The 72,089-nt window shown below is 39.7% G+C and overlaps 1 protein-coding gene and 2 non-coding genes across 3 annotated transcripts; 1 reads left to right on the forward strand and 2 right to left on the reverse strand.

Annotated features, from left to right (window-relative positions):
• Positions 1 to 41,513: 41,513 nt before the first annotated feature.
• On the reverse strand, positions 41,514 to 54,255 carry TMCO5A (transmembrane and coiled-coil domains 5A). The gene is made up of 11 exons (XM_061158413.1): positions 54,221 to 54,255; positions 53,073 to 53,222; positions 52,538 to 52,661; positions 51,800 to 51,850; positions 51,003 to 51,074; positions 49,577 to 49,633; positions 49,092 to 49,151; positions 48,598 to 48,662; positions 47,099 to 47,160; positions 42,684 to 42,708; positions 41,514 to 41,757 (listed from the first exon to the last, which is right to left on the reverse strand). The coding sequence occupies exons 1-11, from the start codon at positions 54,253 to 54,255 to the stop codon at positions 41,514 to 41,516; spliced, it is 945 nt and encodes a 314-aa protein (XP_061014396.1).
• On the reverse strand, positions 44,709 to 44,813 carry LOC133067578 (small nucleolar RNA U13). Its single transcript, XR_009695353.1, has one exon. It is a non-coding gene; the product is annotated as a small nucleolar RNA U13 (small nucleolar RNA).
• An 8,352-nt stretch (positions 54,256 to 62,607) lies between the features above and the next one.
• TRNAG-ACC (transfer RNA glycine (anticodon ACC)) lies at positions 62,608 to 62,680 on the forward strand. The gene has a single exon. It is a non-coding gene; the product is annotated as a tRNA-Gly (tRNA).
• The last annotated feature ends 9,409 nt before the right edge of the window (positions 62,681 to 72,089 follow it).

The following is a 72,089-nucleotide window of genomic DNA, read 5'->3' on the forward strand; positions in this document are numbered from 1 at the left end:
TGGCCAGATTTGGGTCACATGGTAACTCCTAGCTGCAGAGTATCTTGGGAAATGGAAAAGTTGCAAAGAAAAGAATGGCTATGAGGGCTTTGCTTTGGAAGATCAGTCTTAATATATTGCTGTCCCAGACAAAATCAGGCTTCTGTTAGCTCAGAAAGGAGAAGGGGATGGCTACTGTGCAGGCAGCCAGTGATGTTTGTCACAGGGGCATTCTCTCAAGGTGACAGGGACAGAAGTACAGCAAAAAACAAAATGGCCCTATAATAGTAACTATATTAATAATTTCTACCATTTACAAACAAAGGTCCATATGGTCAAAGCTATGGTTTTTCCAGTAGTCATGTATGGATGTGAGAGTTGGACTGTAAAGAAAACTGAGTGCCAAAGAATTGATGCTTTTGAACTGTGGTGTTGGAGAAGACTCTTGAGAGTCCCTTGGACTGCAAAGAGATCCAACCAGTCCATCCTAAAGGAAATCAGTCCTGTATATTCATAGGAAAGACTGATCCTAAAGCTGAAACTCCAATACTTGGCCACCTGATATGAAGAACTGACTCATTTGAAAAGACCCTGATGCTGGGAAAGATTGAGGGCAGGAGGAGAAGGGGACGATAGAGGATGAGATGGTTGGATGGCATCACTAACTCAATGGACATGAGTTTGAGTAAACTCTGGGAGTTGGTGATGGACAGGGAGGCCTGGTGTACTGCAGTCCATGGGGTCGCAAAGAGTCAGACATGACTGAGTGACTGAACTGAACTGAACCATTTACTAAGTACTTGCTTCCCAAGTGGTGCTAGTAGTAAAGAACTCTCCTGTCAAAGCAGGAGACATAAGAGACACAAGTTCAATCCCTGGTTCAGGAAGATCCCCTGGATAGGGCATGGCAACCCACTCCAGTATTCTTGCGTGGAGAAGCCCATGGACAGAGGAGCCTGATGGATTTCAGTCCATGGGATTGAAAAGAGTTGGACACAACTGAAGTGACTTAGCATGAAAGCATGCACTAAGTACTTATGTGCCATGTATGTTTAATAGATTATCTAATTCACACATAGACACACACACACACACACACACACACACACACACACACACACAGAGGTTATCTATTACTGCAATCATTACTAATAGTAAAATCAGTGCAGAATTGTCAGATTACCTTGTGAGCTCCCCAAGAGCAGAACCATGTGCCCCTCTTCTCTTTTTTTTTTTGGTTTGACAAACATAATACAGTATTTGTCAGTACAGTTGTCTCTCAGTATTCTTGGGGGATTGGATCCAGACTCACCAAGGATACCAAAACCCCTGAGTGCAAAAGTCCCACAGTTGTTCCCCATATCCATGGATTCTACCTCCACAGATATGATGGCTGACTGTATATTTATTGAAAAAGTTTGCATGTAAGTAGACCTGCATTGTTCAAGCCTGTGTTATTCAAGGGTCAGCTGTGTTTGTTGAATGAATGACTTCTTTTATTTGCTTAAGATAATTTGTCTGCCTTTCAAATCTTGTTTCTGACCTGTATCACCGTCTCTCTTCAAAATCCAGTATGTTTCCTTCTTTAAATTACTGATACGACTACCCACACTCCAATCTTAGGCATAGATCTTGGCCCTAACTGTGAACTTCCTGCAACACCTTCCAAGACTCCCAAGCGTTCTCATTTGGGAGGGAGTCATGGCTAGAAACCATGACTAACCAATATCCAGCAATCTTTTCATTGGAGTTTCCTCACTACCGAGACTTATTTGAAGACCTTAGGGAAATAAACCCAGTTCCTTCCACACAGAGTTGATGACTCCTGGCCTCTGTCTTATGATCTCTCTGTGTTATAAACCTTGCTTATAATTTTCTAGACTTTTTCAGTTGGTATGGAAGAGAGATAAATCAAGTTTCATAAATTGCTGGGAGTTTATTGTAATGATAAGAAAAAAAAAAAACAAACAACTTTGTCTTCCCACCTCCCCAGGCCTCACAGAGAATGGAAGTGTTGTTCTGGACAAATTAGTAGCAGTAATTCTAATAATAAAACAATAGCTGGGGTGATTCTGCAGTGATTTCTGAATTTCATTTTCTTAGAAATAGGAGTCCATGATTAGGAGCCTTCATTGGCTAGAGGCCCCAGGCCAGACCAGTGTTATAGATCACTAATCATTATAGATGCACACTTTGTCATAGGCTCCTTTCTCTAATTCAATCATCTGTTTTCATAATGACAGAGTCCTGTGATAAACAACATATGTTCCGTGTATCAGTCAAGTAACCTAAAGGTTTTCAGCCTTCGAGTGTCCCCTAACCTGTTAAGCCCAACTGGAAAGAAGTCTGAGCCTTGTGTTCCGGATGATCTTAAAAAGTCAAATCATGAGCTTCTCTTCTCTAGTTTTTGTGGTCCCATCTGAAGAATACTTACTCTTCAGATATGAATCCTTTCTATTTGTTACATATATATTTTAATCTGCCAAAATTTGTTCTTGCTCTTTCTCATTCCATTTTTTGAAAAGTGGTTTCACCCAGTGATTGCCTCTTTAGAGTCAGAGGAGGTAGCCCTGATAGGAACATGAGGGTACTTTTTGAGTGATGGAATTTCATTTATCTTCACTGGAGTGTTGGTTACACTGTCTGTGTTTACTGAAGTGGACTCAAAATCTGTGTGTTTTTATCTATGGAATTTATTCCTAAATGTGATTGGTTAGCATCAACAGTAAAACAACAGCAACAAAGTGATTGTGACAGTCAGGGCCCTAACAGGAAACAGATTTACACTCATTTTGGTGATATGAAGAGAGTTTAATTAAAGGTCAACTTAAAGGGTCAGTAGGGTGTAGTACCCCAGCACTGTATCCTGAGTTCCTTGGACTGTTACAAGGTAGAGGCAAAGGAAGAGAGTGGTTACCAGATGTGATGGATCCAAATGTGCCAAATGGAGACGATTTTGTCAGAAGCTGGGATCTTTGGTCAAGTGATGTAGCCAGTACATCTCAACCTCATGATGAGAGAACTTGGGGAACAAATGCTTTAATCTCAGATTCATCTTCCCCTCTCTCTGATCTCCTCCTTGGAAAACCCAACCAGAAGCCTGGGAGTAAGGAGACCCATGTATACAGTCTATGCAGCTCAGTCTCACAGGGCACAGAGGGTAGAGGAGGATGGAGATGAAATCTGGAGGGGCAATCAGAAGATACCCAGCATTAAGTTTTTCATTTTCCTTGAATTATTTCATTTTAAGTGTGGACAGTATCTCTCCTGTAATTTCTAAAAATGTAAATTATGTAATTAAGGCCAGATCATGACATTTAAAGTGGAAGCAGTGACAGATTTTATTTTTGGGGGATCCAAAATCACCACACATGGTGACTGCAGCCATGAAAAACCTAGATGGTGTATTGAAGAGCAGATATATCACTTTCCAGACAAAGGTCCATATAGTCAAAGCTATGGTTTTTCCAGTAGTCATGTGAGTTGGACCATGAAGAAGGCTGAGTGCTTAAGAATTGATTCTTTCCATCTATGGTGTTGGAGAAGACTCTTGAGAGTCACTTGGATTGCAAGGAGATCAAACCAGTCAATTCTAAAGGAAATCAACCCTGAATATTCATTGGAAGGACTGATGCTGAAACTGAAGCTCCAATACTTTGACCACCTGATGGAAAGAGCCAACTCATTGGAAAAGACCCTGATGCTGGGAAAGATTGAGGGCAGGAGAAGGGGGCAGCAGAGAATGAGATAGATAACATCACCGACTCAATGGGCATAAGTTTGAGCAAACTCCTGGAGATAGTGAAGGGCATGGGAGCCTGGCATGCTGCAGTCTATGGAGTTGGAAAGAGTCAGGCACCACTTAGTGGCTGAACAACATGTCATTTAAAATATTTTACTGAAAGTCTGAGGATAACAGGGATTTATAATGAGAAAAATGCAAATGTTAAACAACCTTAGAATAGTCACTCAACTGTCTGCTGTCCCCCATCTCCCCAAATCCCGAGCCCATTGACTATGCGTTTTGCAGGTGGTTTCTCATTGTCTTCCTTCAGCCTATGCACTGGCAGCATCATGTTGAAAGGGCCAGTCCACCTCATCCTAGTGGTACTTTCTTTGATCCCTTCCTGTGTATGCAGGTCAGGAAGCAACAGTTGGAACTGGACATGGAAAAACAGACTGGTTCCCAATAGGAAAAGGAGTATGTCAAGGCTGTATATTGTCACCCTGCTTATTTAACTTATATGCAGAGTACATCATGAGAATGCTGGGCTAGATGAAGCACAAGCTGGAATCAAGATTGCCGGGAAAAATATCAATAATCTCAGGTATGCAGATGACACCACCCTTATGGCAGAAGGTGAAGAGGAACTAAAGAGCCTCTTGATGAAAGTGAAAGAGGAGAGTGAAAAAGTTGGTTTAAAGCTCAACATTCAGAAAACTAAGACCATGGCATCTGGTCCCATCACTTCATGGGAAATAGATGGGGAAACAGTGGAAACAGTGTCAGACTTTATTTTTTGGGGCTCCAAAATCACTGCAGATGGTGATTGCAGCCATGTAATTAAACGATGCTTACTCCTTGGAAGGAAAGTTATGACCAACCTAGACGGCATATTAAAAAGCAGAGACATTAGTTTGCCAACAAAGGTCCATCTAGTCAAGGCTATGGTTGTTCCAGTGGTCATGTATGGATGTGAGAGTTGGACTGTGAAGAAAGCTGAGCGCCAAAAAATTGATGCTTTTGAACTGTGGTGTTGGAGAAGACTCTTGAGAGTCCCTTGGGCTTCAAGGAGATCCAACCAGTCCATCCTAAAGGAGATCAGTCCTGGGTGTTCATTGGAAGGACTGATGTTGAAGCTGTAACTCCAATACTTTGGCCACCTGATGCGAAGAACTGACTCATTTGAAAAGACCCTGATGCTGGGAAAGATTGAGGGCAGGAGGAGAAGGGGACGACAGAGGATGAGATGGCTGGATGGCATCACCAACTCAATGAACATGAGTTTGGGTGGACTCTGGGAGTTGGTGATGGACAGGGAGGCCTGGTGTGCTGAGGTTCATGGGGTTGCAAAGAGTTGGACACGACTGAGCAACTGAACTGAACTGAACTGAACTGCATGTCCAAAATCTGATTCTTCTCTCCTTTACCCCTTTCATTCTCAGAATGATCATTCGTGGGAACATTAATTTCATTTGACAAACTATTATCCTCTCAACATGTAATGGTCTGGCCATGGTACATATTCTTTCAATCAACTGTGGTCAAGGTGGTAGTGTTATGAGCCCCAAACGTTCTGGAAAATAAGGAGTTACATCAGGATTGGGAAGAATATGAGTGTAGTAAGGCCAGACCAAGGTCTAGAAGAAGGGAGCATGGACCAGGACTTCACTTAGAGGTTCATAGGTAGATACTAAGGGCTGCTCAAGAGTTCCAAGTTGGAAGACCTTGGATCGAATTCCATGTTTATGATTTATCAACCCTGTGACCTTGGGCAAGTGACTTAATTACTGTGGGCTATAATTTCCTTTTTTCCCCCTTTTCTCTCCCTCAATTTTTTTTTTTTAAAACGGATGACAATGAGCAAAGGTACATGAAAACACTTTGTAAAGCTGTATGGTCCAAATGCACATAAGCACTTTCTGTCTAATAATTGTCAATATTTTTCTGTTCCCACAACATTTACATGCGTAATATACTCTCATCATGTCATTCAATAAATTTCAAGGGCAAAAGCAAGCATTGGGGAGAGGGGGTAGAAGTCTCAAAATAGATTGTGAGTGGTTAGTTGAAAAAGCCCCTCATGGAGATTTTGATACAAAGCTCCACCATATCATCCCCAACTGGATCATACCTAATTGAGAGTCACTTTCTACATGTGCGTGTGTGTTCAGTTGCTTCAGCCGTGTCTGACTCTTTGCGACCCCATGGACTGTAGCCTCCCAGGATCCTCTGTCCATGGGATTCTCCAGGCAAGAATACTGGAGTGGGTTGCCATGCCCTCCTCCAGTGCATCATTCCTAACATGAGGATTGAACTTGTGTCTGCCTACGTTTCCTGCATTGCAAGTAGATTCTCTACCCACTGAGCCACCTGGGAAGCCCCACTTTCAACATAGGTGGTTACAAACTGGTAGGGAGTAGAAAGTATGGAACATATGTTTTGTTGGGCTTTCACAGAATTGTGAGTTTTAAAGTAGGTGTTTCAGAATATTTCATAGGAAAAAAAAATACTTCTGCCTCCTCTTGAAAAACAGAATTTTGGTGAAACCAAGCCTACGTTCTTAAATGCCAAAATTCAGCTGGAGCTCAATAGTGGCTGCCCCTTTAGACACAGGCTCATTCTCCAGCTGGTATGAGCTATTTGTGTCACCTGTTCTTGGCGATTGAATTTGCCACTCCTAGGTTAGGCTATGAAGGAGTCATTGATGCTGGAGCCAGAAGGACCTCAAGATGTCATGGATCCCTGGCTTTCCTTTTCATTCGGTCAGTATTTGCTTTCCCCATTCTACAAAGGCCTGCTGGCTTAAGTGATCGGCCCAACTTCACCCATGCTGGGGTGAAGAGGGAACCAGTGATGGAGGAGACTGGTCAGAATTGAGGTCAACTCCCTCCCAGTGAAGGGCCTTTTCCTAGCACAGAGTGTTCCTTTGGAAGCAGCATATCACCGTTTCTTGAGTCCAGTCAGTGGAGCCATTGTGAGGAAAGATCAAACCTTGGACAAGTGAGGCTCCTGGAAGCCTCACTGCAATGCTTCCAACACCAGGACATACACAGGCTCTGGTGTGGCCGACCTTGAGCCCGCCTCCCAAGCGCCTAGCCCCACCGGAACATAAGTGATTGATAGAGCAGGGCCGGAAGGACTGTGAGCCTGGAACATCTAGTGTCCTTGACCCTCTGGCCAGGATCCCAGCTGAAGAAACCCTCTGGGTTTGTCCATGTGGTACAGGGAAAGAAGATGAGGGTGGGGTAGAAGGGGAGAAAAACAGATACAAAGGATAGCTGTTGTCTTTTTTTGCCCCAAAACTGAGGTTTTGTGTTCCTGTGCCTCTTGTGTGCTGTGATGTTTTTTTTCTGTGTCTTTTTTTCTGGTGCAGGGGTTGGTGTGTTTCTGTAAGGCTGCATGTTTGTTTTGGCTCCTGGAGGAAGTAGTGACAAAGGAAGTGGGAGGACAAACATAATTTTGTAAGCAGCTGGCCTGAGAGGAACAATAAAGCGGAACAGGAGACTGCATGTCGGGGCTGAGATTCCCTGAGACTGTGTAATGCAATCATCCCCAGAGTTTGCGGCTACCGAGGAGTGGGAATGCGGGTGCTTTTAGAGCTTCAGGGGGTTGCAGTGATCCCTTCAGGGGGCTTTGATGAACTGTGTTTTGCAATTCTGATTTCTAGGCTCTGATAGATGCCTTCTCTGGGCCCCAGATCCTCTCCTGCACCCCTCCTCCTCACTGTTTCTTCTTGCGTGTCAAATCTAGGCCCTTCTAATGAGGGGATGGTCTATACCAGGAGAATGTGTGTGTGTGATTAAATAAGAAGGTTATGCTGAAGAATTATGAAGAGGATCCTATAAAAATTTGGTTTTATCTTTAGGAATTTTAAAACACTTGAAGATTGTCAAAATTCCAAGTGAATGTTTCATGAAATCTGGAAAGAATAGGCTTTCACTTTTCACCCGTCTGAAGGCCAGGTGGCTCAATGGTAAAGAATTTGCTGCCAAGCAGGAGACATGGGTTTGATCCCTAGGTCAGGAAAAGTCTCTGAAGAAGGAAATGGCAACCCACTCCACTATTCTTACCTGGGACTATCCCATGGACAGAGGAGCCTGGAGGGCTACAGTCCATGGGGTCACACAAGAGTCAGACACAACTTAGCCACTAAACAACAGCACGCTGTTAGTTCTCTATAACCTTGCTGAAAATGTCATCTTGAAAACTAGTTACACTTTATCCTTAAAGGGACTCTCTGGAGATTTTGTTATTCCAGATGAGGAGGGGATAACCTTAGTACTATTGCTTGACTGTTCTCTTGAATTTTCTTTTATTGTGTATTATTGACAAATAAAAATTATGTGTATTTAAGATGTAAAGCTTGATTTTTTGTGTTTCTTTTTTTTAAAGCCTCACTTAACCCTCTCAACAAGCCTGAGAGAAAGATGTGGTTTTTTTTTAAATTATTATTTTTTTATTGAGACATAGGTGATGTACAGTGTTGTATGTTTGGGATGTATAACATAGTGATTCACAATTTTAAAAAGTCATACTCAATTTAAAGTTATAAAATCTTAGCTTTACTCCCTGTGTTGTACAATATAGCCTTGTGGCTTATTTATTAGTTTGTATCTCTTAAACCCCTATCCTTATCTTATCCTACCCAGCCCCCTTCCTTCTCCCCACTCTTGTAAAACTTGATGTTTTGATATATATACTTGAATTTCTGTATTTTGAAACACAGAAAAATATATTTTGGGAAGTTATTATTTTTCTTAAACTATATGAAAGTTTATTTAATATTTGAGTTAACAAAGGAGCACGGAGATTTTCACCAAATAATGTGGACATGAGTTCTGGCATGAGCTCTGGAAATCTAACTTACTTTTGCAGGGCTGTTGGGAAAACCATATGCCTTGCTTTTACCTTTCTATGTTGATACTGTGGAAAGATCTTATTACAGCATTTTTCTGAGATGGGCCCAATTTTGAATATTTATAATGCCAATAAATCATTTAAATGCCAGAGAAATGCTAATATTCTATGTTTTAGAATCTAAATAATATAGCTTAGATTTTTAAAAAAAATAATACTCTTCTGGGCCTTTTTTAAAAAGTGGCTTTTTTGAGATATAATTCACATACTATATTATTTACCCACATAAAGTGTTTTGTATATTCACAGAGTTGTGCAACCATTATTGCAACCTTAATTTAAAACATTTTATTATCCTGTAAAGAAACCCTTTAGCAGTCATATACCGTGCTCTCCTCCCTCCAGCTGCTGGTAAACATGGATCTACTTCTTCTCTATAGATTTGCCTGTTTCATATGCATGGAATCATACAGTATGTGGTCTTTTGTGCCTGGCTTCTTTCTCTAAACAATGTTTTTGAGGTTCATCCATGTTATAGCATGTCTCAGTACTTCATTCCTTTTATTTCTGAATAGTATTCCATTGTATGGCTGTCCCACATTTTATTTTTGCATTTGTCAATTGAAGGACATTTGTATTGTTTCCACTTTTTGGTATTATGAAAATGCTGCTATGAATATTCACGTATAAGGTTTTGTCTGGACATGTTTTATTTCTCTTGGGAATACACCTAGACGTGGACTTGCTGGCCATATGGTAACTCCGTTTGTTCGGAGGGTAGTAGGATTATGATTCCTAGAGAATGCCAGAAGCTGTAGCCTGGTGAGCTCTTCAGTGGTTATGTAGCCCCTGTCCCAGGTGCCACAGAGGTAAAGAACCCACTTGCCAATGCAGGAGACACAAGAGACACGGGTTTGATCCCTGGGTCAGGAAAATCCCCTGAAGGAGGAGGTGGCAACCCACTCCATTTTTCTTGCCTGGAGAATCCCATGGACATAGGAGAGCCTGGTGGGCTACAGTCCATGAGGTCACGGAGAGTTGGACACAACTGAGCATGCATGAACAGGTCCTTAAGACACTGTTACGGAAGTTGTGGCAGACAGACCCTAAGGTGACCTCTGGTTATCCTTGCCTTCTGGTGTTCATGTCTTTGTGTAATTTCCTCTCTTTGAGTTTGGTGGGACCTGTAACTTGCTTTTAATCAATAGAATATGACAGTGGTGATGAGATGTCATTTTGGTGAAATGTTATATTACGGAAAAGTTCATTTTAGCAGACTGGAGACTCTCCTTGAGGACTTGATGAAGTAAGTAACTAGGTTTGAGAAACCCATGTATCAAGGAACTATTGGTGGCCCTAGGACCTGAGAACCACAGTTAGCAAAATGAAATGAATTCATCTGCAAGGATATGAATTCTGCCAACAAGTTGAATGAATTTGGAAGTAAATTCTTCCCCAGTGAAGCCTTTGACGAGAACACCACTCAGCTAATAGCCTGATGGCAGCCTGTGAAATGCTGAGCAGAGGATCCAGCTAAGATGGGCCTAGACCTGATACCTGGAAACCAAGATCATAAATATGTGGTGTTTCATGCAGCTAAATGTGTCATGATTTGTAGGCAGCATTAGAACATTAATTCAGAAGTCTAGAATTTGGTTCCATTGTATAATCTGAGCTGGGTACCTCTGAGCTAACTTGTCAAGGCAAATGTCCTCTTTGTCAGTGTGATTATCATAAAGGGTAAACGGTCATATAAGCTCAGTTATGTGCTTGGTGACTGTGAAGTAATCCATACCTGGGCTATAATTTCTAGTATGGGGAAAAGAATGGCAGAAGTAAGAAGTCAGGCACTCTGCCTGCTTGACTTATGGGGAACACATGGATCTCTACAAACTCTATTCCGGGATGAAACAATAATCAGAGTAATAGTACTTTATATAATGAGCAGTAGTATTTATTAGGGATCATAGGGATGAGAGAGTAGGCATGAACTTGTTGCCATGCCCTGACAGAGCCATGGAATAGTTCTAATTTGCCTGGTCCTCCTTGCAGACATAAGCTTAAACTTGATACTAGCTTTCCCTTGCACTTCATTAGCCACTTAATAACCAAACAGTCCCAGCATGGTGAACAGCACTTCTATTTTTAGAAACCACCTAGAACTATTACACTTTTCTTAGTCATCCATTTCTATATTTAACAACTCTTACACTCAGAAATGTTAATTTATAGCTCACATAAATCCCTTACTCTTCAGTGAAAGCCTGGGTTCTTTCATACCTGCCCCCAAATAGGGGACAGCTGATGATGTGACTTTTTGACTGCCTTTGTCATACCATTTTGTTTTGTTGCATTTAATTCTTGATGGACTTAAGTGAGGAGAGTGAGCTGGATTTTATCCTGTAGCACAGAGACCCACGTGGAATACCTTTTTTACTTCCACTGTGATCTGATTTTAATTTCAAGCTCTATCTAGATGACTCAATGTGCAGTAACTGAAATGAAAAGTCACACAGCTTATAACTACACTGACTTACCTCAGATGACTTGGAAGTTTCCTAGTTAGGGGAAAAGAAACTAATGGAAAATGAATGTCTGATAACTCAGCAGAGTAGCATTTCTGTCTCTCCATGTCTCATACGAATTGTCACATTAAAAACAAAAATAACACATTATTTTGCTAGGAGTAGAATCAACTGTGTTTCTCCTCATGTTCACAATAGTGCCATCCATATTCTGGTCACAGGCAGTAGAGATAAGACGAATGGAATCACTTTTTAGGTGATGTACATCATAGAACAAGTTTTCTAGGAAACAAGATTACTTGGACAGGATGGGGGGTAACTCCTTCCATGAATAGGTTCTCACCATTTTTCTTGTTTTCATTTTCTATATTGATTTTTAAAAAGTGCTTGCAGAATAATAGGGATGATGTTTATATTGACAAAGCTGATTCCATTGACTTTGGACAATTTTCTGGGACCTTATAATGTCACGTGGCCCTAGTTTTCCATTCCATTGGTCGTCTCTCCAATCCCATGATAGAAGTCCTTGAGTCTCTACTTGCTGTTCTACACTTACTCCTCTTGGCGGCTGGTGGAAATTTTCTGGATGACAAGTACTATCTTGGTTGCCTTTTCTAGCTAGTGTCTGCATCCTTGGCCCTCTTGAGTTGGGTATATTATGCTGCCAACCTCCAGGCTCTGCAACTGTAATTCCTAATGCTTCACAGATCTGTTTAATAAAGGCATATACTTGTTAACTTGGACCCAAACAGAAATTAGCTAATTTTACATTGCAATTACAAATTGAAAAGCAAGGTTCTAGATAAATAAGTGTAAAGGGCATACATGAGGATTGATATGAGATAGAGCTGATTCTGAACGTTTGTTGTTTTTCTCTTTCTCCTAACTAGAAACTTTGCTAGGTAATTTTCACAGCATTAGCCCTGCCTACTCCCATTCATTCTGTGTTATTACTTGTTGTTCATGTTAAATGCCACATTAACACGTCATTGCTGCTTCCGTAAAAAATGCCAGTGACTTAGTTGGTTTTCAGTCTCCTTCAACTGTCAAGCCTCTGCAGGCGTCAGATTCTGCTTAGCATTGTTTTCCTTCTGAATTCCCCTCTTAAGTGTCTCTGCTCAAGTGTCTTTTAAACTGGAAGCAGGTAGTTTCTAGTTTCTACTTAGAAGCAAGTACTAAGGCAGTAGGTGCCCCAGTTGTTGTTTTACTCAGAGGCACTCATCAGACAATCATATCACTTCGTTTTGTGCCAACCACTGTGCTGGGAACTAAGAATATAAAGATACAGTGTTATTCCCTGACCTGGCAAGACTTCCAGAGATGGAGAGTGACTGGAATGTAGGCTGTGTGTGTGTGTGTGTGTGTGTGTGTGTGAGAGAGAGAGAGAGAGAGAGAGAGAGAGAGAGAGAGGTCCCTGGGGGCTGTTAGGGGTAGGGAGAGAGAGAAAGAGAGAGATGGGCTCTGGGAGATGAGCTGGGCATGGGGAAGCTTGGCGAGAGAGACAGATGTTGCACCTGACTTGTTTTATAGCAGTGGGGGATAGTGGAAGTCCTAAAACAGAATAGTTACATGATAGGCTGATAGAACATATGTATGCAAATGAAAGGGCTTCCCAGGTGGCACTGGTGGTAAAGAACTTGCCTGCCAATGCAGGAGACACAGGAGATGTGGGTTCAATAAGCGTATGAAAGTGTGACAGAGAAATCTGTTAGAAAAGTAAGGGAGAGTGAGTTTTTTGATGTGTTTTCCTAACAGTTCTACTCTTGGTTTGCTGTGCAGTGCTCTGACCAGGATCTGAATGAATGAAAGCGTGGCCAGATGCTGGGGCACTCCTGGAAAACAGCAGAGCATAATCCCCCATGGGATTGTATGCCAGCGGAAAGACAGAAACTAACAAGTAACTGTACATACCATATTTACATAATTAAATACAAAATTGTGTGAATAATTAAGTGAAGAATTATTCTAGATTATGAACTCTATGAGGGCAGGATAATGCTTGTTTTGTTTCTTACATAGTATAGCATTTGGCAAATAGTTGGTGATTCCCAAATAGTTACTGAATGATATGATATATGTTAAAAGGGCTAAAAAAGGATAATCCCTGCTCTTCTGAAAGCATGTAAGATGACCTAACCTGGTCTAGGGGACAGGGAAAGCTCCAGGGGAAATGCTATTTAGGTTGATATAAAAAAGAGTTGTCATGGTGACAAAAGACAAAGGAACAGCATGTGTGAAGACCTACAGGCAGGAGGGAGCCCGTCATGGTTCTGGAAGGGATGGAAGTCTAGCATGCGGCAGAGGGCAGTGGTGGGGCAAGAGTGTTATACTAGTTGTCTATTGCTGTGTAACAAATGACTCTGGATAACAAACTTAGGGCCTCAAAACAACAAATCTAATGATCTCATAGTTTCTGTGGGTCAGGTATTGAGGAGTGGCTTAGATGGTGGTTTTGGCTCAGTCTCTGTCATGGAGTTGTAATCAAAATATTGATTGGAAGTATAGTAATGTGAAGAACTGACTGGAGTTGGCACATTTGCTTCCAAGAGACTCTAATCTTTGGCTATTGGATGGAGTCTTCAGTTCTTCCCTAGCTTTAGACCAGAGAACTTGGTTCTTCACCATGTGGGTCTCTCCATAGGATTTCTCACAACATGGCAGCAACTCTCTCCAGAGTAAGCAGTTCACAGGAGAAATAGAGAGAGGCAGAAGATGCAATGACTTTTATGATCTAGCCTAAGAAGTTGTATTCATCATATCTACTATATGCTGTTGTTCACACAAACCAATACTGATACAGTGCAGGGTAGACTACACAAGAGTGTGAATACCAGAAGGTCCCTGAGGCCATCTTGGAAGTCGCTTACCACAAGGCTAGATGGAATAGAGTTTTCAGTTCATATCAAGGGTTTTAGACTTCATTGTAAGAACAATAAGAAGACTTGGAAAGGTTTCAAGCAGTCGGGCCACAAGACTACTGGAGGCATGACATCATTCCTAGGGCCTTGGTGTGCATTAGTTCATTCAGCCATTGTTTACTGGGGAGCTCGGATGTACTATGATATGTACCAGATGGGAGAATGCAAAGGTAAGAAGACCTCCTATAGTCTAACCTCCTGCAGCTTACAGTTCAAGGGGACATAGAAATTAGTAAGTGGGCAGTTACACTCTAGCATAACTTCTACGATAGGGCAAAGTAGAGGTTTCTGTGAGAACGTTAGGAGGGTACATAACTCATCTGGAAGAGTCAGGACAGGACTTCTGGAGGACTTGCCATCTAAGCAGGGAACCTAAAGAATGAGTAGATAAAGGGTAATGATTCGAGCATGAACACAGGCTGGGAAATGATGAAGAGAATGGTGTGTTTGGGGAACTGAAAGTAATTCAGTGTGTCTGGAGTCTAGCTTGGAGGTGGGTATGAGTGGAGGTGTGAGCAACACCAAGTCAGTCCAGTATCAGGATGAGTCCCTTTTTCTTGTTAAGAAGTTTGACCTTTACTTGGGGAGCAAGAGGAAGTTACTCAAGGGCTTTAAGGAGAGAGTGCACAATTAGGAATGATCACTCTGGCTGCCACTTGGGAAATAATTTGAAATCAGCAAATGTGGAAGCTCAGAAAGAAATTGAGAGGCCATGATAATAATTCAGGTGCAAATTGATGGTGGCACAAACTGTGGTCAGTGAGAATTGAACTCAAGAGATATTTAAGAGCTAAAGTTGCTACTAATAGAATCTGATAATTATTAGTTAGAAGGTAAGGAAGAGCAATTTAGAGTGATGCCCAAGATTATGACTTGATCATCTGTGACTGACAGTCACGAAAGAAGGCAGGAAGGGATGTGATGACCAGAAGTGAGGTAAAAGTTCTGGGTTGGGTCTCCCTGATCCAGTTACTGGGATTCCACTATAGGGGTAGAAGTACACTCTTTTTTAAAGGTCGACTTTGTTCTAAATCTAAAAATTAAGTCACAGACCCTGGGGAGAGGGGAGTCTGGAAATGTAGAATAGCTCCTTTTTACTGTGGAGGTTGGAGAACAGGAAATAAAACAAGTCCTAAGATTTATAAAGATTCCCTCTAACTCAAGGCCAAACCAGTAATGAGTTCTTATATGCTCCAGGAGACAATGGAGTGAATTCCAGGAGGTTTTATATGGTGGCAAAGGAAAAGTCAGTTCTTACCTGAGATATTTTAACTCAAAATGTTCTGTAGCAGCAAATTTGCCTCTGCTAGGAAACTACATTCCCCCTGCCCCCAACTGGTATAAAAGCCTCTTGTTTATAAATACACATCATTTATTCAGTACTTTTCTCTTTAAGCTTCTCAGTTCTGAGAGAATTGAATTAGTGATGAAATTTGCTTTACCATAACCAACTTCCTGAATTACACTTCTTGGAATAGTGAGCAATCAGGAGAGAACCACTCTGTGTGTGTATATGTAGATCATATATATATATATATATATATATATATGTAACAGCAGTCCTAATTGAGACCTAATTGGCATTGGGGGTCAAGAGGTAAAATTATGTCAAACACGGAGAGCCAAATAACTCTCCATTTGGCTCCCTCTTCTCTCCACTTTATTCTAGATCATTACTACTCCCACTGGTCCTTTTATACACCCAAGCTAGTCTGATTCATCTGCTTCTCTTTCCTCCTTTCCTCCTACAGAAACTGCTAAAATTATTTTCTATTGAACAGTATAACAGCCTTTCTCTGGAATCCTAAGTTCTACTTTTAAGTTCCAGGGAGTATAGTCTCAAAGATAAATCTCCATTTTGGATGATTTTTCTGACTTTCTTGTTTTACTTTCTGTTCGTGTCAAAGAATTCCTTTGTGGTCCACTCTGTGAGCTTATGGAAGAAATTTTGGAGTCCAATAGGACTCATCATTTTGTACCAAATGAGCTCAAGACCCTTTCCAAGCAGCATAAGCAGTTTTCTCAAGATGTTTACTGCCCTGTCCCTTGCCTCTCACCTCTCATTGCTCTTCTGTACACTCCATCCCCCACTGATTGTTAATGCTTGATTTTCTGTCCCTTTGGAAAAAACCGTTTATGCAACCACAATTATCTTGAGTATTTTCACCCCAAAAGTGATTCTGCAAACAGATCCTGTCTTGTACCCTCTTCCAAAATATTTGTGTTTGAGACAGTTCATAGAGAAGTTAACCTGTGAGCAAAAGTGTGTTTGCACAGGAAGATGGCATTTTCTGAGAATATTGAATGAACATCAGCACTGCCTGAACCAGTCACTCAAGTCAGAGGCTTACCCCATGCTGCAGCTGTCACGTACTGAGGCTTGAAACAGGCTGAACTAATGTGGAGCTAGCAATTCACTTCTGAACTCTTGAACTCACTTGCTCAGCCTGTTACCTATAAAACTGATTATTGGAACTATCTTTAACAAATACACAGACAAAACAATTCTGTTGAACACTACTTAGTCTCAAACTTCAAATATCTTTCAAAGTGTCTATATATTATCAAGTTTTATTCCCATTTTACTGATAAAGAAAATGAATAGGGGGTTAAGTGACTGAATCTAGGAACTATGCTACACTGAGTAAGGAACTGAGTTAGATGGAGAAGCCAGTTTTCTTAAATTGTGGCTTAATATTGGATCCTCTTAAAGTACTGTAAATTTTAATTTTTCTTTTTCTTCAACAAGAAATATTTATTGAGTACTTATTTTCAAGAGATGCAAGATACTATACCATATGTTAAAGTCAAAAGACAAGATCTTACTTGCGTGGACCTTGTAATGTGAAGTTCCTGGGAATAATGATAGAAAGAAATAAAATGAATCAGAATATGTCAAAGATAGTTCCAATGCACAAGTATTATGAAGATGTTTGTCAGTGCGGTTAGCAAAAGAAAAAGGTGATAAGACATCAGGTAAGATCCTTCAGCTATACTGTCTTCCAGACTGATAGGTAGAAATGAAGCTGGTAAGAAGGTTCTGGAGACAGGTGAGCATTTTGGTCAAAGAAATAACTTATTTAGGTAATGGTGGGAGCTTCCTTTCTAAAGGTAAGTAGAGCCTGGCTGCAAAGCCTTCAATAACCAATTGAGTGTGAACTTTCCTTTTAAAGTTACTAATAAGGTTGTGAAGATTTTGGACAGCAAAATGATAGCATCCCAAAATATACTTAATTGAGTGACAATTACATATCAGATACTATTCTAGTGTAGGGATCAAATATCAGATAAGACAGTATCTGTACCATTACCAAGCTTGCCGCTTAATGGAGACAGACAAGTAGACAGGCATCTACAAAATAGTATGACAATTCTATAATGAGACAAGTATACATGGACCTGGGAACAGGTAGAGGGAGCACCCCCTACCTGAGGCTGATGGTAAGTTTCTGGAAGAAAGAACTAAGTCTTTCAAAATGTTTATTTTACTTTCTCTGACTGAAAAAATAGTACATATTTTATCATCAAACTATTGCCAAGACAACAGCGAAGTTGTACAGCTAGCAGTAAGGAGCTGGTGATAGCTACTCCTACCCTCTCCAGCTCCTCCTGTTGGGGTGTTGTCAGAAGAAACCAGCTAAAACAGAAAGTTTGAGATTCAGAGTCTCAAGACTATACCTCAGATATTCAGATTTTAATTGAAAAACCACCCGTCATATCAACAACCAGGAAGATCTCTTACTGAGTGAAAAAGACTATCAATAGATAACTGTGCACTAACATCTTGAATAGGAAAAAGATAAACAATGAGATGGCACAAATATTAGAATGATCCACTAAAAGCTTTAAAGAAATCATCATAAAAATCCCTCAATGAGCAATTATGAATGTGCATGAAATAAATGAAAAAAATAAAAAGCCTCTCAGGACAGAGAAATAGAAGATATAAAGATGAACCAAATGAAAATTATACAACTAAAAAATATAGTCATTGAAATGAAAAGCGCAGGTAATGGACTCAATATATGAAGGGGGAAGACAGAGAAAACAATCAGGGAACTGGAACATAGAGCAATAGAAGCTATCTAATCTGAACAACAGAGAAAATATAGACTGAAAAAGATTAACAGGGCCTCAGGAACATGTGGGACTGTAACAAATGTGTCATCAGGGTCCTGGAAGGGAAGGAGGAAGAGGGACATGTATAAAAATTACCTGAAGAAAAAAGGGCTGAAAACTTTCTAAATATGGTAAAAAAAAAAATAATAAAGTTATAGATCCAAGAAGCTGAGCTAACCCTAAACCAAAAAACATGCTAAGATCCATCATTATCAAATGTGAAAACTAAAGACAAAGAGAAAACTTGAAAGCAGTGAAAGGGAAATTACACCTGACCTATGGGGAAGAATGATTTGAATGATAGCAATTATTTATCAGAAACCATGTAGACAGAAGGAACTTATATAACAGTTTTTTGACGTGCTGAATGAAAAGAACTGTCAGCCCAGAATCCCATAACCAACAAAATAGCCTTCAGGAATGAAGGGGAAATCAAGATGTTTTTGGATTAAGAAAAGCTAAGGGAATTTGATGTTTTAGCCATCTTTTCTTTCTTCCTGTCACAGAAATAATAAAAGAAGGAATCTTTGAATATCAGGAAGGAAGAAAAAACACAGTAAGCAAAAATATGGGTAAATACAATAGCCTTCCCTCTTTCTCTGGAGTTTTCTAAGTTATATTTGATGGTTGAAGCAAAAATTGTAACACTGACGGTATCGTTCTCAGTGTACATAGAGGAGTTATTTAAGGTAATTATAAACAAAGGAGGTAAAAGTATGTAAATGTGGAAAGGACTATACACCTTACTTAAACAGGTAAAAGGACTAAGTAGACTATGACACATTATATATATATGTGTGTGTGTATATATATATATATATATATATATATATATATATATATAATACAAGGAGCAAAAAATAAAAAATCTATATGAAGAGATATACTCAAAAATATTATAGAAAAATCAGAATGGAATTCTTAAAAAAAGTTCAAACAATCCATAGGAATGTGAGAAAAAGAAAACAGAAATGAAAAAACAGAACAAACAGAAAACAAAAAATGTCATGATGTTAATAGATTTAAGCCCTAATCTATCAATAACAGGGCTTCCTTCTTGGCTTAGTGATAAAGAACCTGCCTGCCAATGCAGGAGATTCAGGTTTGATCCCTGGGTCAGGAAGATCCCCTGGAGAAGGAAATGGCAACCCACTCCAGAATTCTTGCCTGGGAAATCCCACGGACAGAGGAGCCTGGCGGGCTTACAGTGCACAGGGATGCAAGGAGTCAGACACGACTGAGCGACTAAACAACAACAACAATATCAATAATTACACTAAATGTAAATGCAAATGCATCAATTAAATGACAGATAATAGGGGTAAAACAAAAAATTGAGCTGACTAAAAGTAAATATAGAACTAAATGAAAATGGAAATATTAATAAAATAAAAATTTATGAAGTACAGCCAAAGCAGTGCTGAGGGAAATTTATATAATTAAATGTTTACATTAGAAAAGGAAGATGGTCTCAAAGAAATTACTCAAGATTTCAGCTGAAGAACTGGAGAAAAAGAACAAAATGAACCCAAAACAAGCAAAACAAAGAAAATAATAAAAATAAGAGCAAAAATGAGTTCAACTTCAATGAAACTGAAAACATAAAACAATGGAGAAAACCATTTTAATAAAGAGGCTAGTTCTTTGAAAAGATCCATAAAATTGACAAACCTCCATCAAAACTGCTTAAGAAATAATGAGAGAAAAATAAATTACCAATGTCAGAAACAAGACAGGCAATATCACTACAGATCCTGCAAATATCAAAAGGATAATAAAGGAAAACTGAACAAGTATAAACTGACTACTTATACAAAATGGACCAATTCCTCAAAAACAAAAACTTCCATCCAATATGGAATAGTTAATTACATTGGCTTATAACTATTAAGGAAATTGAATTTGTAATGAACAGACTCTCCATACAAAAATTTCCAGACCCAGATGTTTTCAGTGGAGAATTTTACTTTTAAAGAAGAATTAGCATCATATTCTATAGATAATATTCTATACATATTCTATATTCTATATATTATAATATAAATAATATAATTATTTTATAATATTACAGAATATTCTATAGATAAATTCTATAGATATCTGAAGATAATATATTCTATATTATATTTTCCAAAAAACAGAAGAGGAATATGGCTGAATTCCTTCTCTGTTCACCTGAAACTGCCACAGTATTATTAACTGGCTATATCCTAATACAAAAAAAAAAGTTTAAAAGTTTGGGGAAAAAAAAAAGTAGGGGAAGGAGTGTTTCTTAATTCATTTTAGGACGCTAGAATTACCCTGATTCTAAAACTGGACAAAGATGGTGCAAAAAGAAGAAAGCTACAGATGAATGTCCCTTAAGAATATGGAAAGAATATAGATGCAAAAATTCTTAACAATATATTGGCAAGTTGTTGTTGCCCAACTCTGTGACCCCAGGGACTGCAGCACGCCAGGCTTCCCTATCCTTCACTATCTCTGGGAGTCTGCTCAAACTCATGTCCATTGGGTCGATGATGCCATCCAACTGTCTCATCCTCTGTCATCCCCTTCTCCTCCTGCCCTCAATCTTTCCCAGCATCGGGATCTTTTCCAATAAGTTGGCTCTTTGCATCATGTGGCTAAAGGATTGGAGCTCAGCTTCAGCATCAGTCCTTCCAATGAATATTCAGGGTTGCCTTCTTTTAGGATTAACTGGTTTGATCTCCTTGCTGTCCAAGGGACTCTCAAGAGTCTTCTCCAGCACCACAGTTTGAAGGCATCAGTTCTTCAGTGCTCAGCCTTCTTTATGGTCCAACACTCACATCTGTACATGACTACTGGAAAAACATAGATAGCTTTGACTATATGGACCTTTGTTGGCAAAGTGATGTCTCTGCTTTTTAATACACTGTCTAGGTTTGTCATAGCTTTTCTTCCAAGGAGCAAGCATCTTTTAATTTCCTGGCTGAAGTCACCATCTGCAGTCATTTTTGAGCCCAAGTAGAAAAGAATTACATACCATTTCCAGGCTCCGTCTATTCCAGGCATGCAAAATTGTGCTCAGTATTTTAAAAAATCAAGCAGTATCCATCATGTCAACAAGATAAAGGAGAAAAATCTTATATCAACAAATGCAGAAAAGTCATTTGACAAAATTCAACACTCACTAAGGATAAAAATTCTCAGAAAAATAGGACTGGGAGTAATTTCCTCAACTTGTTAAAGAACATCTGTAAAGAAACTTATAGCTAACATACTTAATGGTGGAAGGCTGAATGCTTTCTTTCAAAGATCAGGAATAAGACTGCTCTCACTTCTCTTATTCAACATAGTGGTTGAAGTTTTAACCAGTGTAATGGGGCAAGAAAAAAGAAGGCATATAGATCAAAAAGGAAGAAATAAAATCATGTCACCTATTTACAGATGAAATTATTTTCTATGTAGAAAATTTCAAGGAATCTATGAAAAAATATCTGCTAGAGCTAATAAGTGAGTTCAGCATGGTAGTAGGTACAAGATCAACATATAAAAATCAATTGTATTTCTATATACTAGCCATGAACATGTGAACACTAAATTAAAAACACTGTGCTATTTATAATCACTCAAAAAATAAAAACTGAAGGTGCAAATCTAACAAAACTTATTTAGTACTTGTTTGCTAAAACTTATGCTGGTGGAAGTAATCACAGAAATTAACTGTGTGGGGTGACATACTATCTTTAGGGATTAGCAGACTCAACAAAAATAAAAATGTCATTCTCTATAAGTTGATATGCAGATTTAATGTACTCCCTATCAAAATCCTAGCAAGATGTTTTTGTAGATATAGACAAGATTATTCTAAAATTTATACAGGAAGGCAGAAGGACCAGAATAGATAAAATGATTTTGATAAAGGCAAAATAAGTTGGAGAAATTAGTCTTCTTGATTTCAAGACATTGTTTAGCTACAGTAATCAAGATTGTGCAGTATTGATGGAGGGATAAGCTCAAAATCAATGGAAGAGAATTGAGAACCCAGAAATAAATATTCACATATGTGTCCAGCTTATTTTTGACTATGGTGAAAAATCAATTCAATGGAAGAAACTTATGTTTTACAAAAATCACCTCAAAATGGATCATGGAGTTAAATAGAAAATGTAAAACTATAGAACTTTAAGAAAAAAAAAACTTTAAGAGAAACATCATTTGGATTTAAGATGAGATAAAAACTTCTTAGACTTGATTTTAAACGTGCGGTCCATAAAAGGAAAGTTTGAAAATTAATCAAAATTGAAACCTTTTCCTCCATGGAAGACTCAGTTAATACAATGAATAGCCAAGTTTGAGACTGGGAGAAAATAGTTGCAAACCACATATCTAGAATATATATAGAATTAAGAGTTTTAAGAACTCTTAAAACTCAACAGTTTAAAAAAAAATAAAACAATTGGAAAAATCCATGAAGAGACATTTTACTAAAGAGAGTATTCAGGTAAGTAAATACATGAAAAGATGCTCAGCATCATTAGCCACAGGGAAATGCAAGCTATAATCACAAAGAGTTATCACTTACATGTATCAGGATGACTAAAATTAAAAAAAATAATAACACCACTAAATGCTGGTGAGGATGTAGAGGAGCTGGATAACTCATAACTTGCTGGAATGTGAAATGTCATAGCCTCTCTGGAAAACATTTTGGCAGTTTCTTAAAAAAACAAAAACAAACTAAACATGTAATGACCTGTGATCCAGCAATTACACTCCTGGATATTTATCCCAAAGAAATGAAAACTTAGTCACACAAAAACCTTTACATAAATATTTTTTAGCAGTTTTATTTGTAATAGGAAAAAAAACTTTAAACAAACCAGGTGGTTTAAATGGATTGATGGATAAACAGGTACATCCACTCCATGTAATACTATTCAACAATAATTAGGAGTGAACCACTGATACGTGATGGCTTCCCTGGTGGCTCAGACTGTAGGGAATCTGCCTGCAAGGCGGACGACCTGGGCTCAATCCCTGGGTCGGGAAGATCTCCTGGAGAGGGAAGTGGCTACCCACTCCAGTATTCTAGCCTGGAGAATCCCCATGGACAGAGGAGCCTGGCAGGCTACAGCCCATGGGGTCACAAAGAATTGGATGCAACTGAGCGACTAAGCACACACACACACACACACAGAATTGGATGCAACTGAGCGACACACACACACACACACACACACACACACACACACACACACACACACACACACACACACACACACACACACACACACACTGACTGACTGGTACATGCAACAATGTGGATGATTCTCCAAAAAAATACAGTGAGTGAAATAAGCCAATCTCTAAAGGTTACAAACTGTAAATATTAACATCATTATGGTGTATTCTTGAAGTGACAAAATTACAGAAAGGGAGAGTAGCTTAGTGATTGTAAGGGGTTAAGAAAGGCAAAGGGATGAGAAGAAAGTGAGTGTGATTATTATGGGGCTATATGAGGGATCTTTGTGGTGATGGAACTCTTCTCTATTTACTATCTTGATTGTATCAACATTAATGTCTTGGTTCTGATATTATACAATAGTTATTCAAGATGTTAGCATTGGGGGAAACTGGGTAAAGGGTACGTGGGTTATCTCTGTGTTACGTCTTACAACTGCATGTGAATCTATAATTATCTTAAAGTAAAAAGTTTAGTTTAAAAATTAAACTGTTTTTAAGATTGAGTTAGTTGAGAGGCAATAGTAGAAAAGGGCATTCTAGGTAGATGAGCAAATGGAACTGAAACTCAGCCAAATAAAATGATTTCAGGATGTGTGTTGGGTGGTGAATAAGGCTGGAGTGGTCAGTCGAGGCCAAATTATAAAAGACATCATTTAAGGAATCTGAAATTTCTGAACCTTACAAAGAGTCTTTGAAGAATTTTAAGTAGGAGAGCACAGAGTCAGGATTTTGTTTACAGTGATGACTGGAGGATTAAGTGGTAGTTCCCAACCATTTTTGCACCAGGGATCAGTTTCGTGGAAGACAGTTTTCCACAAACTAGAGGGTGGGGGGATGGTTTCAAGATGATTCAAGTGCATACATTTATTGTGCACTTTATTTTCTATTATTATTATTACATCAGCTTCACCTCAGATCGTCAGGCATTAGATCTTGGAGGTTGGAGATCCCTGGATTACAGGAAGTTAGATCAATAGAAAGGGGTAAGCAGGCTGGGAGAGTGTGGAATTAAAATTTTAGAGATATTGATGAGGTGTAAGAATAGGGATACTGAAGATGAAAAGTAAGAAAATGTGGGAAGATGCGATTTGGGGGTAGCTATCAAGATTTTAGTCCAAGAAGTGGAATGATTTTAGCAAATGGCAAAGATCTGGATTCGGAAGAAGAGTAAATTGCTGCAATAGAGTGGAACATTGAGGAACTGTGATGTCAGATACATTGTGAACATGAACATTAGATTCACCTAGGACCTAGAATGGTGACAGCACTAGAGAAGAGTGGAAGGTGATAGGTATGATCCAGGTGCTCTGTTCTGTAATAAATGTGAGTAGCACCTAGAAAGTCAACAATAAAAATAACAAGTGAAAGAGTGGGGGTTATAGCAGATGATGCAACCCTCAATGGAAGTATATTTATATACAGGAGGAGGGGTAGTTATCTGAAGGTGGCAATGGAAAGCAAGAAAAGTATGATGTGTGTCCCTTCTCTCTGTGAGCAGTGAGACTGAGCAACCTAGGACTGGGAGGTGGGGACAGGCAAGTAGATGGAATGTTTAGGAGAAAGGTAGATATAATCAAGGGTAGATTATAAAGAGTGGGAATCCCAGAGAGTAACTTGAGAAGAGCTGATTGATATGTCAATAATGGGAGGATAGTAGGTGGATATTGGGGCCGAGCATTGAGGAACTGAACCGAGGTGAGCATAGAAGAAAGGACATGTGATCAGAGGGGTTTGCATGTTGTGTAGTGGTGAAGGATGACGGTCAGTGACAGGCCTGGGTGAATTAACTGGCCTCAAGATGCTGACTGGATTTCTGTCGTCAAACGTCTATTAGACTGGCAGCACCATTAGGCCCTGGTGGTGTCTGAGACAGGATGACATTTGTTGTTTGTGTCCTGGTCAGTGTGTGTCCTCCCTCCCACCCCCTTCTATGGAAAAATTGTCTTTCACGAGACCTGTCCCTGGAGCCAAGAAGGTTGAGGACTGCTGGTCTAGGAGAATCTTCCTGAAAAGATGAGGTCAGAGCAAAGACAGAAGGAGTGAGGGGACAGAGGAAGCAGGTACCCGGAAAGGATGTGTTTCAAGGAGAGGGTTTCAGTCAATCCATCAGTGGTTTTTTTTTTTTTAAATGTTCCTGAGCTGATATTTCTATAGAATAAATTACTAAATATGTTATACCTGTGTCTAAGGCCAGGAGCATTTTAAATGTGACTAATGTAATTAACTTATACATTTGTCTACTGTGTCTTAGAGTGATTCTTGCCCAAACCCTTGCCAAAACCCTAGAAAACACTATTTTGATGGAAAAATACTTGGTAAGATTATGAAGGTGGAGAAGGTACCTCCAAATGAACCTACTTTAGATAAAATAGGTTATTTCTGATTTTTTCCAAGGAGGGTTCATTTACCTATCGGAAAGGCTTTATTGATTTGGTGCCACTTTGAAAACCAACACTTTTTATATATGTTGCAAGCATTGCCATGCATATAGTATTAAGTCCCCAGGTGATGGTGGGACCCTAGGGTGAAAGTATCTCAGGTTCCTGTATTACATCATGAAGAGCTGTCTGCGAACCTGTAGCACTTCCTCTGAACTAAAAATAAACTTAGCCTTTAAGTAACTAACATTTTGGTGTTCATTACAGCACTTTGCTGCTGCTGCTGCTGCTAAGTCACTTCAGTTGTGTCCGACTCTGTGTGATCCCATAGACGGCAGCCCACCAGGCTCCCCCATCCCTGGGATTCTCTAGGCAAGAACACTGGAGTGGGTTGCCATTTCCTTTTCCAGTGTGTGAAAGACGTGAAAGTGAATTCGCTCAGTCGTGTCCAACTCTTAGCGACCCCATGGACCACAGCCTACCAGGCTCCTCCATCCATGGGATCCTCCAGGCAAGAGTACTGGAGTGGGGTGATTACAGTACTTTAACCTACCCTAATTAGTGCTTTGGGTTTTCTAGGTTGATAATCCTATAATTTGATAGTAGTTTCTTTAATTTTGTAAGAAACTCCCAAACTGTCTTCTGAAATGACTGTACCATTTTGCATTTCCACCAACAGTGAACTAGAGCACCTGTTGTTTCACATCCTCATCAGCATTTGGCATGTCAGTGTTTTAGATTTTGACCATTCTAATAGCTGTGTAGTGATATCTCACTGTTGTTCCCTAGTTCCATTTTGATACTCTGCATTCTAGTTGAAAGCTATCTTTGCCTTGAGAATCTTTAAATGCCCTATAATTAATTATGTATTCCACTTTCTCTACTGCCACGTACTAAGAATTATTGTCTATTTTGTTATTTAAGTGTGAAAATGAATTAAAATTATGGGACTTAAGAAAAACCAAAGGGTAATCTGGTGGCTCATTTGGACGTCTTGGAAACTGGTTAGGTAGGTTTTGAGATCCTTTTGTATAAGAAAATACACATGAAGCAAAAACCAGATAATAGTCAAGAGACTTTAATTTTAGCAAGGATTGTATGATAGAAAAAATAATGGCCTCCCATAGATACCTACTTTAATCTCTAGAACTTGTGAATATATTACTTTTCATAGCAAGAGACTTTGTGGATGTGATTAAATCAAGGATATCCGGGTAGGGAGATAGCCTAGACTATTCTTGTGGGTCCAATGTAATCACAGGGTCCTTGTAAAAGGGAGGCAGGTAGGACATATCAGACAGAAGATGTGAGGACAAGAGCAAGGTCAGGGAGAAAATAACACTGCTGGCTTTGAAGGTAGAGGAAGGGGTCAGCAGCCAAGGGATGCAGCTCACCTCTAGAAGCTAGAAAAAAGAATGGATTCTCCCACAGAGCACAGAGAATGAATGCAGCCCGGAAGATTCCTTTTAGACTTTTGGCCACCAAAACTATAAATGAAAAAATTTATATTATTTTAAACCACTAAGTTTGTGGTAATTTGTTACAGCCAGTAATGGGCTGTTTTTACCCACCACACTTCTGTCACCAAATGTGTGGGTTTTCTAAGCCAAGCAATTCTCCAATTTTCTGTGGACACCAACTGGGTGTCCCACAGTTTAGTTCAATTCTGACACTACCCGTAGTTAGCACAGACTCCGCAGGGTAAGGGTTCACACCCACAAGACTACCCCAACTCCAGACACCCGTCTCAAGTCTGAGCTACCAGTACTTCAGACAAGCTGCCTATAAATTGAGGATTCCCGTGACTCCCTTGCCAGGTTCAATAATTTGATGGAATGGCTCACGGAACTCAAGAAAGCACTTTACTACCACTATTATTTATTACAGGGGACATTATAACACATACACATGAACAGCCAGACAAAGAGGTACCCAGAGCAAGGTCTGGAAGGATCCCCAGCACGGGAGCTTCTGTTCCATGCAGTTGTCGTGTGTCAGCTTCCTGGCACATGCATGTATTCACCATGTGCAGTAATCATTCTGAGCAGTGAAAGGTCTTAGACCTAGTGAATCAGGTTTAAGAAAAATGATGCAGCAAAAGTGAGGGGATATCACTTCTGAGATTGGGTTACCAAGGATGTCAGCTTCAGCTCCCTCCCTCTGCAGCTCTCTCTTGCTTACTCTGATGAAGTCAACTGCGTGTTGTGAGCTGCGTTATGGAGAGGCACACGTGCAAAGAACTGAAGGCAGCCTCTCATCATTCAGTGAGAACCTAAGGCCCTCAATCTAGTACCTCACCAAGGACTGAATCCCACTTGGATGTTTCCTTCAAGTCTTAAGATGAGACCATAGCCGGCACCTTGATCATAGCCTCGAAGCATAGACTGTGGCAGATACCTAGTTAAGCTGTTCCCATATTCCACACTCACAGAAACTGTGAAGTAATAACGTTTATTAAATGGCATTTAATTGATTATTAATTTGTTATTAATATATTATTTAGTGAATGTTGTTTAATAAATAAATAAGCCCCCTAGTTTTGTTACATAGCAGTGGGGAATCAACATAAAGAGATAACAAGTGTTAACATTCCTATGGCTGCGCTAACAAGTTACCACCAACTTGGTGGCTTAAAACAACTGAAATTTGTTCTCTCAAAATTCTGGAGGTCCAGAGTCAAAGTCTTTATCCCTGGGCTGAACTCGAGTCTGTTAGTAGGGCTGCACTGTCTCTGGAGGCTCTAGAGAATCCTTTCCTGCCTCTTCCGGCTTCTGATAGCTGCTGACATTCTTTGCCTTGTGACCACATCACTCTGGTCTTCAAGGCCAGCACCTGTAAGTCTCTTTGCTCCATCTTCATACTGGCTTCTCCTTGTCCCCACTCTGTAAGTGTGTATGTGTGTGTGTGAGTTTTCTCTCTGCCTCCTTGATACCTTTGATTGCATTTAGATAATCTAGATAAGCTCCCCATCTCAAGATTTACCACAGAAGGATAATATTTACAGGCTCCAGGTTTTCAGATGTGGATATCTTTTGAGGGAATATTTTTTAAAAATTTATTCATTTTAAATTGGAGGATGATTGCTTTACAATGTTGTGTTGGTTTCTGCCATACATCAACATGGATCAGTCACAGGTAGACATATATTCCCTCCCTCTTGAAACTCTTTCTCACCTCCCACGCCATCCCACCCCTCTAGGTTGTCATAGAGCACCAGGTTGAACTCCCTACATTATACAGCAACTTCCCATTAGCTATCTATTAATATTTTACATATGATAATATACATATTTCAATGCTACTTTCTCAATGTGTCTCACCCTTTCCTGCCTGCAGGAACATTTTCAGCCTGCCACAAATAGCTAACATTTTGAAACACTTATTTTGCTCTAGGTACTATGGTGAACACTTTACGTGTATTTTCATTTATATTAATTATCATTACTCTTTTTATATACAAAGAAACTGAGTCTCAGAGAGTTTAGATGACTTGTCTCAGGTCACACAGCCAGCAAGTGATGAAGCCAGAGTGAACCCATGCAGTCTGACCTCTGAGCTCATCTATCTAACTGCTATGTTGTATTATTACCTCTCCATAGTTTCATATGTATTTGTGTGCGCTCAGTTGCTCTCATATCTGACTCTTTGTGACTCTGTGGACTGTAGCCCACCAGACTCAGACTGTGTCCATGGGATTTCCCAGGCAAGGATCCTGGAGTGGGTTGCCATTTCTTTAACCTGAATAATTAGAAAAGGGTATATTCATTTCATGGCATATAATATGTTCAGTGAGTTCTTATTAATGGTGTGTTTTGTGATATCATTTTAATTCTCAAGTTAAAAGAATTTTAGTTATTTTGGAATTTTCAGTTATTTTTAAGGAAAAACACTTGAACTGGGAGGACCTTATCTAACATTTAGAATCAAGATCTTTTGCCTAGAGAATATAGACCAAATAAATAGCCTTCCTTAGAGAATGGATCCCAGATGGGGTCTGTTCCTCTTTGGTATGCCACATTTACATAAACCCAGTCTCTGATATGGGGGGGCTCTGAAGAGCTGGAATAGCCAAACTGTACCCTATGTGCCAGGGAATTCCCTGGTGGCTCAATGTGAAAGACTCTGCCTGCCTATGCGGGAGACACGAGTTCTATTCTGGGTCAGGAAGATCCCCTGGAGAAGGAAATGGCAACCCACTACAGTATTCTTGCCTGGAGAATCCCATGGACAGAGGGGCCTGCTAGGTTACAGTCCATGGGGTCTCAAGCCAGACACGACTTATCGACCAAACAACAACAGCCCTATGTGCCAGGCTCTAGGAGAACTGATTGCTTTGAATGCTTAGAGGCATTTCTTCATAACCAGTTTTGGATGGATTTATTTTAGCTTTCTTGGGAAAAGTACATCTAGAGATGAAATCTATATGAATGTAGGGAGAAGAGATTCTTGTGTTGATCAAAGTTCAGAATGAGAATGTGTGATGTATGCCAAATTAGGTTCTGCTTAGCATTTACTATGCTATGCCTTTAACAATTTACTTTTTTTTTTTTTGTATTTCCTGTTAGTCTAAAAATTCAGATCACACAGGCACTTCAGCTCTGTATAGATTTAAAGTTTAGGCTGTGACTCTCTTTTCTACAGAGCTCTTCTTGGAAGGAGATTTCCACATTTAAGGAAGTAATGCTGTCAGAGACTTTGAAGCTATCTCTTGAGCTTTTGTTTTTATTGCCACTGCACTAGTGATGGTAGGGCCATGCCTCCCCCTGTGTGACATGCTTGAGCAGGTCTGCAGATGGTTAAAGGACCAGGGGGATGGGACTCAGGTGGCAGATGGTGATGCCTTGTCGTGGTTCCAGCTACACTTTGAACATTCTGTCCCTCCTCTGACATGCATCACTTCAGGTGGTAACCTCATTTGGAGGTGAATTGTTCTTCGGTGTGTGTGTGTGTGTGTGTGTGTTGGAGTTGACCTCATACCGTGTGTGTGTGTGTGTGTGTGTGTGTGTGTGTGTGTTGGAGTTGACCTCATACCTGGCACTGTGTGAAATGTATTGGCCTCGATTCTGCCCCGGAGATGATAGAGGCCTATTGGTATTTACTGTGTCCTCTTTCATATTGATTTTTAGACTAGAACCTGAAAAGATCTTCTAGTTTTACCAAGATTACCTAGTCACCAGCACTATTCTATTTACCTTCATCTGGTTTTCTCTCCAAGGACAGATACTTCATGAAAAAAAGGAGTTCTAGAGTCAGATTATGGAAGAAAGGGCAAATGCTGTTAGAAATGTTGATTCCTTTCCTCCCCCCATCACCTTTGTAGCTAGAGTATTGATACCTACACCTTCTATTCTGTACCTCTCTGAATATAGCCATGGTGGATGTTTCTGGCATGCTGATAGCTTCTCCCCTTAAGTCAGCTCTCCTCTTGGCCTGAGGTAATTTTTCAGCACTCTGAGAGCTTCTCTGGCTTCTCTGCAGGTGGTACTCAGAAGCCATGGGAGTTTTCACATCCTCAACCCTCCATCTTTGGGAAGTTGGACTCGATAAATGCCCACAACCACCCCACCCTCTGCAGAATAATTCTGAAGCCACATCATAGTTTCTCAGAGAGTTTCCAGTAGAACTGAGTTCTAAACAGAGCAAATGCTCAGAGCAGTGACCTATTAACATAAGCTGCATGGTGTTTCCCATTTCCCTATTTCATTTTTCCCTGTCTCATTTGTGTTTCCTATTTCTTTCTCTGACACAAACTACCTGCACTCAAGTCCTTATCTGAGAGTGCTTTTGGAAGACTGTACCTCTGGATAGTCCTACGCATATCCGGTTTGAGAGGTTTTTGAGTAGAGAAATGTATTTAGTCCTGTTCCCTAAACTTGCCATTCCACAATTTTTTTTTAACTCTAAAATTCTGTGTATCTATTTTTTTTTTGCAGTATCATTCCTGAATTTGGCTGCTGGAGATATCTGAGAGAGGTATTGCTTAATAGTGGACCATGAAGGAGCCCACAGATTCCTTTTTATAGCTCATTTTTGTCTTGAGTCCCCTTGGCAGAAGCCTCAAGGTCACAGGTCTGCAAGGGACCTTAGAGTCTATTTACCTCATTTTATCAATAGAGAAACTAAAACCTAGAGTGATGGGCTGTCATTTGGCTCAGTCATCTGTAATTTCATAGGACATGTGCAAATTATCTAGCCCAAAGTTTAGTAAACTGGCTTATGGGCAAAACTCAGCCTGCAGCCTGTTTTTGTACAGCCTACAAACTAAGAACAGTTATTATGTTTTTAAGTGGTTGAAAAATTTCTGAAAAGACTATTTCATGATAATGAAAATTAATATGAAATTCTAACTTCAATATCTATAAAGTTTTATTGGAATATAGGCACACCCATTGGTTTATGTCACTAAACCAACAACTGTTTTACTGCTACAATGGCAGAGGTGAGTAGTTGTGACACAGATGGCTAACCCACAAGCCTGAGATAGTAACTATCTGATTCTCTGCAGAAAAAATTTGCCAGTTCCTGTTTCAGCTTCTCAGGACATGATGAAGAGAATTGCAGATGTCAGCGTGCATATAGGCATAAATTAATAGAACGTAGTGGAGAGGTCAGAGTTATGAGTTATGGGTGAGAATCCTGTGCAGTGCTCTTAAAAAGCCTTGTTGGATTTTGGACAAATGGCAACACATATTTAAACATCAATTTCCTCATTTATGAAATGAAGGGACTAGGCCGAAGAGTTCTTAAATTCCCTAATAATCTATTTTCTCTTAAGTTTGTCTATTCCAGATCCATTAATCACTGTGCTAGACTCATGGTCACAGTTGATATCGCCTCTGTGACACAGCTTTCACAGTGTGCAAAAATCATATTATAAACTTTCCAGTCAATCTTGAGTCCATTCCCCAGCTACCTCCTTTATCTAAATCTCACACAATCCAATAATTCTCCTGCCATATTGCCTAAGGCCAGGTACCAGGCAACTAGAGACCATCCCTCTAGAGCAGAGGGCACCAATATTATGCAAACTAGCCAATTTAGACCATTTCCCCCTTCCCTGCCTTGCCTTTCCCATAGAGAACACAATCAAGGCTCTAGGCCATGTTTTCCTCTCCTTCCTGCTTGTACCCGCTGGTGTTTCCCCATGTGCCTCTCATTTCTGGGGAATTGTAACAAGAAACTCTTTTTCAGTGACACGGACCTTTCTGTATCATTACTCAGTCACCTTTATAAATTAAGACTTGTGCACAAATTGCCTAAGCACAAATAACTTATAATTCTGTGTGGTTATCTCAGAGTTTAATGTATATATAATTCTGGAACATGATTTGTTCCTGATATTCAGCCTAAGCCAGTCTTCCTTTATTGCAGCTCAGTTCCATTGCTTCTCATCCGTGACGTGTAGGAAAGTGAGCACACAGGCAGCATCCTTGCCACACAGGGAGCCTTTGGCTATTTCTAAAGTTCCTATGACTTATTGGTAAGTCTGTGGTTTGCCTCCTCATAAATCAAAAGCTGAGATTAAGAAACACTTTCTCATCACATTATATGGTTTTTCATTTGTCTTTCCTCCTCATACTGCTCTGAGTCCTGGAAACACTGTGCTTTCCTGCTTAGCCCGGTATGAGCTGTGCTATATATTTTTTTCTAAGTGTTTACTTTAGTTATGTCAAGTATGGTTGATTCTGTTCTTTTCAGAAAGTTGTTTGTCTTTTGGTAGCTCCTATCACTGTTGGTATTGTCATCTTTCTTTCAGGGATTTTTTCTTCTATGTTGCCCTCAGAAATCAAGGTCAGTTAGGACTTACAGGGGTGTGTGGTGGCACAGATGAGTAAACTAGACCAGGTATGACACAATCGGGGTGATGGGGACAATGGTGAACAAATGGCCATGTGCTGTTGACTCAGCTCTTATTTCTCAGCTTTGAGCAATTAGTGTCACATGAGAATTCTGTCCAGTGGTGACAAAACTTTTCAGTTTTTAAAGAGAAGTCCCAAATCTAGAATTTTAGATGGCATCTCTAGAATTTACAATATGTGAAAATGAGAAGGAAAAAAAAAATCTGAGTCAAATGAAAGGCAACTCATGAATGGACCTGTGAGCCATTGCTTTGCTATGTTTGACCTGTGATAAATGGGAAAATCCTTCCAGACTCATTCCAGACTCATTCTTGCTTGTAGACTAAGTCACTGGACCCGGATCCTATGACTGCTGAACTCTCGGCTTTTGTCAACACTTGTCTCATATGCCATGAGATCCTAGGATCCAGCTCCTTGCTGTTTCAAGGGTAAATCAGGCAATCTAATGACCTCATTCATTCTAATGGGCACTTTTGCTAGGATCTTTCCTTCCTTCTCCATTAAGATGTTTATTTTATGAATGAAATTATAGAGATAATGTTCCTGTAGCTCTTTTCTATAATTGAGGATTTTAAACATGTAAAAGGGTCAGAAGTCCATAGTCGGCCAGAGGAGGGTATATAGGTACAACGGTAAGTGGTACTTTGTGTTACCTTCCTAATTGCAGGTATTAGCAAGCTGCCAGTGTCCAGGGCCAGGTCTGAAAATAATCTGGACTTGCATCATTGTGTCTGTGATTGCCATTGTTATCAGTATCAGGTTTGGGCTGACTTACCGAGGACCATTAACCAACTTTTGTCAGTTCCCCCTTAAAGTTAAGGGTGCTTCTGCTGTTGATAGGCACTGTGTTTTTGAAGGTGGTTTGTGTATGCACCTAGTAATTGGTCCCATTTGGCATTATCTACATTGCCTAAGTGCTACTTAGCATGCTTAATAAGATCCCCCTGAGCTTTTAAAACATTTAGGTGGAAGATTTAGTTTGCACAAATAGAAGAGGCAGCTGGTGAGTCTTGGTCTTATGACAGGTGGAGGGGATATTTTGAGGTTTAGAAGCCCAAACCAGACTTTCTGTTCTTCTCTGCCCATTGGCCTAGAAGACACCCATATTAAACCCACCAAGTTTTATTCAGTGAAACCAGTGAAATGTCTGCTCTTCCCATCTTCTTAGACTGCCAGCAGCATTTAACAAGAATCCAATGAGCGAGTGCCTTAGATGGCTAGTTGACCAGCTCTATACCCCAGCTCCCTCTCAGGAATAAAAAGGTTCTATGCCAGGATTGTACACATCCAACAGCCCAGCATGAGTCATTCTTTTGCCCCAGGGTCGGTTAAGATTGAATCAGTGAGTTGAGGAAAAAAAAAACCGGAACAGTGATTTGATTTCTTTTATTCCCCCTGGGAAGTAGGTTGAGGATAAGGATGAGGACAAACTCGTTCATTTTACATGCTTATTTGCAGCATTAATATATAGTCTCCTTCCACGAGTAATGTTTTGAGCACTGTTTACAGCTCTATCATTAATGAGAGGGAAGTGGGAACTGTTTCATTTCCTTTTGGGGTAATTCTTTTGAGGCTAGCACCACCGTGTGGATAAAGTGGATACAGACATCTTTGGCTTGCATAACAGGCCAGCACTGTGCCTCTGGCAACATGATTTTGGTATCTTCTCTCCTATTTCATCTCTTCTGAGTCATCGCAGAACAGCATAGGGATATTTTTTGCAGCAATGTTATTCAGTGCTGGGCTCTCAGGATCCTGTGCTTCCACAAAGTGACTGAACTTGCAGGAAGGTGACAGGCAGGATTCACAGAGCAGGTTTGTATCAGGCAGAGTGTAGATTAGACCCTTAGTCTGGGATTAGCCACTGGACTCTTAAAGTGGATGGTGCCAATTTGGACTCTAAAAAACACCAGGGTCTGTTCTGGGGCAACTTTCTGACCTTTATTACACAAGAGGGGCAGACTGAATCAGAGGAAAGGAGGAGACATAAAATTTGGTGGTGGGGTACAAAAGAATTTTACCAAACCACATGGTTTGCCTCCTGGTTGAGAACACGAGGTGCAGCTCCTTTCCTGACTCTTACAGTAGAATGAAGAGGAGAGAAGAATATAGAGCAGTTCTACTGACTGTGGCTTTAAGTCCTGCAAGCAGGGTGGGAGTGCTGGCAAAGAGAGGAGAGAGACTTGTATCTCCATAGTGGCCTTTCCTGTGTGATGGCACCAAGATCCCTGGAGAAGGGCAAGCTTGCTTCTCCCTGAGGGGTTGTTTCTTCATTTCCAAATTGACTTGTGTGTGTGTGTGTTGGGATTGGGCTCTAACAGGTGAGGGTAGGGAAAGCAGTTGCTTATAAAGAAATAGCCCCATTTAACTTCTAATAGATCACTGTCCAGTCTTTTTCTTTGTGTAGTCTCCCAACTCCAAAGAGAAAAAGTTTTACTAGCACTTAAAATGGGGAGCTGTGATTGTAGAAATTTCAGGGAGTCAAGAAAAAATTAGGATATGCTAACATTCCTCTCTTTGATAAAGTGATAGGAAATGTATAGAACAGTCCTTGCCACCCACCACTCACTACTGCCTTTATGTATCCCCTTTGCATGTATGCTCAGTTGCACAGTTGTGTCCAACTCTTTGCCACCCCATGGACTGTATGTAGCCCACCAGGCTCTTCTGTCCATAGGATTTCTCAGACAGGAATACTGGAGTGGGTTGCCATTTCCTGCTCCAGAGGATCTTTGCATCCCAGGGATCGAACCTGAGTTTCTTACATCTCCGGCATTGGCAGGTGGATTCTTTACCACTGAGTCACCTGGGAAGCCCATCTCTGTCTTTTACCCTTTTCCGTAACTGACCTGGCTCCTACAGCTGGAAACATTAATATATCTGGGATTTCAGATCGAAACAGCTGCTTGTGGCTAAGTATGGACTAATGCCAATCTGGTGGGGGCTCTCAAGGGACATGTTATGGAACTTTCCTCTGTAGAAAGCCATTTTTCAAACTTAAGTATGACCAGGAAGCTGGGTGGGCCAGCTGATATGTGAAGTGCAGATTTAGGTTCAGATTAAAATTAGAACAGAGATAAATTAATTAGAGAATAGAAAAATAGAGAAAAATCAATGAAATAAAAAGTTAGTTCTTCAGAAAGGTCAACAAAATTGACAAACTTTTAGTTAGATGACTGAAAAGAAAAAAAAAGGAAACAGATAACTACTAATATTACCAGTGAAGCTACAGAAATAAAAAGTATTATAAGAGGATACTGTTAACAATTGTGCATCAACAAATTGGATAGCCCGGATGAAATGGGCAAATTCTAGAAACATAAAACCTATCAAGACTGAATCATGAAGAAATAAAAAAACCTATTCTTAGAATAGATCTTTAACAAGTAAGGAGACTGAATCAGTAATCAAAAATCTCCCAAAAAGGAAGAGGCCTGGACCTGATGGCTTCACTGTTGAATTTTAACAAATACTTGAAGAAGAATGAATGCTAATCCTTCTCAAACTTTTCCAAAAATTGAAGAGGAGGGAAAAGTCCTAACTCATTCTATGAGGCCAGCTTTTCCCTGATATCAAAAAGCCAGACAAAGGCATTATAAGAAAATGCCATTCATAACTTGGTTGAAACCCCTCACAAAACCCCAGTGAATGATTTTCTTTTAGGGGTAAAAAAATTTAAAGGCTCATCCTGAAATGCATGTGGAATTTCAAGGTACAGTGGATAGCCAGAACAAATTTGAAAAAGAACAATGTAGTTGAAGGACTCACACCTCCTGATGTCAAGACTTACTACAAAGTTATGGTATTCAAAACAGTGTGATACTGGCATGAAGACATGCATATATACCAATGTACCAGAATAGAGATTCCTGAAATAAACCCTTCCATATATACTCAAATGATTTTCAACATGGATGTTAAAACCATTCAATGGGAAAAGTTCAGTCTTTTCAACAAAAGGTACTGTGAAAACTAGTTATCCATGTGGAAAAGAATGAAGGTGGACCCTTACCTAACACCGTAAACAAAATTAAATCAAAATGGATCAAAGACCTAAACGTAAAACTATTGAATTTGTAGAAGAAAACATGAAATTATAAAACTCTAAGAAGAAAACATATGAGCAAATCTCCTTGGTGTTAATCTCTTTGGAGAGAACCAAGAGGAAAGAAGAGAGGTGGAAATTTCTTCTACAATCTAGAAGTCACCAGGAGCCACCGCTATCTTTGATGCTGGCTTGGATTGCTTTTCCTACCATCCTCCACATTTCATGTACTGTTTTTTGGTTCTTTTTCTGAGGATTTCTGCAAATGTTTTCTCCTACTTACTTCTTTATTCTATAACTTAAGGCTGTTTATTTCTGATTCAACATTGACTCAAACTGAAGAGATAACAGCTTCTTTTCTGCCAAAATTCACTTTTAAGGGTTAACAAAAGGCAACTTATTGTATAGGCAAATATCTATAACCATATCTGGTAGAGTTTACTGGCCAGTGAAGTGAGCATGTAAGAGCAAATATTGCAGCACCACTTTTTAGAAAAATCATCTAAAATTGAATATCAGCTTTTCTTCTTTTCTGATAGTCCCTTGGTCCATTTCTACCAGCTTGGATTTCAGTGTCTCATCATTTTGTTCAGCTTTCTCTCTTTGCTGCTGCTTCTCTCAGATGTGACAAAAAAAAAATTCATGTATTTCATTATTATGTAAAGCATTTCAGTTTTAGCACTTATCACTCCCTCACAATTCACACTTTGCATAACTCAGGGTTTATTAATGTGCCCTGCTAAAAAAAGGTTCATGCGTACCAAGTGTCACCCTTTCTTCTCTCCACTTCCCCTGATAGGAGCAGGGAGAGAAATATGGCAGTTTATTTTGCCAGAGCTAAGAATTATGCTTTTACCTTCGAAGACAGGAGGGTACAGTTGATTTTGATTTTAAACAATTGCAGCAGCATCTTCGTTATATTATTGCCTGACTGTATTAGGAAATGCTAGTTTGTGAGAAGGGCCACTGAAAAATGCTCAAGAGATCTAGTTTTATCTTGATTCTGTCACTAACTAGTTATGTGATTTCGGGGAAAGTGCCTCACTGAGTCAGAATGACTAATTCCTAAATTCCTTGCCAATTTTATAAATCTGTAATTTGCCTGAGAGTCTCCCAAGTTCTTCCATAAATGTAGCCATGGCTGGGATTTCCCACTTCACAGGTGGGTGAACATCCCACCACGCTGGACTATGCCTCAGCCTTTCACTGCCCAGCTGTCAGGTCAATGTCTGCTGTTAGAAACAACAGAGGTATTAGAGGCCAAACTTTGGGTCCAGACGCAGGCCCAAATTCTGGTTCTTTCAACTCAAAACTCTGATTGTTCTGTTTGCTCTCAAAACTGGCTATTTGTAAACTAGGTAGGTTGCATTTAATACAGTGATGTACATGAAACACTTAGTAAGGGGCCTTGTACATAATAAGTGCTTAATAAATGGTATTCATGATCATGAACATCATGTCTGTTATAAAGGGGCTGAGTAAATGTCATGACAAACTCTGAGTCTGCTGAGACATTTTAAAGCTTGTGGTAGAATGTTTCTCTTCTCAAGGGGCAGAAGTTGCAGAGAAGTCTGGAAAGTGCTTGGAAGGGAAGGTATGCACCTTGAAGCCTCCTTTGGAGCATGTCACTGAGCCCTTGTGTTTTGAGGGCTGAGTCTTCAGAACAACCTCCTGACCTCCAGATAGATGGATTTCCTAAGGGTAGGCTGACTTCACAGACTGCGGGGATCCCTGTGGAAGTAGGGCTGATGGTAGCAGAAACTGGAATCAGTCTTAATCCTCTAGGAACTTAACCTTGGAAGTATGTCTGGGTACTTGAAAGGAACAAGAAAGGTACAAAGTATGAAGGGTACAGGAGGTACAGCTTGAGCTCTGACACTAGGTCCTAAGCATGGTCACCCTTGACACTAAAAAATGAGACATGACTGCATTAGCAAAATATACCATGTCAACAAGATTTTAGATTATATATATATATGTAGCCATACAGCCTAGGCTTCCCTTGTAGCTTAGTTAGTAAAGAATCTGCCTGCAATGCAGGAAACCTGGTTTCCGTTCCTGGGTCAGGAGAAGGAAATGGCAACCCACTCTGGTATTCTTGCCTGGAGAATCCCATGGACAAAGGAATCTGGCAGGTTACAAGAGTTGGACACGACTGAGCGGCTAAGCACACAACTATACATCCTGGTTTGCTGAGACAGTCCTGTCTGATTTCTCTTGTCCTGACATAATTGTTAAGAGTGTCCTTTGCTATTATCAGATGTGGCTCCATTGAGATGATTAATTACTTACTCAACCTGTGTAGGACACGTTTCCAACAGTGACATCATGTGGCCTCAAGAAGCAATGACAGTGAACCAAAGAGTTAAAGTTCATTTCCTGCTGATGTGGAAGTCAGTGACCCCTTTGTGCTCTTGGACTTCAGAGCTGTCAAGGCTCCTGATCATTTAGGAGGGTGGGGAAGTTCAAAAGGAAGCTTGAGTATATCGTGTTAATAAGGCATGTGCATGGTTCAACAATTAATTGGAAATAGTGGCTCAGTGGTAAAGAACCTGCCTGCAATGCAGGAGGCACGAGTTTGATCCCGGGGTTAGGAGGATCCCCTGGAGGAGGAAATGGCAATCCACTCCAGTATTCTTGCCTGGAAAAATCCCATGGACAGAGGAGTCTGGTGGGCTACAGTCCATAGGGTTGCAAAGAGTCAGACATGACTGAAGCTACTGAGCACGACTTGACCATATTTAGGTCATCCCAAGTTTGTGAAGCAGTTAATATACCATGCGCTCTTTACTTTAGCATCCTTGCTTACTTCAGCCTTGTAGATCTGGATTTTCACATATTTATACTGAGCTCTTTCCAATAGTTTATCTCAAATTATGATCTTGAAAAGCTGTAGTTTTTACTGTTAGGAAGACACATGAAGTGAGCTACAAGTTCTGAGTTTAATTGCCAAAGTTGTATGTTTATGTGTAAGGCTAAAACTAGTGATTAAGTCAACGTCTGCCTTTGCCTCCAGTATCCTTTTCCCCTTCTCTGAAATTCAGTGCCCCTTTTCCTTTGGGAAACACATTCCATATAGCTTACGTGGGGCTGATTCCTTATCTCTTTCTTGTCCCTTTGCCTACCTTGTTCCTTTCAAGAGGCTGGACATATGGTTCATGGATTCGTGCTCGACTAGTCAGAGTATTCCCATCCATTTGGCTATACCGATTGTGTGACAGGGGTAGACAGCTGATCCCAACTAAGTCAATTTATCTGAACTTTCCTGCTGGAGCTATTAGAAAAGATGGTTTCATTCTGCTAAGGATGCAACTCTGGTAATATGAGGCTTAGGCTGTTGGTACCATCTTCTTGCTAAATGGAAAATGCCCATTCAATGAGAAGAGAGAGAGGTGAAGCTCCAATGACATTGTTTTCAGACTTCTGGATCCAGCCGTGCCTGGAGTCCCAGATTTTTAGTTCTATGAGGCAATACTTTTTTTGTGTGCTATCGATTTATACATTAACTTAAACTACGGCAGTGTATAACCAAAGAGTTCTAATATAAGTAATGAACAATCTTCTGCTTTGCAGGATCCAGTGTCTTAAATTTTTAAGATTCACCAGAAGAACTGATCAACTCTAATTTTGTTCAGCATCTATATTATTCCCCCAAATTGTCTACTTTGTTTACTCTCTGTTTCTATTTAGCTTATCCACAAAGCCACAGAAATCCATTGACAGAGCTCTTTACTGGACAAGGTTAATCTTGGAAAGACAGTGCAAGGAGGGATGGTAATGAAGTAGGCAAACCTCAAGGGAAAAACTGAAGAAAACCTCTTCCCTCCACAAGTTCCATGTCTCCTAGTCTATGGACTCAGATGCTACTTGTCTTCTTTTGCTCAAGGATATTTCTTGGGGATCAGTGGGGTAACACATCCTCTGTCTCAAGTGTGAGAGATGGGAAGAGGAAGCATTTTAGCTTCCACAAGATGTTCCTGCTCAGTATCTTGGGCAGTATGTTGACAAAGAGATCTGGATTTATAAAACTTACATGGAACAACAAGTAGCCCAGCAGTCTGATGAAAAACAGGGTGGTGAAAAAGAAATATTGAAAAATCCTGGAAAGAGAAAGCCGAGGAACTGTTAACCTGAGGTTAGAAAACCTGGAATAAAACAGTCATACCTAAATGCATGTCTGATTCTTTGATATTCAGATGTCTCTACTCCTAACAACCCCTTTTAAAGGCAACCTCTTCCCATATGGTCTGCCAGCTACTCTCTCTCCTATCACCATTATCTCCCATCACAATTCTCTTTCAGCATTATCACTATTTAAAGGTATCTTGTTTTGTTTGTTTTTATTTTGGAAAATTGTTTTTGCTCCAATTTATGCTCTATTAGCAGGGTGTGTTTCTGTGGCTCCATAACCTCTTCAACATCTGGTATTATCAGATTTTAAAGCTTTTGCCAATCAAATGTGTATAAAGTAATATATCACTATGGTCTTAGCTTGCATTTCCCTGATGAATGATGGTGCTGAACATTTGTCCATATGTTTATTGGTTTTATGTGATTCCTCTTGCCCATTTATCTATTATGCTATTTGGGCCTTTCTTATTAATTTATAGGAAAACTTTGTATATTCTCGATATCAATCATTTTCCGTTGTGTTTATTTTGAATATTTTCCCTCTAGTTTATAACTTTCACGTGCTCTAAGGTGTTGAAGAACAAAAGTTGTTTTTTTCAAAATTTATTTTTAATAAAGTCTAATTTATCAACCTTTCCTTTAATTAGAATGAATGCTGCTTTTTGTATCTTGCTTGAAAAGTCATTCTCTACCCTTGGCCTAAAAGATACTATTTTCTATTAAATCTTTATGGTAGTTTACAAATATGTCCACAAATTCTTTGGTACTCCTCCTTTTGAGAACTTCCTTTCCATCGGAGCATGGAGTAGACTTGAATGACTTGCTTCTAAAGAACACCATATCGTGGAAGTGACAGTGTGTGATTTCCTAGGCTATGTACTAAAAGCATTGCAGCTTCCTCATTAGTTTCAGGAGGAAGCCAGTGTGAGTTTGCGAGGACACACGAGCAGCCTGCTGGAGAGGGCCTTGTTATGAGGAACTGAGACCTCCTGCCAACAACCAGCTGTGTGAGTAAGCTCCTTTGGAAATAGATCCTCTGGCCTCAGCCAAGCCTTCTAATGACTGTAATTTCAGCCAACATCTTAACTGCATCCTCATAACAGACCCTGAACTAGAACCACCCAGCTGAGTAGCTCACAGATTTCTGATGCACAGAAAATGTGAGTTGATAAAATGTTTGCTGTTTGCAGTCACTGAATTTTGGGGCAATTTGTTATGTAGCAATAGATGACTAATACTGAGTTTTATAAGCTTTTAAAAATTGATATTTACATCTTTAACTTATCTGGGCTTGATTTTTGTTATACTGTATAGTAGTGATTCAATCTTATTTTTTCTCATTTAGATAACCATTTTTTCCCCCACCATATTTATTGAGCAATCAATCCTTTCTTTACCCTCTGACATATAATCACTGTCATATATCAAGTTTCTGTACGTACACTGTTTCTGAGCTCTTTGTTCTATTCCATTGGTTGACTTTTCTATTCCTGTGATAACACCATGCCATCATAGTTACTGTAGCTTCCGAGTAAGTCTTGATATCTCAAAGGACATGTTTCTCATTCCTTAACTCTCCTTTAAAATTGCCCAGGTCATTTTTTGACCCTTTACTCTCCCATGTATGCTATATTTTACTATCATTTTATTCAATTTCATGAAAAATCTTTTGGGGAATTTGATTGGAATTGAATTGATTTTATCCATTATTTGGAGACCATTGATTTATTTATGATATTAAGACCTCCTATCCATGATCTTGGTATTCTCTTCTTTCATTTGTGTTACCTTTAATATTTCCTAATACATTTCTGTAAATTGCCTTATGGTAGTCTTGATTCCTTTTTTAACTGATTAACTGTTCTGCACTTGTGGTTTTAATATGATTGACGTGAGCAAACATCCCCTGTTTCCTTTGCTATCTTACCCTCATCAAGCTGTGGCAGGCTGCATTCTGCCCCAGGACAAATTCACTGTCCAGTTCCACTCACCAGTCAAAAACGGCCCCTTCCCCTCCAGTTTTCTGAAGTTTTCCTGTAGAGTTAATCTTGATGACAAGATCCATTCTAGTACAGGGTCTTGGTCAAAATGAGAATCAAAAGCTGTTTGCAGTCCTCTTCCCACCACTCTCCTTGATGTTGGATACCGTATTCATGAGTAGGGCCTGGGATGACATCTCTGGGAGGACATGCCTAGGGACAATCTCAGGAACAACCTTGCTTTCTTATCAGCACACGTATACCAGTGTCCCAAGGATGTGGATTAGGACAAGAGGAAAGACATTTGCAGTTTGATGTGATAAGGTAAATCTGCTGGACTTTAGGCTACTAAATTTTCTCTAGGCTACCAACTCTCTTTAAGGCAGATTTTTTTTTTTTTTTAAGGCAGATAATTTTTATCCTAGGAGTTCACATGGGCAGTTCCATGCTGGGCACTGGTTTTTGAATTATCGGTGAAGGTGGCCTAGGAGTTCTAGGGAAAATTCTTTTAGTTGTTCTGGGAACATGTATTTAGGGATATTGGAATATGTATTACTTCACTTATCTGGTATGAAGGAGTATCCCTCTTAAGCAAATTTTCCAGACAATTGGAGCTGGCCTTTAAGCACTAATAATTTTATGTTAACTGTTTTGATGGGACTCTTTCTAACTCACATTTCATACCACTTTAAATTTATGTTTCTCTATGCCTTCTTAAACATATTAAACATAATTTGACCTTTTCTTAAAAATGAAGGGGTTTCAATACTAATTTTACTTTGCAATCACGGTGATTCCCTAAGGGCTGATATCCACTCAGTTGTTTGAATTTTGAGTTCTTATTTGTATTAACAAGATTTTTGAGCAGTTATTGTGTGCTGGATACTGTGAGGTGCTATCTGTTTTTCACAATCATTTTCTCTCCCTTTTATCTGTTGTTAGGCAGTGGTATCCTTGCATTTAGAAATTCTCTCCCTATTTTTATTTTTCACATTAAGAGGTAGTATGATGATGTACCAAAGTTTAAGGGAAGCATATCTCACGCAATAGTGTAAAAACCCAATCATCATGCTTATGAACCACAGAAGGATCTCCCCATTTCTAATCTACTGATGTTACTGGAAAATCAGACACATCAAACTATTTGAAAGTGTTAAAGGGAAAAAGGAGTAAGAAGAGACTTACCACATCTCTTCTAGGTAATAAGATTCCTGTTTCTAATTACTGCTAGGCCACTAGCTTCTAATACTGGAAAGTTGAGATTAGTAATCACCTTCAGACAAGGAAGTCATAGCATTGACTGAGAAATGCAGTCATTGTTGACTTGACTCTCTGTGTGTGTGTGGTTGTATGTCTAGACTTTGCTCTCTGCCAAAGTAGCTAAGTAGAACTAGTTTTCTGGGAAGTTTACTCAAAGATATTTACTTACCTTTTACAGAACGCTGCTTTCTTCTTTTGGAGAGAGTTATCCTAGGAGAGGAAAGGACAGTGATAAATAAACAATTTCTGGAGGCTGTTATCACTGCCAAATAATATCCATTGAGCTGTTAATGAAATGTTATTTTAGATAAAATTTTAACAGATTTTTTTCATACACATAAGGAGATGAAGTTTTCAAAGTCAAATATATGTGGGTATATATGGATGTGTGTGTGTGCGCTCATTCCTTCAGTCATGTCGGACTGTTTGCGACCCCATAGACTGCAGCCCACCAGTCTCTCTGTCTATGGGATTTTTCAGGCAAGGATGCAGGAGTGGGTTGCCATGTCCTCCTCCAGGGGATCTTCTAGACCCAGGGGTTGAATTCATGAATTCATACACGTACACATATATATGTAACTGCATCACCTTTTTATATTCTGATAGTAAAGAAAGAAGACATAGAAAGGGAAGGTCATACAGCTAGTAAGTGGCAGGACCAGGCCTGGATCCCAGGTCCTCTGAGTCCACTTTCTGGGCTGTCTCAACTATACCCTTACCTTTGGATTAGCCACTGACCCTTAGAGAAGTTTATAGGCTATACAAACCACACAAACATATTCTAAGAGATAAAATTTGAAAGCTATAAAAATGTAAAGATGAAGATATACTCTGGATTTCTATGACATTTCTCTTCCAAATGTTTTCTCAGTTATTTTCCTTTTAACTTCTTTGTGAGATAAAAAGGAAGAGGAATTATGATCACATTTTAAAACTGTGGAAATAGGCTTGCTGAATTGGAATTAGAAGGTAGCTTTCTGGGTTACAAAGTTGATTCTACAGCTTGAGTGAGATTAAGTGGTATGCTAGCTGGTCACCTGCTCAGGTAGCCTCTCCACAGGGATTGCTCAAACCTCATAGGTCATTGAACCATCTCACGGTACTCTCATCTCTCATAATCCTGATGAAGACAACCCTATTGTTTCTCTGATAGGTGGCCAGAAGGAATGATTTAATGAGCCACTGGGATTAGATGATGGGACACATTGGGGAACATGCCAAGCTTGGTTCTAGAGAGGTGGACTTCAGTTATTTCAGGAGTTTGTCTTGCTGAATGGAGTACATAAGCTTGGGACCAGAATAACCTGTTCAGAACAGTGAGAACTACAGTCATACAGTCTAATAAATATTCAGACATCTGGAGGACTTCAAGGATAGTCAGTTGTCGATATTTGCTTTTTAAGAAGAGATGACTTCTCCTTTCTATGATTATAAAGACTGTATATCTCAACAATATAAAATTCCTGATGAATGTCAGCCTTGGTTCTAAGGAAGTATAAATTACAACTCAAGTCCAGTAAGATTTATCTATGTACTTGCTGCCATAAGATACCAAGCAGGCCCAGAGGTCTGGTGCTCTATGTCCATATCTGTTTCCTTCAGACCTTTGCATATGTCCTGGTAGCATCATGATGTTAAAGCTGTACAGACATGGAAGGTGTATCATAAAGAGACAACCTCTTGCTAAGTTTTAACTCATAGGCCAACTCTGGTTAGATGGTAATAGATGCCCTTAGCCTTCTGTGCAGTGAAAGATTCAGGACCATACTGGGATCATCAGGAAAGAGTGCCGTGATTGGTGCAGAGCAGTGGGTATACATTGGCCTTTTCTCCGTAGAGTGCACCCTCAGTTACTGTTCCTTCTTGCTTCCATTCTAAACTCTGTCTGCTCTTGGACTGGTTTCTTTGAGAACACATCATTTGCATGGCTATAGGAGGGAAAACCGTTGTTCCTAGTGTCCTCTTGGTTTAAGGTTGGAATGCTTTGAAATTACATCTAGTACTGTTCTTGGAAAATGCACATGGGAACATTGATAGATGTTTGGTGGCTTATAGTAATTTTAGAAACTCCTTTGAAAGGCAATGATGCTGAAGAAGCTGAAGATGGAGTGGGTACTTGCCTTGTTATTTTGGCTGTTATACTCTTTGCTTGTGGAGTTCATGCACATAACTTTTGACCTGGGGGAAAAGAACCAAGACAGAGATTGGATAAAGTACACACGGAGATTCATACTATATGGTGGTTATTTTAAAATAGTTTTATATTCTAATGCTATGTTGTCCACTATTGTAGCCATTTGCTACATGCAGATATTTAAATTAATTAAAAAATAATTTCCTCAGTCATATTACCTGTTTTTCAAGTACTCAGTAAATGGCTTAGTGGATACTTAATAGATAGCATATAAATTTTTGTTGAATAGTCTTGGTTTAGAAACTTAGCTTAGCAGTCAAGCCATACCTAGTACTCAGGAAGGATTTTGGGAGACTTGAAGGTGTCCTTTAAGGGTGAGAGCCTCCAGGTCCCGGTGCCTTGGACACCAGGTCACCGTGTGTGCCTGCTTATTTAGAGGCTTTATGCAGTTTGGGTCTCTTTCTCTTCATCCTAAGATTCCAAAATATTTAATAAATAGAGATACTTCTTGACTGAGTTAAGATTTAACTTCTAAAGAGGGTCAAGAAATTGAAGTGAAGTTTTTGATTTAAACTGAAGAATTTAAGTGTCTCCCAGGGAGCTCAGTGGTTAAGAATCTGCCTGCCAATGCAGAAGACATAGATTTGATCCCTGGGCTGGGAAGACCCCCTGGAGGAGGAAATGGAAATCCACTTCAGTATTCTTGCCTGGGAAATCCCATGAACAGAGGAACCTGGAGGGCTACAGTCTATAGAATCTCAAAAGAGTTGGACACAACTTAACAACTAAACGACAACCACAAAAGAGTTAAACTCTTTTGAGAAACTTAAGGAGTCTTTTTTGGGGGGAGGCTTTTCTTTTATTTATGTTTAATATAGTATAATAGTATACAGTTTGAGTTTCATAATATGATAGCCTTAGCGGGTGTCTGGAGGTTAATGTCATACCTGTCCCATATGGTTTATAATTTCTGTATATTTGAGGTAAGTGAGGACGGTATAAACTATAAGGCCTTTTCTGTGAAATATAAGGCATGCTCTGCTTATCAAGGTGCCTGACCACTAGCCGTTTTTAAGGCACACGTTCCTGGCCTTAATATAAACCCAAATAATTGGTAATATGATAAAGTTAGGAAGGGAGATGCATTTCTAGATTCTTTTAAGAAAGCTGGGAAAAGGACCTGCATTTTAATTTGGTTTATTGTAATCATATTGTGTATACACTTGAAAATGGTGCTGTTTTAAAAAATTGTGTATTTATACAGTAACAGTATATGAATTCATTTATCTTGCCTTAAAAAAAAAAATAAAGTTGGTGTAGTGTAGGGGGAGTTGACCTGATCACTATGGAGGGGGAAGATATGTGGTGTCAGGGCTTATGCAATTCCAAATTGGAATTAGTCAGAGAGATGTTTGCTCTGACCCAGGCTGAGATGGAGTTACCACTAAAACCAGGATGTTCCTTTGTTTGCCAAAGCTCACACTTCTCTCTCAAGGAATCGAGTTTCTAGTTCTTCTTGTATTTTCTTCAAAGTTTCCTGGTACTTCTTCAAAGAGAAATAAAGGAAAGCACAGTTACTAATTAAAGCCCTGTGCTTTTCCTAATCGTAATAAACACACATTATTACATTGTAACATAGATATTTGATATTCCCACTGCCACTTTTCCTCCTTCCTAGCCTTCACTCCACCATTACTGATCTCTCACTACATTTCACCATTGGACAGGCCCCTGGGAATAATTGGGATTATAAATAGGAAAAGTGCTCATCATTAAGTTAAAGGCACTAGGGGCTGGGAGACCAGGGAAGTAAAAGAATGGTATTGGTGATGGAGTGTCAAGGACTCTAAAGTCCCTTTGGAGTGACACCTTGAAGAGTTAAAATTATTCCAGATGGTCTTCTCTGAAAAACCTATTTCCATTTCGCCGTGTACCCAAACAAACCATTTGCTATCTCTTTACTGAGAGGCTGTACCTTTATGCAGAGAGCTTGATCTTCACAGAGCTGGGCCACAAATGCATAGTCTTCTATTACCTGGGAAGCCAAAATTTATTAGTCTTAAATTTTCTATAAGAACAATAGTATACTTGTTTCCTCCTGTGTACAAGACCCTAAATGTAGGCTTCTAGTTTTTCTAAATATGTTTTTTGTACATATAAACTAATTTTCTGAGGATATACTTTATAGTCCCATGGAGATTATTTGGGGATAGTTGGGAGAAGAATAGATAGTAATTTGTGGAAAATAGACATTATGGAATGTATCCTATAAAAATGTTAAATAGAAGGTAACCTAGAATACTATATTCATCCTCCTTTCCTTCTTAGCCTCCTGATCCCATGTAGTTTTGGAAGTAGAACATTATTATAACTCAGTCATTTGAAGAATGTGTTAGATTGCCGGACCAAGAATCACATTTCCCTTCCTATGGGAGAAGTAACATTGATGTTTGTGGTTACCTTGGCCAGTTCCTTCTCTTGGTCTGCACAGGAGGCTTCCAGTTGTTGTAACTTAACCTATAGACAGGAAAAGAGGCTGGTAACTCAGCAAGGCAAAAGCAGAATTTCATTCTGAAATGTTATCACGAAGTTTATCTCACAGGTGGTTGAAGTGCGTCAGGCACATTTCAGATATCTCTTTGATGGAGAGCAGTCAAACCATCCTGTGAGGCTGCCTGGTGAATGCACTGAGCATCCATCAGTGCTCCCTTCGCTCTTAAACTTCAATTCTTAGCTTCCTTCTTCCTTAGCTATTTCTCTTAGAAAATACACTCTTGAAAATGTCACTGTCCCCTTTGCATTTATATATTCATTACTCAGTCCTTTCTTCCCCTCTGTATTCCTCTTTTCCTTCCTTGAATATTTGATGAAAGCCATTTTATATCAGCCACTCTACTGGAATGACAGGGAAAGGGCGAGGGGAGTACTGAGGGTACAGTGATGAGCAGGACTGACAGGCTCTCTGCCTCGCAGAGTTGGCATTCTATGTGGGGGACATAACAAGTCAACATGATAATGATAAGTGCTGTGAGAGAAATAAAAACACAGAAGAGTGCTGAGAGTGAGTGATGGAGTAAGAGCGATTATAGGTGGTTTATGAAGGTCTCTCGGATGATACTTGAGTTGAAGTCTAAATGAAAATATTAGCCAAATGGAGATCTGGAGGAAATATGTTCCATGCAGAGGTTATAACAAGGGCCAAGACTGTGAACTTTGGTGTGGATGAGGAAGTTATGTGGCTGTCCATAGGGTCGCAAAGAGTCGGACACAACTGAAGCGACTTAGCACGCATATAATCACCTTACTTAGGTAAAACTCACTAGATACTTGTGTGACCAATTTAGTGATTTCTTTTCCTAGACTGGATCCCGTGATGGGATATGTAAATTTCCCAGCATACAGTAGATTTACAGATCCTAGCTCTGTCTCTATGAATTCATACACATACCTTAGCCAGACTCTTAAATAGTCACTTTAAAATTATGGGATTTCAGGTTTTAGCTGTCCAAAAAAGGGAAAGATTAGTTTATATATACAATTTCACTCAATTTTCAAACTGCGGTTGGGAGGGACTGATTAAATTGCCCTTCATATACCACACTAAGTACTGGGGCCAGGATTTAAATTAGAGACTTCAGCTGCCTCCAGTGTAACATATGTATTTGTGTTTCTGCTCTTCCTCATGGAAGAAAGAACAAAATATATGGCTTCAGAGCAAAATTCCTGACTAAGAGCAGAGGAAAATTCAGCACTCAATGGTCCAGGCTTATGCCTGACATGGCTAAAACTATAAAGAATTTATCTCAACTTTGACAGTTGTTTCAACTTGAAGGCTTGTTTCCTGTTCACATAGTCCAAACCCATTCAAGATTGCTTTTCCATTTACCTTTGACTCTTCTGGGGTTCCCTTTACGTTGTCTTGTTCACACTTTGTTGCCTTTTGAGATTTCCTTGTAAGCTACAGTTTCAAATAAAAAAATTCAATTGCAAATAGAAAATACATCCAAAAAAAAAAAAGACAAAGACATTCTCTGGTGTGTGTGGGCTGGTAATTTGGCCTTGATAAAAGCTGTCAGGAGATGGTCCTTTGGTGGATACTTGGTACCCTTGAAAACATTTTTATTCTGCCTCCAATTTCTTCTCACTAGTCTTGGTCATCAAAGCTAGATCTGCTCAAGACAGGGGTACTTTTCCAAACTCCTAATCCATGCTGGGTTACTAAGGGCTGCAGACCTGGGTTAGAAAGCGCGATAAACATAGGAAGCCCACTGTATTCTGAGCAGGAGTTAAGATAAAGGGAATGTCTCGATGAAGAAAAGGGAATCCTTAAGAATTAAGTGTTTTTAAAAGTCTATGTTTGAAAGTAAAATTAATTCTCACTACAAAGTTGCCAGCCAATCACTTCCAGAATGTCTATTGGAATCCTTTTCCTTATAACACAATGAAGAACCCAATGTATCACTGAATATCCTGAATACCCCACCCATTTCTTTCATCTGATACTTGTAGGGAAGATCGGTGGAATTTATTTATGTTATTGGGCTAAGTTTCAGGAGAGTAGTTCCCACCCCAGCACAGGCTGATCTGACACATGGAATCCCCTATGATCACTTTTGTTCCCTTGCCTCTCTGATGACTGTGGATGCAGCGGGAACACTGGGGAACACAAGAGCCCTATCCCACCTTTCTTTCAAGTTCTGCTATGTTGTGGACCAGGGTCTCATTCTTCCTTTCCTGTTGAGAGAAAAAAGCAGAGTGTAAGTGGGTGTGTGCATATCATCATCTTTTTTTTTTTTTTTTTTCAGTTGATTGTTCTCCATTTTACTCCAGTGATTTTTCCTGCAGGAACTCTATCTTACTGCTTAATGTCAGGTTAGGAATCTGTGGTTTGATCTCAATACATACCTGCCAACTTACCAGGAACAGAGATGCCCACACACAGGGCTTTCCAGTACTAAATATTACCAAAGAAACCCTAACCTCCACACATTCCTTTCCATGGATGGTCACATCCTGCCACAACTTTTAAGTTGACTACACATTGTATGTAAAAAGGAGAGACTATCTCATTCTTTGGAAGGACTGACGGTGAAACTGAAGCTCCAATACTGTGGCCACCTGAGGTTAAGAACTGACTCATTGGAAAAGACCTTGACGCTGGGAAAGGTTAAGGGTAAGGGGAGTAGGGGGCGACAGAGAATGAGATGGTTGGATGGCATCACCAACTCAATGGACATGAGTTTGAGCAAACTCCTGGAGATAGTGAAGGGCAGGGAAGCCCGGTGTGCTGCAGTTCATGGAGTCAAAAAGAATCAGACATGACTGAGCAACTCAACAACAACAGCAACTTATCTCATGGTTGATGAGAGACAGGATAATGAATGTAACCTGTGAAACAGCACTTCCCAGTTTCTTGCTTACCAGTCTGGCAGTTTCTTCTTCCACCTCCTGCAAGGCTCTTTCCATTTCCATCGTGGTGCTGTTCTCCTTCTCCCACTCCTCATCCTCTGCCAGGTCCCTGGTCTGAGTGATCTCATTTTCCAACCTGGATGCCAAGCACACACTGTGAGGAACTCAGTTTCAGAACTGATAAAACACATATATCAGTTTCAAGGGTACCTCAGTGACCGTAAATATGAATCTCAAGTTGGAAACCCTTCTCTCCTGGATTCTTAGATTCTCAGAATCACATTCAAGGCAGGAAAAGTAAGATTCCTCTAATTCCCAAATCAAATACCTCAATGTTCTTTCAACTCAGGTAAATATCACCCAATTTTTTAGGAATCTCCTTGAAACTTGCTGTAGGTTTGAGCTGTAGAGAAATGCCGAAGAATGAAGGAGAAACTTTGCTGTATAAGATTTAGATATCTAGAACAAACTGGAAAATTCAGTTTTGTCCCTTTTTTCCCATCCCATCCTCTGGACTGTACTTTCCACATGGAACCCCAACACTCACCTCTGAATCTCATCTTCTTTCTCGTGGATTTTGACAAGAAGGTCCTGATTTGCTTCATCTATTCTCTGCATATCCCTTTCAAGGTCCATATTCAAACTGTTAATGTTCTTCTTTGACTGGGCCAATCTTAAGATTTCCACTTTCTCTGACCTGTAGACTCAGTCCCCAAAATGAACAAGGGCCAGTTATTTTAAGGTCAGTAATCTTTGGACTAAAGGGCATATCTAAAAGGTGTTAAATTCATTAACCTGGCTATTTCTGGGAACATAGCTTTCCATTTTCATTCTTAGGAAATTATATTTCTTAATCATGCTCTACAATTTGTTTCAGTAAGTCTCAACTTGGTTAGCAAGGGAGGTTTTTCTCGGCTTTCTCGGCCAAAGTGCTAGTGCACCTCTACTTTGGTTCCAGAAGTCTTGCTTCCTTAAACAGCCCTCTGCACTGGTTTCTCAGACAAATTGTCCACAGAATCTGCTCATGCAATCCACTTTTGTTAAGTACTTTTATCCAGGTAGCTGGCACATTCCTAATGATTGGGTCTGGCCTCATGCAGAGGCACAAGTGATTTCCACTGGCAGGGACAGCTTTAGTCTTTCCCTTCCTCCTTATCTCAAAACTTCTGCTCCAGTGCCTACTACAAAGCTTGAAAAATGTACCATGACAGTCACTCCATTAAGTTAACGGATGTGAACCATGCATATGCTTTTAAGAATGCAAACATCTTTTTGAAGTAAATTTGAATAAAATAAAGGTTAACGCTAGTGTGGTCTAGAAAGGGTAGCTGGCACATGGGAAGCTCTTAGTAAACTTTTCTTTTTCTTGTACCAATTAAGTAGTTGGCTTTTTAAATAATTAGCCATAAATAAGTTAGTGAGGCAGAGAGATTTTTGATTAAGAATGAGGGATAATTTTGGAAAAGGAAGTCCTACCTTGGAAGGACTTTAAAATAGCTATCACTTAGAAGGGAAAACTTATAAAAGCTGTCCCTTCAGGAGGGCACAAAGCGCTTGGGGCTGAATGCAGTGGGGGATGGCTAGATAGTAGATGGGGAGGGAGAGGAAAACTGGGACATGAAGCAAGACATCAGCAGCGGGCCTTTGTCATACTTTGGTCCTTGGATGTGGCTTTGTGTAATTAGAATTACTTACTCATAATCTAGCTGATCTTCCTTTTGTTCTTCCATTGTAGATTTCCCTAAAATATCACAGAGATGTATCTAATGAATTGGGGAAATGGGTCCATTTATGAAATAGGGTAACCAGCTTAGAGCGCCCAAATACAGAAACAAAATGAACTGGTTTCTTCCCACCAACTTCATGTTTTGGCCATGACAAAATTCAGCCTTTTGGTTTTCTGCTCATGATCTGATTATGCCTCAGTAAGGATGCAGTGAGGATACAGTATGTACTGGATATTTTAGCATATATCCTGCTAGCAGATATATTCGGAGATAGTTCACCTACACAAGATCCTTTGGAATTCATATGCTGCCATAAGAATCAATAGTTATCAGTTGTTCTTAAGTCCCTTTCTGCTCCAGGCCCAGTTGCTTTCCTAAAGAGGTCATGGACATGGGTGTAGGTGTATAACTTCTCTGAAAAGTAATCTCTGTGCTCTCTAGCCTGGCATCTATAAGAATCTCCAGATATTAAGATCTTAGTATTAAATAGGTTTCAGAAAAACCAAGCAGAAGTAAGTAATTTGGCTTGCTGTGCCTCCTTGGTTTCCCCTTTATCTCCATTTCTTCCATAAACTCCACCTCCCTTCTGATGTGTATGGTCTTCCTGATTCTCCCTAGGCAGTTAGCTGCTGAAGCATCAAATCTTTCCCCAGTGGAACTGTGCAATAGATTCTCAGAACCTTCATGACTCTGCTGTTGACATGGGGAGGGCGGAGCAGCATGTCACAGTGGGTTGGGTGGCAACGGTTTCTCACCACCTCTGGAGACTGCAGAGCCTAGCTGGGTGTGTGTGTTTCATGGTCATGTCTTCCCTTTGGCAGCAGTAGTTGAATGGATCTGATTTCTGGGCCCTATGAAGCAAGTAGCCCCTGTTTTTTACTTCTCTAGCAGGTTGTGCTCTCTCACTGCCCAAGTGTAGCTGATATAGAAAGTCTGAGGCCTAAGGCCAGCAGTCTAATCCCATCATATAGCCAACTAACTACTCTTTCATTTGACAAACACTGAGCCCCTTTGTAGTCCAGGCACTGTTCTAAGCATTAGACAGAGTACACTAAACAGTCAAGACACTTGCCCTCATGGAGTTTACATTCTAGGGCAGGGGTCCCCAACTCTGGGATGTAATGCCTGACGATCTGAGGTAGAGCTGATGTAATAGTAATAGGAATAAAGTGCACAATAAATGTAATGCCTTGAATCATCCTGAAACCATTTGCCCCACCCTTGTCCGTAGAAAAATTGTCTTCCGTGAAACTGGTTCCTGGTATCAGAAGTTTTGGGGACTGCTGTTCTAGGAGGGGTGTGTGTGGGGGGTAGTAATAACACAAACAACAAAATAAATGAGCAAATTAATTTTATTTGGTATGACAAAAGAGAAAAGTGCTGGAAGGAAACATAAATGGGTGAAGGGGATGAGAGGAGATGTGGTGTGTTTATGTGTGTGGGAGGGAAGCTGTTACAGTTGGAAACAGGGTGGTGCAGCTGAGCACCCCCAGGCCTGGAAGTGTGGATGTGGCTGCATTAAGAGGGCTAGTGAATGGGAGACCTTAGGTTGTGCTGGAGTGGACACAGAACCCAGAGACCCCACATGGGCAATAGTAAAGGTCATGGTCATCAGGAGCATGGGCCAGCATGCATCCTGAAAGGCCAGCAGACCTAGGAGCAACAAGCAGAGGTATGAAGACCCAAAGCTCCTCCTTCAGTCCACCTCAAGGATACACAGCTTTCCCCTGCACCTGCCACTCTCCAGGGAAAGAGGAGAGCTCTAGAGAAGGAGAATCTCCCCAGACTGAGAAATTACCTGAAAGAGATTTTTAACTAGGAAAAGTCTATGGTATCTTGAATTGGTCCCATTGAGTCTTTTCTGCCAACTTAAGGAGTCAGAGCTAAAGGGGAAGATAAGATCATTTGCAGAATATAAAGAGTATACTTCTGCATACCTGGGTATGTACGTTTTGACCAGATTCTGCACCATTTGTAACTTTGTGTGTGTGAATCATGGAAACCTAGGAAGTTTTGGATCTCGACTTAACAAGGACTGCATTGAGTTGATTTGTGGGCCAGAGTGACTTCTTAACATACTGTAGTTTCTAATAAACTATTTGTAAAATTAATGGCCTCTGATGACCCCCATTACCATCTCCCTTCTTCCTGAAAAAAGGCATTCCGTTGCTTTATGAAGCTGTACACAGAAGAGTAATTAAGTAACAATTCAGGCCAATGGCCTCTCCCAGGAATTAATGGTAGAGAGAGTTCATTAACCCCAGCTAGTTATGGCTTCTCCAGGAAATGCCCTGGACCAAGGTTATTGTAACTATTAATGGATTGGATAGGGACTTTGACTGAGATAAAAATAAAGCTCTATCTCCTTCCTGGGGAGCTTTTCTCCTTGAGGGATTACCAAAGGCAAGCCTGTAGGAGCAACAGAACCCCAAGCTTGGGGCCTGTGTGGGATGAGGACAACAGATTGCTATAGGGAGAACTGCTAAATCAAGGTAAAAACAGGGCCTTGGGGGCAAATTAAGGTCCTTGATATAATCCTTCTTGCTCTTCAGGAGGTGGCTTGATTAATGCCTCATGCAGCTTTGGGGCGGCAGTTATCACCTTGCTAACGTTGCTGTGCTGTGCCCTGCCCCGTGCGGAGAGCTGCTGAGAGACACGTCAGGTTTGCTGCGTTGCTGTCAGAAATGCAGTGGCCCTTGTGGGAAAGTCTGTTGCGAAAACACATGTTCTTTTCCATGCTGGGCAGTCAGGCTGTGTGTGCTGGATCTCGCCCTTCTGCCACAGGGAGTCTGACCCGCTGCCTGACAGTCCTGGATGGAGCTGCCCGGGCTCTCTCTGGCCCTTCCTGCTACCTCACAGGATGGAGAGCTTTTCCTTCTGTTCACCTCACGTGTCTTCACTTTTACTGTGGCAAAATCTTTGGATATTTTTTATAAATGAGCTTGGTTTTGAAGCTCAAGACAAGGCTCTAGAATCCCATTTCAGATCATTCATTATTTTTTGAATACAGAATCAAGTATGCTATTTTCCTTAAGTCCTTACTTACTTTTAGTGGCTATTTTCACTAACAGGGCTAATATCCAAAATATACAAAGAACTTATACAGCTCTGTATCAACCCCCTTCCCAAACAATCCAATTAAAAAATGGGCAGAAGATCTGAATAACCTGAATAAACGTTTTTTCCAAAGAAGGAGGCATACAGATGCCCAACAGTCACATGGAAAGATGCTCAACATCATTAATCATCAGGGAAATGCAAATCAAAACCATAATGAGATAACCATCTCACACCTGTTAGGATGGCTAGTAACAAAAAGACAAGAAGTAACAAGTGTTGGTGAGGATGTAGAGAAAAGGGAACCCTAGTGCACTGTTGGTGAGAATGTAAATTGGTGCAGCCACTGTGGAAAATGGTATGGAGGTTCCTCAGAAACTTAATAGAACTATCATATGATCTAGCAATTCCACTTCTGGATATTTATCTGAAGGAAACAAAAATACGAACTCAAAAAGATATATACAACTCTGTGTTCTGTATAATCTTTAGGTTCCTAAAATATTTTTGAATTTTCTTTCAGAGTAACTTTCTCAAAAGTGGAAACTTCAACTCAAACGTGAAGGCAAAGAAAAAAAAAAAAGGACAGAGAGTGTACCATTAAAATTAAATATTTAAAATCTATTGCATCATTGCTATTATAACAGCAATAAAGAAATAAAAAATGAAAAGTTCATCAAGGTTTCACATCACCAAAAACTCTGGTTTTCCAAGTTTTCTTCTATTTTTTTTTTTTATCTATTAGTAAACCATCTTTTATAGTAATCATAGAGTAGCTGTATTGTGGTGTTTTGCCTTTTCATTTAATATTTTTTATAGACATTTTCACAGGTTGTTACATACTCTCTGTAATTATCATTTCAATCACTGCCTAAAATTCTGCTGAGTTGATAAGATGCAAAATTTACTTCACTGTACCCTTTTCACTGAACTATTTATTTGTCTCTTCTCGAGGGCCAGGAGAATGCCTGTATTTCCTCTGTATTTTCTAGGGTTTCCATATAACAAAGTAGTACAGACTGGGTGGCTTAAACAAGAGAACTTTATTCTCTCACAGTTCTGGAGGCTGTGTCCTGATCAAGGTATTGGCAGAGTTGATTCCTCCTGAGGCCTCTTTCCTTGGCTTACAGAAGGCTGTGCTGTCTGTGTCCTCACATGGTCATTCTCCTGTGTGCCAGTGTCCTAACTGCCTCTTATAAGGACACAATTCATAGAGGACTGCAGCCCACCCTAATGACCTCATTTTAAATGAATTACTTCTTTAAAGATCCTATCTATAAACAAAGCCACATTCTCAGATACTAGGAATTAGGGTTTCCACATGTGAGTTTTAGGGGAACACAATTTGGATGAGATACTCAATAAACATTTACTTGTGACCAAATTTATGAAACATTCAGATTGTTTCTCACCTTCAATAAAAAAGCAATTCAAAGAACACTTGTGTAGTTATTATATTTTTCAAGTCTAAGCAAAATATTAAAAATATATACTTCTATTTTTTACCATTTTTTGAATTCCTATTTATTAGCATATGAGTTAACTGCTTTATATTCTACAGATGAGAAGACAAGGACAAGAGGGATTAAACACCTTGCTGGGATTAAAAGATTAAAAAAAGCCTCCCATATCTGTGCCCACATCCCTCAACATTTTCTGGTTCATTCTGCAGTAAGCCTGGGAAAGGACAATAGGAAGAGAGTATTTCCTCAGCTATAATATGGAACTGGTCTTATGGAGTATTGATCCAGTGTAACACATGTCTTAGTGGCATCCTTTTTGTTTTCAGTGCAGTCATTTCTTTTAAGGTAACCAATGCTTGGTCTCTGATCACCCTGCATTTTATTTTAAATTTGCTTTTCTAGCTTTAATTAAAAGTTTACAATTAGAAAGTGATCATTAAATGGAGGATTCCTAAACAGGGTAACTAGCATTCAAACTTTCATAAAAAATTTACACTGAAATTTGGTGTAGTTTTCTTGTTTTGTTTTTTTTTTAAGCCACGCCACTCATCTTGTTAGATTTAGTTCCCCAACCAGGGATCAAACGCATGCTCCTTGCAGTGGAAGCACAGAGTCCAGGGAACCACTGGACCGCCGGAGAATTCCCTGATGTAGATTTATGTGTGTGCATATGTTCAGTGGCTCAGTCGTGTCTGACTCTTTGAGACCCCGTGGACAGCCCGCCAGGCTCCTCTGTCCATGGAAGTTTTCAGGCAAGAGTAGTTTTATAATCCCTTCTTAATTCCTCTAACTTTGTGTTCTTTCTGTCTTAGACTAGAAACACAGTCTGAAGTTGAATGTTTTCTTAAGCCAATTTTAGTTTTGAACAAAACATCTCTGAGAGGTCAAACTCCAGATAATTTCAGAATTCTAAACAGGTTTTATAACCTCTATTGGCAAGTGATGTATATTTGCAGAATCCATAAAGCTTTTAAGGTATAGTTGATATTGAAACAATAATGACCCTGGAACAGGATATTTCCTGGAGATTAATGACCAGCTGGGAGGGGTTGATGGCCTGAGGTGTAGTTGAGGGCCATTAACCTCAGACAGTCATTAAAGCCCAGGAAATGTCCTATGTCTAGGTCGTTATTGTTATTATAAATTGAAAATGGAAAAAAGAAACAGGCATACAGATGATCTGAAGGGTGACTCCATTTCCAATTGTTTGAACATGGAGCGTTCTGGGAGAATTTATTCCCCTGTCCATTAGCCAACCAATCTCCCTGAATCCTCTGTCACATCGCCCTTCAACTGATGGGTCTTTGTGCTGGAAACCTCTAGATTCCCCAGATACTGCGTAGAGAGTACAGTTCCTCATTGCGGCTACCTTTGCTCAGAGTGACTGGATTAAGCACATAGTAATGGTGAATGACTTTGTCACTGCTCTTAATTGCATCCTACATTGCCATCTACTTGCTTCCCCTGGGACAGCTATTTTCTTCTCTATTTAGCTGCAGTAAGTTTCCCACAGCTAAAATTTAAGCCCTTGAATATTTTGTTTGTGCTTATTTCCAGGTCATTGGGGGTGAAAGTGCGCATTATTTGCTTTGCAGTTGTGCTGTTTCTAGTCAAGCTAGATATGTCCTGTCCTGTCCAACTGCTTCTTCAATTTCCAAAAATACCATGACTCAGAGATATTTTGAATTCTCAACTAATAAGTAATGCTGAGTTTTGAATGCTGTAAGTTTCAACTTCTTAGTACTCCTATAGTAGCAGATTCACTTTCCTTTTTTTCCCAAGTAAAACATTCAAAGTGGAGAAGTAATCACTTTAGGTTTCCATTGTCACTTCAGGGCTTCATAACAAATAGTTGGATATGAAATATTTAGCTGGTCTAGTCAGAAACAGCACTTGCCAATTTGTTTTATTCATTGGCTGTAGGAAATTTCATGTAGTACAAAAAAAAAAAGCAGAACAATATGAGTATCATGAGGATACAGTTTCCTTGACTCAGTGGTCACAAGGAGATTTGATCCATGTATTAGATCAGCTCAAGTTCATCATCAGTTACTATAAAAAAACAGGAAAAATGCCAAAACATTTCCCTGATAACATTGGTCAGAAACATCAGCTTTGTAGACTAGCACATCAAGGTATAGTTACAGGCTGCCAATATTGTTAGGAATTTTATAAATTTGAAGTCTATCCTCAGAAGACTCCTCTTCTCCCTATAGTGCTACCTGACATTTCTGTGTTACATATGACTTTGGTCTAAGATATTGAAAGGCCCACTTAAAATACAGATGCTAAGTTTTTAACCATTGATACTTATCTTCATTTTAGGTTCTTAAATTTTCCAGATCACAATTAGCCTGGGGATTCAGTATAAGCAAAATGATAAGATTAGTAGGGATTATAGGGAAGTATTTTGAAAGTACCCTTTTTTTTTTTTTCCAAATCTTTATCAGTATAATCTGCAAAATCCCTTTTATTGGCAGAATCTTCAAAGTAGTTCATATTCTGTAGGTCCTTGTATTTCATCATTTATTCTCATTTTGGTAACTATTTATTAAACATGTTTTTGATGCCAATCTGTGCTCTGTTTCCTTCTAGCTCTCTTTTTTAGGCTGGCAATCCTGGTGAGGTGAGTGAACTTTCATGCAGGCCACAGGATTTGTCATGGCCTTATGGTGGCAGTTCTCTTGCCTGGAAAATCCCATAGATGGAGGAGCCTGGTAGGCTACAGTCCATGGGGTCGCTGAGAGTCAGACACGACTGAGCAACTTCACTTTCACTCTTCACTTTCATGCACTGGAGAAGGAAATGGCAACCCACTCCAGTATTCTTGCCTGGAGAATCCCAGGGACGGGAGCCTAGTGGGCTGCTGTCTATGGGGTTGCACAGAGTCGGACACGACTGACGTGACTTACTAGAAGTAGTAGTATGGTGGCACAGCTGTTGAAATTCATGTTACCCTATTGGGCTGGAAGTGTTACTCAGATGATGCCAACTATGACATTTTTGTACAATAATCTGATTTTGAGTTTAATTTCCTTTGTGTGCTTGTTGATTATAATTCATTTTACTTTACTAGTTCCTCTCCCCACCCCTTTGACTTCATCACCTCTTTTAGTGGAATCTGGTGTGAGTTATTATGGGAGTGGGGTTGGCAGGTAGTACAAATAATGTTGCTTGTGGTGACCTGTAAAACTAACCACTGGTCCTCTACAGAAATAGGCATCTTGAATCTCTTATTGAGATGAATTTCCTCCGTATTTCACACAGCCATGGAATTCCAAGGCCCTTTGGCAGAAGGTTTATGTGACCACCTTCACTCCATGTGGTCATTTCTCATTGACAAAGGCTCTATGATCATCTGGCATAGTCCATTTGAACTCTTGCATTGAACCGGTAGAATAGAGACCCTTTGAGAACTCTCATTTTAGATTTTTTTTTTTTTGAGTCATTGTTGTTTCGATTTGTAAGAGATACCAAATGGAGAAGGAAATGGCAACCAACTCCGATATTCTTGCCTGGGAAATCCATAGACAGAGGAGCCTGGTGGGCTACAGTACGTGGGGTCGCAGAGAGACGGGCATACCTGAGCACACACACAAGAGATACCAAAAGGCATAAGTATCCTAAATGTCCAACCAGAATGTCATCCCGGCAAGAGAGCAAAATGGAGAGAATAGCAAATGGCAATCTGCTGTCCTCTTTCTAAAGGAGGATGAGAGCGTGGAACGATATAACTAAATACATTTGTTGAAGAGTTTCAGTTCCCTTGAGTTTAAGTTTCCAATTACTGCTCTTTTTTTTTTTTTTTTGAACTATGGTACAGTTAAGTTGGACTTCCCTGGTGGCTCAGATGGTAAAAGCATCTGCCTACCATGCAGGAGACCTAGGTTCGATCCCTGGGTCGGGAAGATCCCCTGGAGAAGGAAATGGCACCCCACTCCAGTACTCTTGCCTGGAAAATCCCATGGATGGAGGAGCCTGGTGGACTGCAGTTCATGGGGTCGCAAAGAGTAGGACACAACTGAGCGACTTCACTTTCACTTTCACAGTTAAATACCGTACTACTTCATTGTAGGCAGGCAGTTAATAACAGGTACCTTAATTATGTGTTGGCTAGATTTCAGAATGTTCTGGTCACTTTTAATTATTAGAATAGTCTTATGTTGTTGTTTTAAGTTTTAAATTAAACTCAAGTTCTTTTCCTCTCTTCGTTCTACAAAAAACTGACTCCCTCCTCCCTCTATCTTTTATCATGTTCATGCAACATAGAAGAAGAGGGATGGAGCAAACACCTTATTTAACTGCCTGTGGTGAGGTTGAGTTCTCTGTTTGGCTAGCTGTTCTCATTGGTTTGGCTCAAGGTAATCATTAATATCTTCTGTGTGGCAGGGATGTAGTTGCCGGTCCTCTCACCTGTGAGTTCTGTTGAGTATCCCCAAAGTCCTTCCCTTCCTAATGCATATTTCCTGACTTAACATTTTCCACTCCCTTAGTCCCTCCAAAAGGTGCCTACCCCAAAACTGAGATCCCTTTTCCTAGTGATTAGTCCTCTTGGTGAAGTCTGGGAAGACAGAGTTCAGCAACTTGTCTCCTCATTTATTAACCCTCAGGAAATTCATCCACCCATGATATGTCAAATGATGGGGTAGATAGCTTCTTGGCTACCTCTTTGCCCAGCCTCACCTTGTTCTTTAATTCTCTTTTCCTTGGCTTAGGTAACTGAGGTGTGTTGGCCAGATTGCCAAAATTGGAAAATGAACTGCCCATATTCCTTTCATGTAATCACTCCCTGTTCTCAACATGAATTCCCTTTGAACCCTCTTCCCTTAATTTTTGGTAACAAGATAACCCATTTTCTTTCTCCTTTATGGAATAGTGTCACCAAAAACCACTCCCTTCCTCACTGCCCTCTAAGTTATTATATTGCCCAGGGAGAGATGGTAATGACTGGTAGTAAGCCTTGTTCTAAACTGATGCCTGAAATTCTCTCAGTCATGTCCAACTCTTTATGATCCCATAGACCATAGCCCACTGGGCTCCTCTGTCCATGGAATTCTCCAGGCAAGAATACTAGAGTGGGTTGCCATGCCCTCCTCCAGGGGATCTTCCTGACCCAGGGATAGAACTGAACCATCTCCTGAATTGCAGGCAGATTCTTTGCCATCTGAGCCACCAAGGAAGTCCGTTAGTAAATTCCCATATACTAGAGTATGAGGATCTTAGCATACCTTAGTTTTCAGCTTTGATCTCCATGTAATACTAGGGAAATTGAAAATTTCCACTTGATATCCTGCTTTAATCCAGAGACAGAAAGTCACGTAAAATTAGCCTAGCAAAAATGGGGATGTACTGGCTCACTGAAGGCTCCAGAGAACTTCCTGTGGGTAGAGCTCAGTCCAGGGTCTTAATAGCATCATCCAGACTCAGAGCCTCTGCATCTCTCAGCTCAGATTTCCCCTGGGTTGACTTAATTCAGATTGGTTTTCTCTTGGTGATGAAGTGACCTTGCAGAGCTCCAGTCCTTTCAGTCACCCCAGTGAAGGAAAATTCTCTTTCCCACATTCTAAAGCTGTCTTTTGACATGGTTTTGGTATCTCCCAGTCAGGCTATTGATACTGCCTGTGCATCAGAGATCAATATCAGTTAGATGTTAGTACTGTTCTTCATGAGCTTGATGCTCCCAGGGTCATTCTTCTAAGGGAGAAGGCAATGTCTAACAGTGAGAATTGCCCCTCTAATGGTCACATTTAAGCCTGCCATGAAGGCTGTTGGAGATGTTCAGTGAAAGAAGGGGCCCTCTGCTCTTCTCAGATAACATCACCTAAGTGATGTCCGTTTTATCCCAGGGTGAGGCTTATTTTGTATCATCTACAGTTCATAGAATCTTAGAAGGGATAACATACCTCTGTTTAGCCATCAAATGTTTGTTAAACTTTTAGTATTTTCTAGGCATTGTGCTTTGTACTGGAAATTCTAATGTAAATAAAATAATATCCCCTTCTTTAAGGAGCTCATTGTCAGGTCCAATAGTTATGAGTTCTTGGCATTCACTTCCCCAAAGTTCAGGCTCCTACTCTGAGAACCTGAAGTACTTGACGTTGTTCCAAGTGGTCCATTTAGAGGTCAGAATAAATTGCCTTCCATATTTAAACAGATTCTATAGGTTTTAGGATTACACCTATGCCCACTTTGTGGCAAGGACTTCCCCCTCTCCTCCCAACACTTACCTCATCCCTCACCCCACACCTGGCTTTGCTTTGTCTAATATAGCTAAGTGTGCAGTATTAGAGGGTTTTATTTTTTGCTTTCTATTTGTGACAGGATACTTTATTTAGTTTTTAAAACTCTGTGTGCCCCTTTTGCCAATGTAAGTGTTGTAAAGATTTTTCTACCCTGGATATCACAAATTTGTGCTCTTCAAACCCTGAGCTTTAACTTACATATCCTTATTGTTGCATTTTCAGAGTTTGGTTTACTTAATGATTATATTTTATTCTGTTTCTAGAAGAAATTTTCTTGTTAACAAAGATCTTCTGGTAGGTCAGAAGATGAGCTTGTAGCTGTGCCAAACCATCTTACTCTCAACAAGGCAGAGATACAGCAGCTGTGGGTGCGTCTCTATGGCCAGGAACATGCTTCTTTCTTCATTGATCCTGTTAAGTGACAAGATCCTGTCTTCTGGGGTGAAAAATATCCATGTGGTTAAATGCTTTAATTTATAATGCAGTGATCATATTAGCTCTGTCGTCGTCTTGCATTCTGTCATCTGGGCCCCTCTGAAAGGTGAGGCTATTACCCTTCTCAGGAAGGCACTGACTTACTCATCAAGGGGGCTACTTCCTGTCCATACTGCTGTGTCTCCCTGGAAGCCTTCCAAAGGGACATCCATCGTTTACAAATTGATTTGCCCTGTCTTGGCCAACGTGTAATTCCAATTTCAGTTTCTTCTCCTGCAGGCCTTCTACAAGATTCCAGCTATGCCCTTTGGAGTTTCCCTTTCCTGTCCAGTAGTTGCTCTTTAGTTGTATTTGTTTATTTACTGATTCTGACAAAACCTACCTTTACCAAGCTTATTTATCCTTCAGGACCCTATTTATTTTGCAGCCATCTGAACTACTTTAGCTTACTTCAAAGTCACAGTATCAGTTATACACTACTAGTTTAGTATTTAATTATTGAACACCTTGCATCATAACATAGCAGTTAAGGTTGCAGGCCTTAGAGGCAGATTTTCTGGATTTTCAAGCTGCTTTAACTTGGGCAAGTTATTTCAGTTATACACCATTTGTAGCCTTCAGTTTCTTCATCTGTGAAATGGGGCCAAGAATGACCTTTCTTGACATTGCTACAGGTTCCATCTAGTGTTTCACAGTAGATGCTTAAGAAAGGAGGAGAAAGTATTTGCAGTTTCTTTTTTTCCAATGATGGGTTTATTTTAGAAAGTATTTCCTTGCTATTTTAGGATCAAGTTTCTTTTAAATGTTGATTGAGTGGTCTGTAGGCAAAATTTTATTGAGTTTATGGATTAAGGATTATGGGCTAATGAATTACAGCTTCAAAATTTCTGAATTAACAGTATAATGAGAGACTCATGCAGTTAATTTCATTGGAGCTCAAATGAGGGTAGCAGCAATTGTCATATAATTACCTGACAGATATCAAAAGAATGAATAACACATTGACAAAAGAATGTGGCTACACATAAATTACTGAAACATTCAGAGTGACTGACTTTTTTCATGAATAATATTGAAATGAATCTAAACAGACTTTTAGGAAGTTTTCCTTATGCTTTAGTTTCTCTTAGATTTTCCCTGCAATCTTGTTGATTGTGTTCAGTCATAGTTGTATAAGTGACCATTGATCTAAGAGCAGCAATTTTTCCAGAGAACTTGTTCTAATGTCGTTTAAGGAGAATTCCTGGCAGGTCCTAATTTGACCTGTCCTTTAGGTCAAAGCCTGTTGTTTCATGCTCTCCTGTTCTCTGTTTCATGTCTGCCTGCTTAGTTCACAATTTTATTTTGAATTCTGTTGCAAGTGAGCTGTGGGACCTGGGAATACATGTAAATCCATGGCTGATTCATATCAATGTATGACAAAACCCACTGGGAAAAAAAAAAAAAAATTAAAAAAAAAAAAAACAAAGGGATGAATTAGGTGATTCTGAAAGTTAGCATATTTCCTATATCATGTTAATTTTTGTTTTTTTTTATTAAATTTATCAATATATTAACTGTGTATAAGTTTTATGTTTGATTTTTCAACAATCCATGATGCATAAAATTTCAGGCCATTTTCATAACTTTCACAAAGTGAAATTTGTATTTAAGCCTTTTATAGTCCAGCATTCAAAGTTTAGAGTTAGCCATTGGCCTTTGTAAATAGCATGGCATGGCATGCTGCTTTTTTCTTGTAACCTCATCCATTTTAGAGCCTAGAGCAAAATCTTGTCAAGAGCTCCAGGGTTTAGTTTGTATTTCCATTTCATTTTTGGTTAAATTCATACATATGAAAAAATTATATGTAATATATATTTAATTTAGGTTATATTAAATATATAATTCAATTAAGGGAACTTATATATGTATGTCAATTATATTTCAATACATACATTTCCCTTACTGAATTACATGTTGAGTGTAAAATATATTGAATATATATTTACTGTAACATGTTGAATATATAATATATTGATTATAATGTATATTGAACATAATATATTGAATATATAATTTAGTGAATGTAATATTTAATGACTATATATAATTGAACTGTATACTGAAAGTTATTTGGAGGGTTTTGCCAGGTAGATGTACCAGCTTGAGTATCAATCTCCGTGACACATGTGCTGATCATTCCAACCTCTATTAGCTTAAAAAATTTTGAGTTATTTTGAGTGGTTCAGCAATTTTTATTGCCTCTGATCACACTGTCTCTGTAAAACAAATTTTTGCAAACTAAACAAATAAAAAAGTGCTACATTACAATGTAATAGTTTGAGGATATTTTAAGCCAAAACTCAGAATCCAAATTTAAGTTAAAAATTCAGCCATGTTGGCTCCTACAGTAGAAATAACACAACTGAGGTTATTGGATAAATGTTTACTTTCAAATATTCACCAGTTTGCACATGTGCAGGCAGTGATGACTATTGGCACTTCACAATTTATTCTGCTGCCTGGAGATTGTCAGATGCTTTTTTAGAATCTATTCTATGAATCTCAGTTTTAGAAGTGTTGCAATGGAAAATTTTTATCTTATAAACCAGAAAGTGTAGGGTACAACTTTTTTAATCAGGTGTAACTTACTTCCCCTCACTTCCCTGCTTCCAAAGGCATGATGGTATTATTTATGTTGGTTTGTCATACATAAAGCTGAAACTCCAATACTTTGGCCACCTGATACAAAGAACTAACTCGCTGGAAAAGACCCTGATGCTGGGAAAGATTGAAGGTGGGAGGAGAAGGGGACAACAGAGGATGAGATGGTTGGATGGCATCACGGACTCAATGGACATGAATTTGAGTAAGCTCCGAGAGTTGGTGATAGACAGGGAAGCCTGGTATGCCGCAGTCCATGGGGTTGCAAAGAGTTGGACATGACTAAGCTACTGAACTGAATATCATACATATGGCCTTTAAGTTATTTAAGGGTTTGAGAGCCACAAATTCTGACATTGTTTGGGTGATGGCCAAAATAAGGGCCATCAAACTGGTTGAAAAGCTTGGTAAGGGTCTTGGTATCCTCTCATTCTTCAGGGGAGGCTTCCTGTTAAGGTATCAGAAACTTACCCATTGCTTCAAGAAGTCTGTTGTCCTGCCCAGAAGAGAAATTCAATTGGTGGGGCACCTTATAGATCTATCTAGTTCCTCCAGGACAGAACAGGGAGAGCCCAACACCTGACTCTTGGAGAGCTTGAGTCTCTGAATGAAAAACTGCCATGAATTTGAGTGAAGATAAGAGAGAAGGGGAGCGTGAAAGATGCTCCAGCGGTGAGGGACCGTCGGTGTTGGCAGCCGCCCATCCCTCTTATCTCACCTGATGGCGGGTGCCTGCCAATGTTTATTTGGCCATTGCCATTCACCAGCTGCTCCTCTGCCATGTTGTTTTTCTTCCCAGATGGCAACACGATGTTTCACGATAAAACTGACACAAAAAACAATGCAAAATTTGTCTAAGAGAGGTTCAGCAAGCATGAGAAAAACATCTGATCTCTCTCAGAGCCCGCCAAGTTCGCAGTGTACAGTGCCAGAGTAATTATGGGATGATTTGAGCAGAGGCAATGCATGGGGAAGCCACTTCCAAATGTATCAGGTAGGTTTCCAGAAGAGGCACAACATTCGGCTCTCTTGTTTCTCTGGCGCCCTGACAGAATCGATGAGTGCAGCCTGAAGCCTCCCAGAAGCCTCATACATTACTGAATCTGAGCCTTACCCCATGCCGCCTAATTAATGGCTCAGTATTTTAAAAACTCTTTTATTCAATTAGATTCTGCTTTCAATAAGATAAACACTCCTGCTATCAAAATCCTGGGAAACCAGCATTTATAGTCTGCCTTCTCGCCAAAGCATCTGTTTTTCTCTTGCCCTTGGTCTCTTATCCTGTCCAGTCTTCATTTGGCTGTTTGATTCTGTAATGATTGGCTGGTATTTGAGGGAATAACATGAAAGGCGAGGGTGTCCCTGCCATCTTGTTACTCTGAGGACTATTTCCCCCTAAACTTTTACATAAGAAAACAAACTAAAGAGAGTCATTTTACTATTATTGGTTACAAAGATCCACAGATGTTATTTAAAATGGAGCTTTGAATGGATTTCAGATTCATCACTGTGACTCACAGTACTGCCTTTTATGTGGGTTACCATTACTGCATTATTTGTCAGATCAGATTTTTAGGTGAAATGGTAGAGAGCTCTTTCTTCTTTAACTCTTGTGCCTTTTCATTTGACTCAGAATTGTCTCCTAGGGATAATTGCATTCATGTCTGTTTGGCTAGGTTTTTCATAATTATTATACTTTATATAAGTTACATGAGAGCTAAATACTGAAAAAAAAATAGTTTTGAAAAAGTCTTCTATCTAGCACTTAGGGACTCTGCCCCAAAATGGCCCTATGATGAAACTGTTGGTTTTAAATCATTGTTAATGAGAATATAAAATTGAAAATTTTCCAGTAATCTTTGATGAAAAATACTATTTTAATGAATGATTTTTATCCTTTCTGACTGCTGGGTGGTATAATATATTAATGAAATTTAAAACAGATTTTGCATTTACTTGTTCTGGGAAGGAAGTTTTTATTTTGGGTCGTGTGTAACAGGAAAATGGGTTTAAGAAATGTTGACACATTCCCATATATAGAGAAAGACAGTTGAAAGGACTCAAGGTTTTCCTGAATAAGACCTAAATTTAGTCTGTGCTGTTAACTTTATACAGGTCACTTAACTGCTTGTAATTTCTATTTTATATAAAATAGAAACATGAGTAATGGTCATCAAATACAGCTGTTATGAGGATCAAATCAATTGACAGATACAAAAGAGTTTTGAAAGTTGTATAACATGGCTTAACTATTAAGTATTAACATGGAATTGATGATACATTTCTCTGTTTAGCTGCAACTTCATGAAGTTGTACTTTTTCTTAGGTTATAACTTTCCTTTGATAGGGGATTTCTTTTTCTTTATTTTATGCGTTACTGCAGCTTCAAAAATCATGGGAGGATAGGGCAGTGTAGATTTTATGACTGTTGTGAATATTTGACCTTCTAAGGGCAGAGGAAAGATCTGAATATATTAACATTTGAGGTCATGCTCTAATTCAGTTTTGTAGGAAGCAACGTCATTTGACATTTCACCCTTTTTGTAGGACAGATTGTTGGGCATTTTCCAAGGTAGCAAGAGCATTGAAATGCTTTTCCTTCCAGCATTGAAATCACTTGACTGTCTATATACAGGTGGAATTAATATAATGTACATATTCTGGTTCATATTCATGTTGAAACAAAATGATTCCATGGAGTAGAACAGGGTCAAGTTGGGGACTCAAAATATTGAGAGAGAGGTTGATTTTACTAACCTATGCCTTCTGGAGTTCACACTCATTTAGAAAAGAGCAGTGGTTTTCAATCCTGGCTTAAAATCACCTGTATAGCATTTGTGTTTGGTTTTGATTCTCCATAGCTACTGTAGCATACATATGGTGAAATAAGGAAATTAACACTGATACCCAGAGAACCCACATGCAAACATTCTGACTGAAATGATTTAGGGTGGCATTTGGTCGTCAAAGAGGCTTCCCTTGTGGTTCAGATGGTAAAGACTTTGCCTGCAGTGCAGGAGACCAGGGTTTGATCCCTGGGTTGGGAAGATCCCCTGGAGGAGGAAATGGCACCCACTCCAGTATTCTTGCCTGGAGAACTCCACGGACAGAGGAGCCTGGTGGGCTACAGTCCACGAGTTGCAAAGAGTCAGACACGACTGAGCAACTAACACTTTCACTTTTAGTCATCAAAAAACTTTAAGTTCCCCAGGTGGATTTTAGGTGCAGTGAGGCTGAAAACCACAGATGCAGATGTAAGTGGCAATAACTTACTACAAAAAAGGGACACACTGCTTAGGTATTTGGCTAGGTGTGGTTCAGCTAGGCATGATTTTTGGGTGATCACTTGAGCCAGCATTCCATGATAGTATAAAAATCATGTGTGTTGAGTTATAAATGCTGATAACTAAAATTTTTCTTTTTGAGTGCTGCTTTATTTAGTATTTTTAGATATTAAACTTGGCATTTCCATATGAAACATTAAATACATGTTAGTAATTTTTGAACTTGGAACAATGGATATATGAAGACAGGAAGTTGCCATGAGTAAACAGCATGATGCACAGAAAGAATACTCATCTGGGAAGCTCAGGATTTGGAATGTCAAATATTCAATCTCTAATTCAGTTTAAAGATCCTCTCCTCATCTCTACCCCATAACTCCCAGCCTGAAACAGGCTCAGAAACCTGCACTGGGAAGAGGATATATGCTGTATTTTTGCTTTCTATATTCCATCTTGTCCCACTCACTTCTTCGGGTCACAGTGGGGTAAGGGAGAGGAAGAGAAGGAGTAAAGTTAATTACTAAAGTGGTCATATGACTTTGTAGCCCTCTGTGTGGCACATGGGATGTATTTTTTTTGTAGCACTGTTCCCTGGCAGAGGAGATGCACCCTCTGGCTGACCCTGGTTCTGATCCTTGGTGTTGGAGTCCCCTGACTCTGGAGGGTGACTACCTGGACATGGCCCTTTGATGGCAGCTCAAGTCCTGCTGCTT

This window comes from Dama dama, chromosome 12 (genome assembly GCF_033118175.1).
Source record: "Dama dama isolate Ldn47 chromosome 12, ASM3311817v1, whole genome shotgun sequence".
Taxonomy (NCBI): Eukaryota; Metazoa; Chordata; class Mammalia; order Artiodactyla; family Cervidae; genus Dama; species Dama dama.

Bases quoted from the DNA above. Each gene is read 5' to 3' on its own strand.
- TMCO5A (XM_061158413.1), bottom strand. From the start codon at position 54,255: ATGGAAGAACAAAAGGAAGATCAGCTAGATTATGA. The intron at 49,634-51,002 runs GTAAATGGAAAA...TCCTGTCTATAG, and splicing joins GAACCCCAGAAGAGTCAAAG to GTTAAGTTACAACAACTGGA. The intron at 49,152-49,576 runs GTAACCACAAAC...TTGGCTTCCCAG, and splicing joins AAGAGAAGGAACTGGCCAAG to GTAATAGAAGACTATGCATT.